This window comes from Saccoglossus kowalevskii, chromosome 21, assembly GCF_978046115.1.
Source record: "Saccoglossus kowalevskii chromosome 21, keSacKowa6.1, whole genome shotgun sequence".
Taxonomy (NCBI): domain Eukaryota; kingdom Metazoa; phylum Hemichordata; class Enteropneusta; family Harrimaniidae; genus Saccoglossus; species Saccoglossus kowalevskii.
The window spans coordinates 29,744,902-29,809,205 of record NC_140661.1 but is presented as its reverse complement, the minus strand read 5'-3'; the positions used below and the strand labels follow the sequence as shown (position 1 = coordinate 29,809,205).

Below are 64,304 nucleotides of genomic sequence, written 5' to 3'. Positions count from 1 at the left end.
ACATGAGACTAGATAGATCTTGATATCGAAGGTATTGATGAGTTGAAACATATCAGTGAAATCTTTTCCCAACATATTCGTGTTGAGATTGCACGTATGAACTCTCAAACAACAATTGTAGAGTTGTTATGACTTGTGATAGATAATACTGAAAACAACCCGATATGACGAGAGAACGTTGTCGTGGTCTCAAAAATGCAATTCATATTCATTCAGTTTAATAAATCTTTTGTGAGGTAACATGTGATTGATGCAAATTAATGTAATACGTTGTCGCCGTCTCTGTGTAGTCTTGTGTCCACAATATCTTATGAACCGTTCGTCTATTAGTATTTAACACTCTCTATTCAATGAAAACCCACTCATGTGTGAGTGGCAATGCGGTATGATGATGGTGAACGAGAATTTCACGCGCATTGGTCTGAAGTGCATCTTCACGCAACGCACATAGTTGAACTGAAGCATGGCCCTAAATTCATCTCAATGTTGTTTTCGTCACGTCTTTGTAATCGTACAGATCTCATCAAGACCTAGGCAACGATGCAGAAGAGCTTTCTCAACCTGTCGTCAGTTTAGTCACTCAACTCAAATAGATATCGCGTTTTTTTTTAATTCAAGTACTGATTGCAACGGTTCTTAAAATCCACTAACACATTAATGGGAATAATTGAAAGCCCTTAAACCACGCATATTCGCATGGCCATTGTCAAATAGTGCAATTAATAAAAAGTGCATTTCAAAGTTAGAAAATGAAGTATTTTTCTATAAAAATCAAATATGATTGTTTCGATCAAAGTTATGTTCATACTATAGTATAGTCACATGTTAGTTTATACTACCAATTACGGCGATATATAAACATGTAAATAAACATCAATGGTGTACAGTACACCTGAATTAAGCTTGAAACAGATGGTACTGTAAGAATATATATCCACTCCCATACAGTTTCCTATACTTAGTTTCTGGTAATGAAAAGAACTGTCATTACTATTTCAGTATAATTCATGTAAACTGATACGATCAGTAATGAAAATCCCCATGAGGCAATTCGACGATCCATTAAGGAATTGCCGGTTAAGGGCCCAACGAACATATTAATAAAATGGTTTCTAACGACACAAATCATAGCTTGCGAATAAATCATTTCTTGAAACGTCAAATGATGAAATACAACAGATTTAATTACTACATTTGACGTGCGTCAGAAGGAATGATGATAAAATTGGTTGCTAGATCGCTTAAACCAAACCAATGCCCTCAAAATTGAGGTACATAATAATACTTTTGTGATTGACAGTCATTACGAATTGTTAAGAATCCCTCCTTTCAAGTCTAAATAAAAGAAATAACTGGTAGGGTTGTCACCAAACCATTACACATATGAGCACTTCAGAATTATATTATTCCCTTACATCATTGGGCAAAATACAAAGGAGCCACTTACGTGACAAGGAATTTAAACACAGTAATTAAAAGTCACATAACAGGAAATGTGTCGTGTGTCATTCTTTAATGTTTTAACGATTGCTGCTAGAGAATCACTCGTTTGTCCATGGGTCACTATCTGAGGTTACTCATACATTTAGTAGCATTTTATTAATATCTTAAATTATATTTATACGTGTTTTGACAGAGACGTAGACATCGTCAATTGCTTTAGGGCAAACTGCAATTATTATTACTGATGTCACAGAGAGTAATTTGTTGCCTATCACCCGCGGCCTATCAATCAGGCAAATGTAAGACAGCATCATTACACATGTCAACCATCAGCACTATTCAATAGAACTTTTAAAACCTGGATTTAGTAAATTCTAGTTTTCCTATACTCGTACTCATTGCCAGGCATTCATGTATTCATAACCATATGTATATGTACAACATGCAAGACTTTCTTTAGTTTGAGCGCAAAACACATGTGATCAACATTACCCCCCCCCCCCACACACACACACACACAAAACATACACTCTAATAAACGTCACAATATGAAATCTATGATATTACCTTGTTAAGTTTAAGATGGTTGATGTGTTCTAGAAAGCGACGGTTATGACAAAAATATAACCGCTCATTTTCACGTTATTTAATAGCGCGTGCTTATCGTTTCAGTGATAGTTGATAGATAGATAGATAGTTGAACATGGTGGTGACACAGAAAACAAGTCCAGCATTACGTCAAAGTTTATATCAGCTTACAGATTACGTCATTAACACGTTAGCCAGAATATCGAAGGTGAAAAAGTTCAATAACATTATCTTTTGAATAACATCGTCAAGAGAATTAACAGAATCGAAATGTTACAAAATATACTCTATATAAATATATTGTTAATACGTTTCAAAAAATACATTAGAAAAAAATCTGAATTTTCTGAAAAGCTTGTGTTGATGGTATTTTGAGCGCTAGAATACTTATCGGTAGATGAATCACTCATCATGATACGCAAAAGATTCAGAGAATATGGCATTTATGCTTATTTCTGGAAATTATTGTTAAAATATTTCACTATTAATTGTTACCGAAATTATTCCTTTGCATGACAATCACGTGACAGATAAATACCTTGTCCATGGAGTGCGATGGGAATTGATGCAAGGCCACCAGTTTATATCAATATCGTGACATACAAATCGAAAATACCATTAAATTAGTGTATTAAATGATGTTAGTGACTATTGTGAGAATAAATATTTGTATTAAACATACAAAAACAGATTTAATAGAGCAATTATCATTTCAAATTGTTTGCAGAAAAAGGAATTATTTTATGCAGTGCAATGCTTGCTCTTTCGTAGCAAAATAAACGGTGTTCAAATGTGCGTAACACAATCATCAATCAATTTACATAATATGACTGTTTTTTATATACGAACAACTTTTGTATAACTTTTGAACAAACTATCGCGTTTTATAAAGTTATATTATAAAAGGTAGCTGGTACTGGATGTCACGTTCTAATCGTCATTACATTGCTCGTACGACTTTTTACTTTCTTTTCATATCATGACATAAAATATTGATACTTATTTACTTTACTTATTTGATAATCCTTATCTTCTGGACGTTGACAGCTCCAACTGTTGTGCAGTGTGTTTATTCTCGAGAAATATCGCTTGTTTCTACTACTAAGAAGTTCAACTTTAATACGATCTATGGCTTGTATGGTATAGCCGTCTATGGCTTATATGGTATAGCCGTCTATGGCTTGTATGGTATAACCGTCTATGGCTTCTATGGTATAGCCGTCTATGGTGTCTATGGTATAGCCGTCTATGGCTTCTATGGTATAGCCGTCTATGGCTTCTATGGAATAGCCGTCTATGGCTTCTATGGTATAGCCGTCTATGGCTTCTATGGTATAGCCGTCTATGGCTTCTATGATATAGCCGTCTATGGCTTCTATGGTATAGCCGTCTATGGCTTGTATGGTATAGCCGTCTATGGCTTCTATGATATAGCCGTCTATGGCTTCTATGGTATAGCCATATATGGCTTCTATGATATAGCCGTCTATGGCTTCTATGGTATAGCCATCTATGGCTTCTATGACATAGCCGTCTATGGCTTGTATGGTATAGCCGTCTATGGCTTCTATGATATAGCCGTCTATGGCTTCCATGATATAGCCGTCTATGGCTTCTATGGTATAGCCGTCTATGGCTTCTATGATATAGCCGTCTGTGGCTTCTATGGTATAGCCGTCTATGGCTTCTATGGTATAGCCGTCTATGGCTTCTATGATATAGCCGTCTATGGCTTCTATGGTATAGCCGTCTATGGCTTCTATGGTATAGCCGTCTATGGCTTCTATGATATAGCCGTCTATGGCTTCTATGATATAGCCGTCTATGGCTTCTATGGTATAGCCGTCTATGACTTCTATGGTATAGCCGTCTATGGCTTATATGGTACAGCCGTCTATGGCTTGTATGGTATAGCCGTCTATGGCTTGTATGGTATAGCCGTCTATGGCTTGTATGGTATAGCCATATATGGCTTCTATGATATAGCCGTCTATGGCTTCTATGGTATAGCCGTCTATGGCTTCTATGATATAGCCGTCTATGGCTTCTCTGGTATAGCCGTCTATGGCTTCTATGGTATAGCCGTCTATGGCTTCTATGGTATAGCCGTCCATGGCTTCTATGGTATAGCCATCTATGGCTTCTATGGTATAGCCGTCTATGGCTTCTATGGTATAGCCGTCCATGGCTTCTATGGTATAGCCGTCTATGGATTCTATGGTATAGCCGTCTATGGCTTCTATGGTATAGCCGTCCATGGCTTCTATGGTATAGCCGTCTATGGCTTCTATGGTATAGCCGTCTATGGCTTCTATGGAATAGCCGTCTATGGCTTCTATGGAATAGCCGTCTATGGCTTGTATGGTATAGCCGTCTATGGCTTGTATGGTATAGCCGTCTCGTACTTTGCGTGAGGTTCTACATTCGACAGATTGAGTGAACTCAATAATTAAATCTATCGCTGTTAATTAATTAATCTTTAATATACGTTCAACACTGGGTTACGAAGTGGTGATTATGTGTTATCTAAATAATGTTGACATACTTACTTCATATAATTAAACAATTGCAAACAAACTTGCGCCAATAAATGAACATATTCTGTAAACAAAACATAATATCTATCTATCTATATATATATATATATATATATATATACGACAATTAAAAACAGATAACATATCATTAATTTTGAACAAAAAACTAAGAACAAAAACTAAGGATCTTTAATAGTGATGGAATACCAAAGTGGTTTCGTTTTGTTATATCAACATGTACTTAGCAGTATATGCTAGAAGGTCGTATGATACATAGATTATCTCATTTAATATCGATGATTCAGTCGGTAGCAAATACTCTTTTAGTAGTTTCACTAGAATGGATTAGTCTAGTCTGAATGCATGCTTAACTAAGTAATCATACACACATATTTGAATGGGAACCCAACAAGTTAATATTTTTTGTTTTTGTTTTTAACTCTATTTGCTAGCTCGCTCGTCCTAACAAAGGAATGTTGCAGTGTTGTTATGTCTTTCATGGGCCGGATATTAATAAATATATATTAAATACATATTTACAATATAATGTCTAACAGTTGATCAATGGTTCTAAAAAAATAAACATTCATGCAATTTGTTGAAAAGGACCTATCGATTTAAGTTTCTTTTCACCGTAATATTTTATTCACCCACTTACTACACACACTGATTGCTATTATTGGGAAAACGCTGTATTTCACACATTACAATTAGTTTTATATTTATAAAAACTATTTCTTCATTTTATTGTTCGAGGTATTATTCAAACGACCTGCCTTGAATATTCAAATATTTAGGCAATCTGTCTTTTAATCTGGCGAATACATTCAACTCGTGCTAGAGTTGATGACTTGTGTCTTGTAAACAAAAAAATTGATCACCCCGTAACAATTTTAAGAGCATGGTACGATGTGTTTCGAAAAGGTTAAAACACATCTTTCAAAATGACGTCGACGACTTGTTTACTGAACAATGCAGTACGTGCTTTTGGCAATAAAGCGAAGAACATTCCCAATAAACGGATGCCGATTGTACTTAATATGCACAGTAATAATAACCACAGTGCAACCATGTACTTTATATATGTTAGTTAAGATTTGGTTTAACAGGATAGGAAACAGAACAGAACCAGTAACACACGATAGATAATTATAACCCGAATAGTAACTACGTGTACAAATGAAAACTATTTTGGGGGATATGATGTTATGTAATTTTTAAGTTTGTATGCTCACTTCGCTCGAGTTATGTACTCCAGTGCACTTAATAATAATACTTTTACGTTTTGCACTAGTGTACTTAGTAATAATACTCTAACTTTTCATACATTTACACTTAGTAATGAAACTTTTAGGTTTTATACTAGTAAACCTAATAATAATAGTCTTACGTTTTATACATTTACACTTGGTAATAAAACCTTTAAGATTTACACTAGTAAACTTAGTAATAACGCTCTTTTGTTCTACACTAGTAACTTTTGATTATGTTAAATCTTAAACAATAAAATAAAGTTTCAAGACAAAATCACAAGAGAGCAAACCACAAAACAAATATTCATTCGAATGGAACTTAGTTGTCTGTAAGGCAGCTGACTATTTGCATTTGTGTTTAAAACATTGATCAATAAATCTACTGATTCCTAAGACTAGCTTATAATTTTCCTTTGTCAGTAATAAAAAACAGTTTACCATACCCTTTTTGTTTATTCGTATACTTAGTTTATTATATATACCCATCTTATCATTGTCATGTTGTTTGCATCTGATTAGAAAATATTCTTTGAAATAAGACATGGTCTAATTTTGACGTCATTGTATCGGCGTATTCCTAATCCTAGCTTATAAACATGCACACGTATTCCCAGTTCGTCATTGAGCCTTGTAAGCGGGTTTTTCATTTCTAAATAATGTTCGCAACTGAAGCTTGTTTAACTCTCTATAAATACGTAATTTGTCTTAGTGTTGTCTCTTTTATTGTTTATTTTTCAATGATCATTAAGTCTTTTTCAAGACTGTAATCGTCATTGCATATTTTTTCTTTAACATGTTTGGTCCCACACATGCATCACATTAGATTTGGTTACAAAATGTTCATGCCAGTAACCCGATTCCCAATATTATTGTCATCCAGATTTAGTATATAAACACACATTAGTAAATAACACCCACAATAGCAATGAACTGATATCCCTCGATGCTTTAGGAATTATTTCTAGGGGACGTTTTAGCTATCACAATGATAAAAATATATCCAAGTAAGTTCGCGTCGTATGTAAATAAATTAATACCATTCCATTGAATGAAATATGGATTAAACGACATGTATTTGCGTGATAGACGAACACTTTCGTGACAACGTCAACTTTTCCATCTATACTTACGATAACAGGTATCCATGTAAAGCACATCGAGCACAAAGCAGGATTGCGTTCACTTATTGATATTACCTGCTATTGTTTACATCGTCTTTCTGTGCTTTTCATGTACCTATATATATATATATACTATATACACTATTATATGTACTATTAATTTATAACAGTCAATTTTCTAATCATACATTACTAATTCATTTTAATATATAGCTATTTAATTTTAGATGCTCCATCAATGTTATTATTTTCAGTGGAAGACATTCGTAGGCGGGTCAAATATAAGTTTCTATCTGTATGAAGAATGTCTTCATACAGCTTCATTATGCATTTTTAAAAATTTGATTTTAAAATACCCAATAGTATGAATAAATGTAAAAATACAGTGTAATTTATGCAAAATATCAGAATATCCTATTTTGATTGTTGTATCTATACAAACATCTATTTGTCTATTTAAAAAGCGTGAATAAAAATTGTATGTTTTATTCGCGTAATGCAAACATATAATAAGCGCCAAACAAGTTGTTGTACAATGAGTTGAAACTGACATTTAATTACACAAGTACAAGCCGGAGTCACAAGCCGGAGTGTTTTTCTAAACCAATCTCCCAGTTGCCCACTTGTTACATATAATACACACTGAAACGTGTTTAAACACATACGTATGTAGTAAACATTTCAAACACCTTGGCCTTTGCCTTAAACTATAGGCAAATTAAATACATTTCAAGGCGACGTAAAAGTGGCCTTATGGCATAATGTGTCTGATATTGTTTTATAACAATATATCCAATGTAAGATGTATTGCGTTGCTTGCACACATATTTATGCCTTTTATTTTTCTGATGGGGTGTCATGACGACGTAGTGAAAATACCTTTTAATGCGTCAATAGAAGTTTATGTTATTTCACAATAAACCAGTGATGAGTATCAAACAGATGCGAACAAATAAATCTTAGCACAATCGAAATTTTAATTTATAGTCCGTACAAAGAAACAAACGACTGACAAACAATCCCAAGCACAAAACAAATCTAATTACAAATTACAAACTTTCAGCTAATCTGTATATTTAACACTTTACACTTTAGAACAGTTTACAGTTTTACAGTTTGGCGATATTGTCCAACAAATATTTATTATGCAAAGCAGGTGCGTAAAATCACGTGATTATTTGAAGAGGTATTCTCCACCTTGTGCTGGCTTGTAAAGGGAAGAAAATTAATTTTAATCAGAAGTGTCTGCTAACGTGCATGTTGTTCATTTGTTTTCATCTTTTACTGTATTCAAATAAAAGACTTAGTTTGTGAATTCCCATATAAGCAATCACACGAACTATGAATACGTGTAGCCTGCGTAGACTGTTTTCTGGAAAGAAAACGTGTTCATTCAACAAAATATTCACTGATCATACTAAATATAGTAAGAAGAGCAATAATGAAGGGAATGAATGACTGGGATGACAAAACGTACAGAGAATAAAAAACCCAAATAAGAAAATACTTATTTCACAATACTGAGTGTGTCTTCCTATGTGTGTCAGCAAAAAACTTGTTTGCGCGTGTGTTAGGTCACGTGATTCTTATTTAGTCATGCACTACTATGTCACTGCGTCCGATGTAAACAAAGACATAGTGTTCGAATGTGACGTATACATGACGTATGTTTGCCAAATAAGGAAAACCGTCTCAAAACACTAGGACACGTCCACACGTTGACGGCTGAATTCGAAATTTTCTTTGTCAAGTGTTTACAAATGCACCTTACACCAATTTATTAATAATTGTAATGTTATACATTCGGAGTTTTTATAAGTGATTGTTTAAATATTATACGTAAATAAATTATATTGTGTGGTGATACATAGCATGGTAATTGTATTTTATTGCCACCTAAAATAAATCACATTTGTAAAAGCTTGGCACATTTTGTACAAGATTTGTGATTTCTTCAGTCTATAAATGTATAGATGAGATCACCCGCACTACGAAAGTACCTTTTTATTAATTAGATTACTTTATATGTTATATTATAATTCAATTCAATTCAATTCAATTAGATTATATGGTAGAACTTAAGCCAGATAATATGACAAACTAATAAATATCAATCGTCTTGTCAGACTGGTTAAGCCGACTTTCCCGAACGCAGTTTAAAGTTGACTTTGATCTATTATTTACGGCGATGTCACACTATTGCCGTAATTGGTGAATTATGTGCGAATGTCATTATTAATGACGCAGGGTATCAGGCAGAAGGGTTTATTATTCAAATTAAACTCTTCAAGTCGTTCGCGGGTGTTTTGACCTATTAAATAGGGTGATATTGTTTGCTATTTCATTAAATACTTGGGCATATGCCGTAGGGTTCGGGGTGTTTTTACGCGGTAAACATCATAGTTTTAAAGAAAATTGTGTTTTAGACCCAAAATTTGTATCACGTGTGTCACATGTGTTATGTTATGTGGTTGTATATTACACACATGTATCTTACTTTGTATTGGTCTCGTGAATCAACCTTGCCTGGTTCAATGAATGAAACAATGAAGGACTGCATCTCAAGATTTATTTTCTCCTCGCTACAGTTGTTAATGCTAACATTCACAATGATCTCCATTCACCAATATCAATGGAATATTACGTCATTGACTGCTGACGAAGTTAATACATGATTATATTGACCGGTAAATGCACAAATCTGATTGACTACTAGAATATTATGTGAAACGACACTTCTATATAAACCTATATAAACTTAAAAAATAGTTTCGAACAACTTAGGAGTCGTTATATCTAGCTTCATCCCAGACTGTGGTCGTACATGGAATAACAGTGTATGGCATTTGAAGGTTGAACATTTGAATTCTCTATTTGCTGACTCAAAACCTAACATAGAGTAGTGTGACGGGGTCATTTGTCACACATGACACCTGCGGCACTGTGAAATATCATGAGGATAGGATAGAATAGAATAGAATAGAATAGAATAATGCATTATTACATCCTTAATGAATCTGCAATTTCAGTTTCGGTAATTGCTGTATTAAAGCTTTTTAAAATAAACTACAATTAAACTACACATAAAATACAATAATACAATAATAGATTTCAAATAAACAACGGCTAAATCACACTGAAAATAAAGCATAACAAAACATTAATTGTTTTTCACCTTTTTTTTCTTATTTTGTAGGCTTTCTTATGTAATTTAATAACCCGAGTAGACATTGTTTGTTGGTTGTGTTTAAAGTATGTATAAATTTATCTTAGGTGTAATATTTGGATTGGAGAATAAACTATATAATTCTTGTCTCTTTTCTGTATATAGATCACACTCAGTGATGAATTGGTTTCAGCCTCAATCACATTACATTTTCACATTTCCTGTCCTGAACTTTTGTTTTTGGTTTTGTATGTGTACCCACTTCTATGTACAGATGATGGCAGCTAATTCTAAAACTTCGCATGGTTTGAACCGCTTGCCTATTAGTTAACTGTTATAAATAATACTCCTGTTTAATGTCTTTTTTGAATAAACTGTAAGTCCTCAGTTTAGATTCTATTCTTTGTATATCTGTGTTCCACTTGTTAATGCAGTACTTTGTTGCCACTTTGTTGAAGTTTTGTTTTGTAATAGCAAAATTCATTCACAATTTTTGTTGAGCCTTGTTAGCCAGTAATCATTTCTTTGGTTTTTTTTCCATTTCCTTCATAGCATTGAAAGCTATGTTATATTTCTTCGATGTAATTAAATGTTTGTACATAGTTATTGCCTTATAGTGTAGTAAGTGTAACAATGGTCATCTACCAGTATCCATTCTTACTTAAATATTTTTTGTTCGTACATACTCACTCATATTTCTCTCCCGTATGTTAATATTGGTAATTGTGTGGTCTCAATCAATTTTATTTTAATGATAATAGTAAGCAGCTGTTAAATATTTTTGTTTAAATGTTCCTTGCTACTGTGCCATTAATGCGTACGATACATTTCATGGACGACTGGTCAATAGGCCAGTGTGCTGATTCGACTATACATTTTTATAAACAAGTTAGATATATAATAAGTCGCGCAGTGATATATATATATTTGTACTCGGTGAAACGTGCATGTGATAAATATATAATTCACAGATCGGATTGATATGGTTGTAATCACTCGTCTGTAGACGTCATAGAAATACCTAGGGTTATATATAAATATTATATATTTTTTAAGCCAGTAACTTTTGTTTATGTTTTATGTGAAAATATTACCCGTGTAATGTTCTGATTTATACTGCCTTAGTATTCTTTCTTCACGTCTGGTTATAATTCTCAGTTCACTAATGAAATTAATTGATAGGTAACAATTCGCTATATTGAGTTATTAATAATAGTAACAAATTGCCGTGAACTCATGAACACGTGTCACATACTGACACTTCCAGAGTAATTGGTTTCGCTCTTATTTGAGTTCATGTTTTTCTTGTTTCATGTTTTTATGCGATTATTATTTTTGCTAATTATTCAAAAAAAAGATATCATTAATGATGAATATTACCCTCAGACTCTTTTTTGAAATTAACATATTCAGTCTGAATGTGATTTATGGGTGTATTTTGTGAATATTTCACTTGTATGGATAAAATACTTTGTTTAATATATGCCGTTTTATACACTTAATAACAAACAATTTCCTAGTAATCATTAAATATTAATTTGTCATATATCGATAGGTTTATCTGCAAATAGTCTCCACAATCACCATCTACTGTAAGTTCTCTTTATCCCATTCTTCTTAATTTAAACATACTGTTTTATTTAGGTTATGTAGCAGAACAATGTTTCTTCGTGTATGAATTGTGGACAAACAGAAAATAAAATTGATTAATTTAATAAATAATATTTGTCTACTTGTTGTTTACTATTCATTCCTACATTTATGTATCCTTTTTCTTTCTGTTGATTTAACAGAAACATTCGGTACTGTCGAGATCTAAACAAATTCGTTCCGGATTTTAGTTCTGATGCAACGCAATGTATCAGTAATCTGGAATCTTGGAATTACAAAACTGGGCAATACGAGGTATATAATAACGGGCTAGAAACTGAGAAAATAGTTTCAAATGTATGTATTTCATTACATTTAGTGTCATCTTATTCTTAAAGATACATTCCGATTCTATGTGAATATTCACAACTACATATGTCTAAAGAAACTAAAAGATTGTATGATTCATTAATGGTTTTCTCCTATGTTTGTTAATACGACATATCAGATTGTGTCTCATATAATTGACTAGTGATTAACTTAAATAATTCGATAAACTTTACTGCTGCAATTTCTAAATTCCAACCGCGTCAAATCAACAGCATGTATGTTATGATTATGTAACAACACGCGTGGCAGCGTTCAGTAACTTACAATAAAATACCACAATATTATGGACACTGGAGACAGATGAATAAATGGTAAAATATTTTCATATGTTTTTGTTTCAATCATCCAAAATATGTATTACAGATTTAATACAGGGTATGAGGCACAACATATAAAAATAAAACCTCTGATTGAGACAGCATCACAGCTACCGACTTTAAAACATAGTTGGTTATTGCGAGTAGAAATAACTGTCGGTATCATGCAGATAGAATGTGGAAGAAATAATAACATCCATATCTTCAACAGACAATAAATCATTTATGAAGACGAATGTAACACAGGTCATAATATCATACTCATTTGTAATTTATACATTTCTGTTTGATTAATTTGAGATAAAAAGAATATCTATGACACTATCAGCTTACAAACAAATATAACAAACCAATAATTAATTTTGAAATATATCAATCTAATGACGTAGACATTTATGCTTTACATAGTTTACTTTGCTTCAATGTATTTACTTTTTCGTGCTTTATATCAGTTCCCCTAAGATGGACCTCTGCTAATAAATGTATTGTTAATTTCACATTTAAATTTGTTTATTTTTCATGGTATGTGAATTATTGTGGAACCCTGCAACATTACATAATATACATAATTATTTCGTATAATTTAGTTATGAGCGGGAGCTTCAATAATATTAACTCAGTATGACGTTTCGTATTACAGGAAAACATACATTATAATTAAATAAGCCTAAAATATGGCAGTTCAGTAGTTTTTGTTATTCTTGCAGTACTTAAGTATCCAAGCTGTTTGGTAATTTGGTGATGAATTGTATTAATTCTGCAATAAAGTATAGCATCGACTGCTGTGCAATATTTTCCTTAATCATCCAGCGATATCGATATTATTGTTTAGTGGTATACGTAACCATGGCAACACATATATTATGAGTTGTAACGCCTGCACACTATCCCGGGGAATAGTAAGAGTAGTTACAGTCCGAAACATCGTAAATAACAATGACAAAAATAAAAAATATGAAACATTAAACAATATGTTACAGACGTTATTTATGTGGTATAAACTGTTTTATTACCTTGATCAGATGCATGATGGGAAGAGTTTCAGGATACGATTGTCGATACAGAACTATACTGATGGTAGTTATTGAATGTCAGACACTAATACTAAAATGTCATGCTACGTGTAATATAATAGTACCACGCTACACAAGACCCAATAAAACTCCTCCTCAACCATTGAATTTATAAAATCAAACAGTGAACAATACATCAGTTATACATTTCCAAAATGAAACCATTTCAACCCCACATGTATAAATATGTATTTGTTCAATGCTTTATTTATAAATGATTCTCTTTTGTTTTTTTTTGCTATCAAATCATGCCTATGTCCCTGTTTTCTTTACGCCCCCCAAAACAAGGTTTGCCGAACATTTTCTCTATCAACTATTATTTCATGTTCAAATTCAACATCCAATAATGCCAATTCTACAATTATTTCATTGTAAACGTGCACCCCTAACCGAACATCATGCATCCGTTTATGGTTGCTGTGTCTGTGGCAAGCTCACCAAGGGTTGGTGTCGACCCATTGAATCTGTGACACACTCGCCTACGGTTGGTGCCGAGCCATTGAGTCTGTGGAACACTCGCCCAGGGTTGGTGTCCTCCTATTCAGTCTGTGGTACACTCACTCAGGGTTGGTGCCGACCCATTGAGTCTGTGGTACACTCAACGCCATAGAGGACGAACAACATTTTCCCTTAGTGAGTGTACCACAGACACAATATGTCGGCACCAACCCTGAGTGAGTGTACCACAGACTCAATGGGTCGCCACCAGCCCTGAGTGAGTGTACCACAGACTGAATAGGAGGACACCAATCCTGGGTGAGTGTACCACAGACACAATATGTCGGCACTAACCCTGAGTGAGTGTACCACAGACTCAATGGGTCGCCACCAGCCCTGACTGAGTGTACCACAGACTGAATAGGAGGACACCAATCCTTGGCGAGTGTACCACAGACACAATGGGTCGGCACCAACCCTGAGTGAGTGTACCACAGACTCAATGGGTCGCCACCAGCCCTGAGTGAGTGTACCACAGACACAATATGTCGGCACCAACCCTGAGTGAGTGTGCCACAAACTCAATGGGTCGGCACCAAGCCTGGGTGAGTGTACCACAGACTGAATAGGAGGACACCAATCCTGGGTGAGTGTACCACAGACACAATGGGTCGGCACCAACCCTGAATGAGTGTACCACAGACTGAATAGGAGGACACCAAACAGAAAAACAAACAATAACAACAAAATAGACAAGCAAATTAAAGTAGAAATAAATGTAATGGTAAAATAAATTGGATTGTTTTCCGTATTTGTGTTGATAAATAGGTTTACTAATATTGTTTTCAGTATTTATTCTCTTGTTTTGAAACAGTTCTCTATGTATTTTGCTATTTGTATTAGTGATTTATCATTTAAAACATATTTTAGTTTTTCTTTATGTTTTGCTAAATGTTGAGGTGATAACAGCTGATAAAGATTTTTTCTTTCTCCCGCGTGAAGATCACATGCTAAGGGAAAATGTTGTTCGTCCTTTATGGCGTTGAGTGTGCCACAAACTCGATGGGTCGGCACTAACCCTGGGTGAGTGTGTCACAAACTCGATGGGTCAGCAAAGTGAGTGTGCCACGGTCTCACTGCGTCGACACCAACCCTGTTCGTCCTCTATGGCGTTGAGTGTGCCACAAAGCCGTTGGATCGGCACACAAACCCTGTGGGAGTGCATCACAAACTCAAAGCGTCAACATGAAACCTGGGTGAGTGTACCACAAACTCGATGGGTCGACATCAACCCAAGGTGAGTGTACCACAAACTCGATGGGTCGACATCAACCCAGGGTGAGTGTACCACAAACTTGATGGGTCGACACCAACCCTGGGTGAGTGTACCACAAACTCGATGGGTCGATACCAACCCTGGGTGAGTGTACCACAAACTCGATGGGTCGACACCAACCTTGGGTGAGTGTACCACAAACTCGATGGGTCGACACCTACCGTGGGTGAGTGTACCACAAACTCGATGGGTCGAAACCAACCCTGGGCGAGTATACCGCAAACACGATGGGTCGACACCAACCCTGTGTGAGTGTACCACAAACTCGATGGATCGACACCAACCCTGGGTGAGTGTACCACAAGCTCGATGGGTGATTATTGTGAATCTACTATGATACTAGGTTAAGGTGTGCAGGTGATGGTGTTTGACCTTTCTTTGTTTACGTCAGGGTAGAGAATTAATTTGTCATAATGCCATGTATATTTTTTGTATGTGGATCAATTATGTCAAATTCAATGAATTGTGAATCGAACTACAAGAAATAAATAAATGTACAACGATCTGACACTTGAGCGATTAAAAGTAGAGACCTTTAGCATCATGTGTTTCTACTCTGAAGGATGTTGCTCTATGCTTCTCATGACAATTCTTATATTGTTATCAATTATTTATGCGATGTACACTGATACTATTGCTAATGACGGTATTGACCAGTTACGTGGAACTGCTACCATATGGCAGCACATTGTTTGAATGTCAAAATAATGCACTGATACCAATGAATGCTAACTATTAAACTACAATAATTTAATGACAGGATTTGTACATTAATGACTGATGATGTAATCATCCAATAAATTAAGTTGTATCGAAAACAATATAATTACCGTTCCGTGAAAACCTCTGTCAACACACGTTCAAGAACGTCTCAGCTCTCATTCCCACATTGACGCATTCCACGTTATTGACGTCTACGGTGGCCCACAAGTGACAACGCATGTTTCATTTATTGTGACAAAACACATTATTTCACATTCAAATTCCAGCCTTGCATGTCAAACTGTTATTTCATGTTCCAATTCAACATCTAATAATGCCAATTCTACAATTATGTCATTATAAAGGTGCATATCTAACCGAACATTATGCATCCGTCTATGGTTGTTGTATTGAATTCGTGATTGGTAAACCCGAGTTCAAAAAATCCTGGACTAAACACAGCAAAGGTTTGACAATCCTATTGTTATTTCACGGCAGCAATCCATCACGTGACGGCAAAACTCTTACATTTCCCCACAAAACTTCAGCATTCCTAGCAAAATTATTTATTTTACGGGGAAACTCGAAACAGAATATTTTGTCACGAAGAAACCCACTGTCAGTGCAAAAATCGCCGCCGAAACTTGGCAATGTATTCCACAATTCCCCTTTCACTGTAAATAAATAAATAAATAAATTTATTCATAATACTGTAGGCCTCCGGTCTCAAGGTATACTCATTGTAATTACATAACATTTTACAGTGACTGAAAAAGAACAAGGAAATATGAAAAGAACATGAACTGTCAGACTAAAATAATTGTATTACGTGTTTTTTTGTGGCGAGAAAAATAATTTTAGAATTGCCCTTTCACTGTAATTTGACATCGTAGGTTAGATCACTGTGCAAATGTGCAAGCACAACTTACAATACATCTTCGACCTTGTACATATGTCGCCTAGCTGGCTTGTGACCCCACCACTCTAGACCGTGGGCCGAAATTTCACTGACATATCGCGAGTTAGCACTGTATGTCTTCGTATAGTTTGACATCAAGTCAAGCAATAATATTACCTAGGTCAAAAATATCGCGTTGATTGTCCGCATGATATTCCCACTAGTGAAATAACATGGACACAAGTATATCGCGGTTGCTCGTATGGAAATTCGTTTTATCATAATGGAAGGTATGATATTCGTAAAAACATGGTCACTTGTTAGATGCGTGTGCATATCCCTATTTGTATAGATCTAAGTGGTAGTAGCAAAGCTGTTAAATGGGCACTGTATCAGTTTCTATTTTATTAGTTAGAGAGGACAATTCAAGCATAACAATTTTTGGGAATGTCTGCAGATTTTATTTGAAATGTTCACACCATGCAGTTGAAAGAGTGTTCAGTAATGTTCAATGTTAAGGTAGTGTTTTGTTCTTCGATTGATGAGTGTACCACATACTCAATGGATGGACACCAACTCTGGGTGAGTGTAAAACAGACACAGTGAGGTGCTTAAATGGAGGTGGCCATCGCGCCGCGCATGTGCGACATTTGTGCTGATTTTAGCCTTGGCGCAACGTGAACTAATTACCGCCGGTGACTCCTTCGAAACCTTCCTATCATCAACAAAATACCTAGTAGTTAAAGCTCGGTAACGTTTCAGTTTGTACTCATTGGTCTGCGCTACCAGCTAATGTCGCCATCTTTGTTCATAAGAGACCCATATCTCGCACATGCGTGGTTAATACTATGTTTGACAAGTTATTAAACAATTACTAAGGCCACACTGATTTAATTTTATGGATGACATCCTCTGGAGACCGCAAATCTAATGCGAGAGGGCGAAAAAAAAATCCTGCCAAAAAAAAAATCCTGCTAAAACCACAGGACTACGGAGCTGCTATTACGAATTGAACCACAGAACACAATGTATCAAAAAACAACAAGAAGTCTTTATTTGTAGGAGGCACATGTTGATATACACATCTCGTACTGTATTACTGTCACAGGTATAACCATTTCAGACAAGCTCTAGTACATGTAGTCATGATGAAGTACCTTCAGTCAAAACACTGAATTCAAGGTACAACATGAACATCATTTTCAGTACAAGTCAAGGCGGAATGCACATACACTACTTCATGACAATAACCAACAAAACATTGCAATGATACAGAAATGTCCTTGCTAGCTCCTCTCTACACAGTAGGGGTTAGCTTTAACCAATCTCTCGTATAGCTGTGTAAACGTCACATCTCCCTGGCCGACGTCAATTGCGTACCAGTCTACAACAATCCCTCAGTTTTTCCTCTGAGCTTTTATGCTCACGTATTCCCGGCAACGCAATACGCATGTGCAGAAGATCATTTACGACAAAATTGGCACGTTTTTAGATAGTTCAAAAAGAGTTTTATGACAAGCCGGCGCTTTGCGACAATATGAGTCGGTAAGTTCCAGACAGAAAACCGATCTGTGGAGACTCGTCAACGGAGATTTTTTTTTTTTGAGAACAGGCGAAAACTATTGCGCGCGTGGATGTCATCCATAAAATTAAGTCGGTGGGGCCTAAGTACTCAATTCTAGACACTGATTTATCGATAAACAAGGCACCAACAAAACAAGACCCTGGAAGGTATTTAATTTAAAAATCATTTACAAACTATAAAACACAAGTTGGTAGAGTGACTAAATAAACTTGTAATAAATGGTTATACTCTCACAGACTAATTACTGTTTTGAAAGATGTTAATTAAAACATCGCATTTCAAAACCAAATCATTCTTTTTATTATTTAAGAACAGCTATTCCTGGTAATTTGAGTTTAAAAACAGCATTTTTTATCAAAAATCATGAAAAAAAACGAATTATCCTAAACATTAAGACGATTTTGTTCTAACGAGGGTCAGACACGGTGGTTGGTAGGTAAATATATATCAAAGCAACCGATATAGGGATGTTGGAGCTATTTCGAAATTGAATTCTTTGCCAGAAACATGCAGATATATTAGCTAATTTGCATAATCACTCTATTCGTGCCAGAATTGCCATATACTAATTATAAATAACCCTGAATTTATTATTTATTAAGTCTAGTCAAAGTATTGTTTTGTAGGCTGCATAGTTATGTTCCTAACATTGTTAAATAACATTTGCCAATGCAAATAAATAAATAAACATTATAATAATATATATATATATATATATATATATATATATATATGGTACCGCTCATGCCTACATGTAGTTCATATGTCAGCTGGTTGTATATTACACATATGGGATTAACTTTCAATTGATATCGCGCCATACTTATGTAAATTAATTTAGGTATGCTAATTTAATTTATACGTTATGAGTAATGAAACAAACAACTTATGCAGATACTAATCCTGAACATTGCTTAATAGAGGCATGGAAAGTACTAGTACCTTTCATGATAGAGCCCCCCCCCCCCAATATAATGCCATTGTTCAGCAGTTAATACGATACTGTCTGACTTATGTTATGTGAGATTTGATGAGTAACGAGAATATTCATATGAAATGGATTTGTTTTTAGAATCATCTTGTTTTTGACATTCTCTTGTTTATTATATTTACAAGAATGGTTAGGCCGTGTCATATGGACTATAAGAATAAATATGAATTAAATACGTGTGGTTATGTGCGTGTAGAGAGTATGGTCACGTGGTAAAATGTTAGCGGGAAAAGTCATGACTAGAGAAACCTGAAAGCAGTCTAGCAATACACGTAAATATCACAAGAATCTACCGACGCGTAATTGTAACTGAGTTCGTGATACCCCTGAAGGCATCACTGTGAAGTATCAACGTCGTTGGCGTTGATGGATAATGTGTTATCTTAATAAGTCATACAAACACGCTTGTACAAATCGCATTGCCGTATTATATTTCATTTTCGTTTTAACTAAAAAGAATGTTCAGTGTGTCCTACGGCAACCACAGACACGGAATTCGAGATGCAAATACTTCATTAATTTGCATTTAAACAAGCCATTATTAGTATTCACTAAGACGTCCATATATCTTGCACAGTGGTAATGACTTCATCCTTGCCAATAATTGGTCGCGAACCTTTAATACAGATCGACTGTCCTCCAGGCAGATCAGCTTTGAATCACAGGGATAACATTCAGTCTTCTTCACTGTTGTTATAATCGAACCAATATATATTGTAGCATTTAGTCAGTTTTATCACGTGTCGATAAGGAGTCGTTCTAAAGACTCTATATGCACATTTGTACGCAACAATAAACATGACATTTATAATGATAAAAACCCAGGGGATTCAGGTGTGTATTTGTAGTACTAATAAATAAATACTTGCAAAGTTTTGTGCTCATACTCCTGAACATACCTGTGAACATCCTCCTGAACATACCTGTGAACATACTCCTGAACATACCTGTGAACATACTCCTGAACATACCTGTGAACATACTCCTGAACATACCTGTGAACATACTCCTGAAACAGTTTGCTATAAGCCCTAAATGCTAGTGTATGATACGTTACCATATATAACATTCTGATTGTGTTCATCTGAAACAATGTCTTTAGTCCAAGTGATTGTAGTTAGCCAGAAAACGCTGAATAAAACGTATACACATGAAGTAACAGACTAGTGTATTTTAAATATATATTTATATCTTGAAATTTATACCACAATACGTTTCCAACAATACAAGAATCTACAGAAGATTTCGAACAACGGAAGATCACCCAAAAATATCTCTGTATACTTTAGCCCCGAGAAATGTTTACCCACGATCATGCAGTGATAAATATTTAACCCTCAATTACTCGTGTGAACAATCAAATCTTTACCCGTGTGTATCCTACTATGTGTGCAGATCGGTTGACGAGATGTTCATCCTATGTCTGACATACGCGAAATTGACATAGTTACTATAGTTACTGATTAATGGTTCGTAGTCATATGAACTTGGTAATGCCATATGCCATCTGGCGTTGATTGATTGGTGTGCCATATACAGAGCTCATATACAGAGATATACTGTCTGTAAAGCCTCTGAATGTGGAACATATGTACCATACGGTGCATGCAAATACACACAATAACACGTGTTATTGTTATTTCCTTTGAGCACTGCAAGCATGGTTCCAGACAATTTTACCATTTGAGACAGTATGTAAACTTGTAGGATTGGGTACACTTTCTAGTTATTGTATATACTCCTATCATATACCGTTTCCCATAAACATACAACATTATGTATGTTCTGGATTTTTTTTTTTTTTTTTTTGATTTTAGCTAAAAAAAATAAAAATGTTTCAATAAATACAGTTATTTAGTAATTCACTCGTCTGGTTGCCAGACAGAGAGGCATAACACAAGACACGACACTTTTGGATGATTGGCGAATCTTATTCCCGATTATAGTATTTACTATTGCCTTGGTAACTTGATATAACATATACATATACACGTGACGAAAAATGCACCAATCAGAAATTATCTATTGCCAGTGTAAGTTCTAAGATAATTTGTGTATGTTTACTAGAAATGCCCCACTTGAGTGATGATGTTCAAAATCACGGCACAAACTTACGTATTCGAATGAGTGAGACGTTACCATGACAAGCGTTTGGCGTATGGCGACCAAATCCATCTATAAGTACAAGGGTATTATCTATCATATGCACATACGTATATCTAAATATTTCGATTTGTTATTACACAGTCGGTCACATGAGTCCGAGACCCATTCGCTGTGCGTTAAATGAGCTTAAGCACTAAGTGCTAAAACACAGGAAGCTTAAGATGACACTACAGCGGACAATGAACAACTTCCGGCACAACATGATATAACATTGCAGAAATATTAATAATTTTACCTTATCTTTATTTGTTTTACATTCTACATCCTAAGATCATATCTCAAAATGTTCTTTGAAGTGGCGAATACATTTGGCATCGCTTGTATGCTGAAAATAGTCATGACACGGTATGGTTGTACATGGCTTTATTCGACATCTTTCTTGCACGACTAGCAGATATGGGCATATGTGATCTCGCCTGGTAACGGCTAGCTTCATATATCACGAACAGATATCAGTCAATTGTCATCAATGGTCATTCATCTAAAAAAAAAAAAAACCTTCATTATGGAGTTCCCCAAGGATCAGTACTCGGCCCCTTGTTATTCTCAATTTACATCTCATCACTTGGTCAAATTATTCGTCGCCACAATCTTCATTTTCACCAATACTCTGAAATCAATCAACTTTACCTTTCTTTCACCAAAGATAATATTTCAGCTTCCACATCCCAAATTGAAAATTGCCTATCTAACATCAAGGCTTAAATGGTTAACAACAAACTACAGCTAAATGATGATAAAACAGAGATATTGCTAATCCGTTCAAAATTTGACCAAACCTCTTGCATGATATCAACATTGGATCAACACTCGTGAAACCGGTTAAGGTAGAGATGCAGGTTTGTGGGCACTTGGGAGTGAACTTTTTTTTTTTTTGCTTTTTATTATCCAAGCAGTCTTGGCTATAGACTTAAAATGGAACATACTCAAAAAACGATTTTAAAATATAGATAACAGGTGCAAACATTCTCTTTTTTGAATGCTCAGCAAGATTTAGCAAGGCTGTACATAAATAATAAAAAAGAAACATGGTGAAAAAAAGAAATGACGGGATCTCCATATTATGCACTATATTTAACTTTTAACAAAACGATAATACATTTAAATTTGGAACTGTTACAGCCATTTTAATTATGAGCATTAGCAAACTTCTTACTGAGTGATTTGTTATGCAAATTAGCAATTATCTCAGCTTCTTTTTAGTGCACATCCCCAAAAAATAGCTCCTAGACGCTTTGACCATTTTTTTGAAATTTTCGCAAATGATTGACAATGTGTTTATCTTCAAAACGCCACCGGGGCATTGTTTTTGGTTGAACAGTGATACAACGATCGTACAGACAACTAGCCTGGGTGTTAATTTATGCATAAACTTGAAGTAGTGAAATGTTGGCTGCTGCCCTGCAAAATTGACAACTGGTAGACAGTTTTTAAGACGGCACTTTCTTCATAGTAAACAGATGTACCCACAAACCAATTTTGACAGGAAACAGAAGCATGGTTTAGGAGCTAATTTTTTTTAAATCACTTTTGACCAAAAAAAACACATTTTTGTGCATATTTCAAACTACAGTGTCCATAAAAAAAATACTATTTTATTTTTAAAATTCATACAATAAGCTTTTCAAAAATATATAGTTTTCTGGACAAGGGAGGTCATCTTGGTTTCCTAATTAACTAATTAAAATACCTGTCAGGTAAACTGCATCTCTACCTTAAAGCAGCTCGCAACATTTGTGTCATCTTCGATGATTTACTTCAGTTCAGTAAACACATCATCAGTACATGTCATCCGCCAACATCTATCTGAGCATACTTGTCTTAAACTCATTCACTCTGTTATAACTGCTAAACTGGATTACGGTAATGCCTTACTATATCGCTTACCAAATTACCAAATACACCTGCTTCTGAGAGCTCAAAACTGTGCTGCCCGTCTAATTACACGTACCAAAAATGTGATCATATCACTCCTGTTCTTCGTAAATTACATTGGTTGCCAGTTCACTATAGGATACACTTCAAAATATTACTACTAACGTACAAGTCACTACATAGATTGACACCATCCTACATATCGGACCTTATTCACAAAAATCAAAACCAGAGAACCCTTCGCTCAAGTAAGAAACATACACTTGCTGTACCTCGAACTCACCTCAAGAATTATGGTGACCGGTCATTCGCCCATTCCTCGCCGTCTTTATGGAATCAATTACCAAATGACATCTGTTCTGCACCAAATGTTAACATCATTAAATCCAAACTCAAATCTTACCTGTTTCAGCAAGTCTAACTGTAAAACTAAGCGTCATTGAGCATCACTGCGATGGATACTAGACGCTATATAAACTTGTATTTATTATTATTATTCGATTCCTACATGCGACTATTTCCATTCCTACATGCGACCACTGAATTTGAGCATTTCGCATTTGAGAGACTCGTTGTAGCTTGCCTAGGGCGTACTGTATGCAGATCTAGATAATTTATATTCGTATATAACACAATTTCAGTCGTATAATCGATCATTTCATTCGTATACGCAATTGCTGTTTTACGCATCTTAGTTACACGCATTCTGTTACTATTTTCCTCATTTCCCCATTCATCATCGTACATTCGCCTTTTTTGAAATTATTTCCGTGCACTTAGGAGGTACCTTGACCATGTGGCTTACACAACATGGCGGCCTCCGTGCATAGATCGGACTTGGAGTTTATTGTTCGTCAAGTAGAAACGAGCATTGCTTCTTTAAACGACGATCTACGCGATACTGGTGCATTAAATGACGACAGTGTTCACGAAAGTCGTCAAATTTACAACGACTTCTGTCAGAGTTAGACGGAAACGGAATTATCGGTTAGCACACTTGACCAGCTCATGGAGCTAATTTAAAACAAATACTAGCTGCGGATCCGTAGCTCTATCTTGCGACTGACAACTGTTTTACCTCTTTCTTTATTACTTATTACTTATTATGACGTCTTATTTTCAAATTTTGTGTTGTAAGTCGAATATAGAAACAACCGCATGAAATGGGAAAACTGTCACAGTGACGCCTCGTGACGTCACGATAACTTATTCAAGATGACGGCAAACACGGGGATTTTGCTGTAGTTTTCTGCGGTTTTCGTCGTGAAATCGACCAATTTCGTGGGACCATCGCCCTCAAAATAATTGATGAAATAATTTCGGGACCCATCGACAGTAGAAAAGTAGAAACTTGAGGCGAAAATAATTAAAAAACGGCTATTACTAATTACTCAAAGTACCCCCTATAGTAGGCAAGCTACGACGAGTCCCTCCAATGCAAAATGCTCAAATTCAGTGATGGCATGTAGGGGAATGGAAATCATCGCATTTAGGATAAAAATGGTCGCATGTAGGAATGGAAATGGTCGCACGTAGGAATCGAAATCATCGCATTTATGATCAAAATGATCGCATGTACGAATCGAAATCATCGCATTTGGGAAACAAAAGTAAAAATAGTGAATCGAAATCATCGCATTTAGGACTCGAAATCATCGCATGTTGAAATAGTGAAATTAAATAATCGCATGTAGTAATCCAAATGATTGCATGTAGAAATCAAAATTACAAAATGTAATATTAAGGACGTTAATTTTGGCATGGATACTGCGCCATACATGGGAATTGTTGTTTTCGGCGTAAACAATATTTATCATGCTACACAGTGAGCATACTACTAATAATGACAAGGTGCCAATGGGGCGCATATGTCACTGTCAATTTAGAAATCATGGTGCCGAGATCTTAACATATGTATACATATACAAGTAGCACTAATTTACATCTCCCACGCACTAATATTGCTTCATTAACAAAGTAACATCGTTATGTTTTATATGTTTTATTGAGTATACCATAAACATTACAGATTATATAAATAGCAGACACTTTTCACAATTTGTCACAATATACTATTATTTACAATTAACCCAGTTGCTGAATATCGCCATGGTTTAACTGTATAAACGATTCGGCTACGTGATGTAGTCACTGTTAACAACACTACAATTAACAAACGTATTGAATTTATAATAATATTTCTGCAACTTCACCCCAAACTATTTGGAATTGTGATAGTAAATAGTGTTATTTGTAAAATTGTAAAATACAGTTATTACAGTGATACATATCTGTTGTAACATATAAACAATTCATGAGACAAACAATTAGACAATAAATCTGTTATCAGATTACTTATATATAGTGGATGTGGTTGATAATGAGTTGAATTACAATCTAATCACGCACATTCTATGACGTCATTGTCACATCACGTGATTAATTATGCCAAATTGCTCTTCAGTTACTGTCATAAGTTTGTAAGACAAATACAGATTACTGCGAGTTTGCAGTATACTGCCATGCGTGACAAATATGTAAATCATAATATGACTGCTAGCACATGGTGACAATAACATACACTTTCCCGTGATTTATTGTAATGTTACATTTGCCATAAGTAATACAATTTTACTATTAACAATAAAATCCTACCAGCCAGATTAGGATAATAAACTACGCATTTATAATAATAATATTTTAGACGATGAACTGCCACCCAATGTTATAGTACAATTAACATAAATTGAGATACGTGTATGCTGGGAATTTATATTTAATTGGTATAAATTAAAAACCAAAAAATAGATAGTTGGATAACTGAATATTATAATTTTGTCTTACAGAACACCTTATATGACATGATGAATTATCTTCATTGTACATATATCACTATTATTCGATTTGTGAATTTAAATTTGGGCCTTAGGCATATTCTGACGACGACGACGAAGTCTGTTAAGTCATAGTAAAATCTACTGTTCAAATGATCTCACAGATCATGTATACACCTCGATAATTGTCCCATGTGTATGAATGTAATTACGTGTGGTTTTCATCACGGCAATGTGCAAGCATTGTGAATGGAGTAAATGTTTTATACATACTGTAAACGTTATCAATTGTCAATACTTATATTGCTAAGGAGTTGTCACCGTTCCATAGCTTTAACAGTCGTTTTATTGTGATTGTTTTATTTGACGTTTGCAAGAGAAAGAAATGGTGTCTGGTAACGGATAACATATTTTCCTGGTCCTTTACTTTACTGTGATAGGTAAACAGGAGCAATTTTAACCTATATCAATTTTAATATTACGCAACATTTTGTAGTCATTGCTGTATATTTCTGTAGATCAGTGGTTAAAATGGTCGAATTGCTTTGCTAAAAATTAACACAGTTTTTCATTACTTACATGTCTTGACTATTTTTTGAAAATTATGAAAACAATTATGTAATTAATGTTGATATTGAATGCATTAGATGTATTGGTGAAGTAACCATATCAAATATAACTCTATATGAACAGTTAATATGTACATGTATTCACTGGTACTGTATATATATATATATATATATCAAATTCTACTCAAGTAGTGGCACATCAAACGTAGATAACTTCTCGTTACAAATATACAATTGTAAATCGTGCTATTGTAATTATTATAGGTCTTAATCATTTCTGATATACGATTTGTTGAACCATCAGCTGTTTCATGAGTCGCTAGTCGATTCTTTTTATAAAGGTTAATAAAAGTATAATATTCAATATATCTACATGCACTGGACGTGACCTGCACACCAATGATAAAGAACGTGTGGTATGGAATGCATCGACTTTCTGCTGGCGTAAATGGTTTTGACTAGGCACATTGTAGTTATTAGTTTCATATTAGATTGTCATAGTGCTTACCCACACACTAAACAGTTATTCATGTGAGGTATAACCACTGCATCTGCAATCGCACACTCTCCCTGACATAGTCGTTACCTGTTACTAATTTAATAAGGAATCACGATTCATATATTTCCTTGAAAGAAATACTTAATGTGTAACTTTATGAAGGTCCAATTTAACGCCTTATTGAAATTGAAAGTAGATTCACTACTCTCTTGTTGTGTTTGATGTTTTCCTACACAGGAAAACCCGTTATCGGAAAGGTCATGCTTATCACTCGTGAGAGTTGTGTAATAATTAATGAGTTCGTATACTTGGACAACCCTATCTTGTCACTCTAACCAGTGACCGGTTTGGCAACAAAATCTTATAATTTAAATATCGGGTTATGATATATTCATGTAATAGTGTAGAACTGCTAACTGTATAGATAAAGTGGGTACTAATAAATAATATCTATAGTTATCGAATAGCAAATGGTTTAATGATGAGTTTGACACATTCAACGATCATGACAGTTACCAGTCCAATAGAAATGATCTGTATGTATACCAAGTAGAATATGCAAATGTGCTACTGTTATATTGTTATAATTACCCGAGTCACAAATTAATATTGAAAAAAGCAACCAGTCTTTATGGAAATTTGTGTACAATTGCCATTCGCTTTAACTAAGAATATTAGTGTCATAGTATATTGCATTCACACGTATTCGTCCTTGTTTTCGATTGTTTGTCCACGTGATCTAGCTCATATCTCCGGGTACATGCAGATATAATTAGGCAGTTGTCGACTGCGTGGATTCCTCTATATTCCACACTTTATTTTTGTTGCAGCGAAACACTGTCCTGACCCCATCTCTGAATTGTTTGTATTTAATTGCGTAAATAAACGGGTTGATGCACATGTTGAAAAATACCATGACAACCATAATCCAATAGTAAAATGCATCGTAATCAAGGGGACCACCAAGGTTGTAAACGAAGAATGAAATGGACATCGGTGACCAGCATATAATAAACGTGACAGACACGATTAACATCGTTTTTGTAACATTCTTCCGCGCCCTTCCCATAGAATCCTCTTTAGGTTTGTGTGTTGAAGCTGTAGATTGACCGGTTGTTTGATTCTCTTGGGAATTTTTTGATCGCATCTCTTGCTGTTGTGCTTCGGGCTGGTTAGGCGGTGCCAGACGTTGTCCACTGACAGTGGCAGGCTGGACTTCGATTGGCTTCGTCCTACGCCTCAACTCTTTAATTATGTTACCATAGGAAAATGCCATGATGCCGAGAGGAAGGATATATTCCGTGGCGAAAGCAATACACCCGACAAGAATCTGCATACCGGTGTTAGGCCATTCTTTTACACTACACACGCCGTTTTCGTTGAAATTCATCGTTGGCCAGTACGATTCACGTATGAAACCAATGAACCAAGTGGTTATAATAATGATTTTCACTTTCGTCAACGTTACCTTGTTCCGATGCAGTACGGGATGACAAATAGCCAGATACCTTTCAAGCGATAAGAACGACAAGTTGAAGGTGGAGGCAATGAACAATCCCCAGAGTATGTACTCTGAACTCCATACTTTACAGTACAAGTCACCAGACACACTGTCTGGAATCACGTCGTATTCAGGTCCGAATTTCAACGTGACAAATATAATGGAGCTGCTCAAGTCGATCAAGGACTGGTTGAAGATAAATACGTTTGTATGTGTTTTCCGCATGGTTTTGATTTTTATGAACACCACACAAACAAGTAGGTTGCCGATAATACCCAGGGAACCAAACGTGGCATAGATTACCTTCAGCACTATCTGCCCGATCTGGACTTCTTCAGGTGAACCGTTCGATGGCAGTGACGTCGGTACTGGTGAAGTCGTTTCATTCATTGTATCATTCATATTAATAATGTTAACACGAACCTATTCGTTGAGTTAGTTTATTGTAAACTCCTAATGGTACTGCGATGTTTTAACAAATTGTCTTTTCCGTTGTATATAGTAAATCGTCTATCAACAAGCTATACCTCGTTTAAAGATGAGTTAGTCCATTAGTACTCTGCTAGTAGGTAATACCTGCTTGGAGTGACGGTATTCCGATGTACTAATATCCAACTATTGCAGGCGTTGACAAGCTCACTAAGCTTACACGATGATTACACAGCTTCTGCCAACCGAAGGAGAAGCCAATCTGCGATCAACATTCCAGAATCGAAGTGAGAAAATAAACAACTCCAGGGTGATATAAATTTTACATTGGATTGACAGATGAAAATAAAGGTGGATCGATGCCTTATATGGTATCACCTGAAATAAACAATAGATGCATGTAAGTATCAATCACGTCCCATTTTGTACATTCTTTAATTGTAATGTGTGAAGTCACATACCTCCAAATAAATATAAATCAAACAACAACACGAATGAGTTTGAATATCCGCCATCACGGTCTACCGTATTTCTCAATATATCGCTCCTCCTACCATTTATATGGTGATGTCAGTATCACGCATGCGCAACGCAATGTTTAAAGGCCACTGATACAAACTGCGTCATCGTAATTTTCACGCTGACATCAGCGTCGTTCACTAAATCTACAGAACATGTGCCCATACTACCAGTTTCTTTTCATTTAACATACACATTATGTCAGTGCTGCCAGCCCAGGTAAATGGATTCATTGATATGGTTTAGCACATATTCGTTGCTGGTTGCCTATGAATAGTCTATGAATAGTCACGCTTCTAAAGAGGTATTATAATCTAAAAACTATTGACATCATGTCCATGACTTCAGAATTAATATATCCTTGCTTCTTGACGCAACAGCAATGCTAATATATTGTGCTGTTGTGTACGCATGGCGACAGTCTATCCTTATAAACGAGAAGTACATGTCACAGTGACTCGTTTTCAACTGGCGCCAGAACACAATTAAACAAATCACTGCCTTTTCTCTCAACTACCTAGATCATTAGGTTTCACGATATGCCAACGTTATATCGATTGTGAACTAGGGGAACGAGTTCCTAACGCACAGCACATTGAAAGGCTGTTCACGGCACACCAAAGTGGTTTTAATCGACATATTGGCAACAATCATGTGTACTGTATATGTTAGATACACTGGGACACTAAGTGGCGCTTTTCTCTAAGGATATTAATGGTTTCTTCAATATTGGAGGTAAATTACTTCTCAGTTTGCTCGGTTCGCTAACACGCTGAGCTAAAGCTCATCAACCGAAGTTAAAGCTAAACATCTTTTATACAAGCCTTTAAATCGCCATATTCTTATAAATGTACGTTTCACACTAAATAGATACAACTGTGACTCAGGTAACACTTACAATTCAAAATAAGTGATTGTGAGCATTTGACAACAACTTACATTAATTCCCTTAACAAATGTATGACAATATATATTATGATACATAGCGTAGATCTATGTCGTTGTGGAGAAGAATGAAGTAAATCTGGGTATTGAAATTATCCTGTGTTATGTTCCATAACAATCTAATATAAATCAGAAATATTTTGGTCAGATGCTGTTTCAATTAAAGCATGGAATGTTATGAATCTCAAACATGTATGTTGAACCACGCCATGCATTACAATTTTTCGGCACCTAATTACGTCTCACTCCTGTTTACTCCATTCTTTGGACAGTTATATTGTATTACTTTACTTCGGTAGACAGTTAAATTGTATTACTTTACTTCGGTGGACAGTTAAATTGTATTACTTTACTTCGGTGGACAGTTATATTGTATTACTTTACTTCGGTAGACAGTTATATTGTATTACTTTACTTCGGTAGACAGTTATATTGTATTACTTTACTTCGGTAGACAGTTACATTGTATTACTTTACTTCGGTGGACAGTTATATTGTATTACTTTACTTCGGTAGACAGTTATAAAAATGTGTACTAAGATTCTATGCATACGCAAATTACACTGATTTTCGCAAGTAGACGTACAGCGGAGAAGTGGTCTAGATGTTGGTAGATCTGTATATTCTAAGGAAAGTTTTGTTTTTGTAGACAATATTAAATACTGCCATTGTTCGACTGCGTGTAATCACATGTATGTGCCTGAGAATCATACTACACATCACTTTCTATAGAAGTAGTCACGTATAGATAAGCATGGGTCATCAATTAGTTGGAATTCTAAGAATGTTTTTCTTCAGAGTAGACGGTAACATGTTTGTATTGTGTTAGTGAATATTAATTACCGCGATTATATTTCCATTACCTGACAGGAACATAAATGCTGTGCACATACTATATCAGCGTAGTAATGTGTATTTTCGCAGCAACTAATTGAACGTACCCATGTCAGATATAACTACAGTATTGATTCAATATGTGTTGAATGTAGGAGTGTAGAAGGAAAACACACTCTGAAAATTCATGGAACGTGAACGTTCATGGAAATGTCACTCAAAGATAGAAATTAGTCACTGAGGGTGAAAGCATGAAAGGTAATATTACCTTCCATGGTGAAAGTAAAAGTACAGTGTCGAGATGATTCTAGTGTTTTTTTTCTGTGTGAAATATGAACTAAAAATGTCAACGACTGATGTGCCTTTCTAATTGGGTTGTCAATATCAATATCACCATCTAAATCAGTTTTGTATGATATAAATTAATTAACCAGTTTTCGCGTGTTATGAAATTATATCATAAATATTTGAGTAAAAGAATGTTTTGGAGTGCCTTTAAAGGATAACAAAAATCTTTCTTTCTACTTTATAGATCATGTGATTATTATCAGCCGGCTGCATGGGTAGATTTAGTGCCGGGTTTGACACAATTAGATGTTCCTGGGGAGTGATTGGCAGTAGATCGAACAACAACACTTTCAGTTGGTACTATGAATTCTATTCATTTGATTCGTAGTATTACTTTGTGGATAGACATAGAGGTTGATTACTTTGGCTTCGATTCACTAGTATTACTTTCAAGTAATGGTTTTTATTATTTACCATAGATAATAAATGCAAACAGATACGACTCGGGGAAGTAAACAAATACACTCTCTAAAGATTATTCGCGGGTTTCAGGCATGCGTGTAATTGTCAGTTTGATTACGTCATCGATTTCTAGACTCGTTGCAAGTTGATTGACGACGCGGTAGGTCAAAGACATTTTCATACCATATTGGTAGCAAGCAACTAGAAATTCTTCACGTATTCACATAGTCGTCTTGAAATTAGTGTATCACTAAAGGGTTGCTTAATTGCCGGATACGACAGATATCCAAAATCAGAAATCAGAAACTAGGCTACATTAAATTGTGGTTGACATCCATGGCTGTTGTGTGAAATCACAACTACATTATACGCCAAAATAATTATCACAACTCATATTTCACAAAGAGTTTAAAGCGGGGGAGTCGTCACCTGCGCATGTGTCAGATGGCGTGTCATTGTTTACAAACAAGCGTCTGCCAATGAGCTTTCGCGTTTTTAGCGTATGTTGTTATCGTCGCTTGGGACTCAATTCCCGCGCGTGCGAAGGTGATGACCCTCCCGCTTTAAAATATGCGGTGAAATAAAATCCGTATCACCAAAGTTTACTATTTAATATTTTCACATAAACAAAATAACCCAGCATACATGTAACCACTAGTGTACACGCAAAACACAATATTTCACTTGAGACTGAATTATACAGAATATTTTGTATGTCCAAAACGATACAATCTGATTATATAAAGTATGCTTTGTTCATTTAGTTTCAAAGTTACAATAATTATACCTCAAACTACATTTTAATATTTTATATCTGTCACCTTAACGCCATAAGTTACAACGTGCGGTAATTTTGCGGTATTTTACGGGGTATTTTCATCCTACCATATTAGGAAATGTGAATTCCCAATATGGAATGATTACGCGCGTAAGCGTCCTCTAAAAACAAACATGGCTGCCACCAGGGTTTGACCAGACTCCACACAGAATTTCGCTGATTCTGTTTTAAACTTCTTAGATTTCGGCATTCCCATGATGTATCCTTGGTAGGAAAAGATTTATAATAATACTCAGACATGATGTCGCATCGACCTGCCGCTGTACTGTCTTCGTGCATACTTTGAGGTATTCTCGTAATAACCTTATATTACTCAATACAACCATAACCATGACATATACTCATTTGCATACATGCCAGCCTGCTATTGGTATAGGATTGACAATATCATGCACTACTGCAGTGTTCCAAATGAAAATATCAGTTAGGTGATTGGTGTTACTATATATTGTCACTTTGTAAACGGAACTACTTTTACGACTATCAAGGTAACCGAACAGCTGGGCAGGATAAATACAATTATTTTAATCAAAATGCAATAATTTCAACGTGTTTTAGTATATATTAAACATATTTAAATACAATTTTCCGAAATGTGCAATTATTCTAGATGTTTTTCTATAAAACCTGTGTACATTATTGTGAGTGTGTCGATGTCGACTACTAACTATTGGAAGCTCTGCCTCGCGGCTCTTGCTGCAGAGGGTGAAAGTCGCTGTGTTTTGATTCCGCTGAAAAACAAACGAGTAGCAACAGATGAATGGTAAGGTCTAGAATTAGGGATAACCGATATTTTTCTGGAACACCGACCAATATCATCAATCAGCAACCGTGGTCGATCCTGCTCCGAGCTCCGCTCCAACACCAAGAGAACAGCATTCATGCAGAATCTACTGATGATGATTTCCATGGTTTTGTGTCGAATCGAGTAACGGACAAAACGAAAGAAAGAGAATTCTTGACAGAAATACTACATGATCATTTTTTGCCGATTGAGCCCATTGTCTTCGATAGCTATTTAAGTACATATTTCTATAGTACAAGATGGCTGAATGGTGAATGGTGAATGATGGAGCATACCACATCTAATACGTAACGTGTCAGGGGAGATACACGTCTGGTCTCTATATCTCGTCTGCTTGAGGTATCGGACCGGGAAAGTCGCTTAAACCTTACAGTCAAATAGGCACACACAACGAAATACGTATCAACTCTCGTCTTTAGTCGGTCAGTCGAGTACTCTATAAGACACGGCGCCCTGGGGAAAATGTTCCCAAAACTATCGCAAGGCTGACCCAAGACTGCGTTTCTCGTGGTGTTCTCGCCAAGACCAACTAAAACTCCTTTATTCCCTTTCAAACCTTAACCAATTACAAAGACTCTAAGGCGTAACCCTCAATCATACAGCCAATCACACCACATACTGGACACGTCATATCTTTTGATTAATCGTTCACTATATTACTAACTGCAAATACCAACTGTCAGAAATAGCGGTCCGGATAGCGACGGTTATATCGTAATTAGTTCCAAATCACTGAGTCGAGTTCCGTCCAGGACCTCATGAGCCTAAATGATGACAAATATAACACAGCCATTCACTAGTAATCAGCTAACCAAGTCGGTCAACAGATACGCGAAAACCTTGGCTAATTCATGACAGATCACTATCTTCGAGATTACAAGACCGCAAATTTGAGAACACTGTAAAATCACCGCCAAGAAACGAGAGTTAAAATCAAATAACAGGGCAGAGCCATTAACTGACGAAGAACAACACTTGAATCGCATCAAAATACTGTATCATTCGCTTTTATGTTTTACGCTTTCAAGTTGATGTTGATATTCTCACGAGTCGCAGGCGATATATAAAGGATATCTCACAAGTATCTTCTGATGGTCACGAATGGCATACCATGTTTATCCCATGTATCTATTTCGCGCATATCATAGTATGTGTATTCAAGACACTGTAGAGCGTTTCGGCTCAGATGTTCATAACCAATCGCCGAGTATGTACACCGATTACCGCTAGATTGGGGGTGCTTTGTTAACATAATTACTAACTTTTTTGTCAAGTCACCCCGTATCGTGTCACAATCCGTGATAAATCGTCGCTAGGTGTGGGTGAAACATTTATGTGCATAGACGACACGACACGACACGACACGACATAAAAGTGTCATGTTAACAGGTACGAAATATGTATACAACCATGGATTTTCATCTTGGTATGTGGTAACATATGCAAATAAAATTACAAATTATGCAACCTTGTAGTCATATAGAATATGGCACCAAAATAATAAGGCCTTTTTCCAGTTTTGACATTGTCCTTTAATTGAAACGTCGAACCTAACAGACCAATATACCATTCCTGTTGAAGTATGATACATATACATAATTCCATGCCAGTTAAGTAATTGGCTGCATTCAAATTATTCCATTACAACTGTTTTGGAAGAGAGTTCAATGTTGAACAACTAAGAAAGAAATAGGGCTGAATCAATTTATATGTTAATATTGTCTAACGTAAAAGTAGTATGTCTTTGAGTATAATGAATGTACGCCAATGTCAGATGTTTATAATGGTGATTCATGTTATAAACTAATTATAAAAGTTGCTATCGTCAAATCTCTACTCAAATCAAGGTCGAGGTTGTCCGAACCCCTGTCCACAATCCTATTATTTTTAGCAATACTCTTTTGTGCGATTTTGAGTAGATTAGGCTTTCGTGGAACATGACCATCTGCGCTCTATGAAGAATTTAATGAAGACATTGACATAAATCACGTTTTTGTAACATATATTTTCATAAATAGATTTCGCATATACATATGTAGCATGCACTATTCAGAAATATGGAGATGTTTGGCCGCATCTTTTATTGGCTATATGGTAACCACTGAGTCGAAAATGATAAATGGACAACGAGTTAATTGCGTTAAAGATTATAAACAGGTAATGAATTATTTTGTGTTTATATGATGAAACTAATACGTTGTTTGTCAGGGTCAATTCATTAATTAGTGTGTGTGTTCCTAGATGAGAGTATTAATGACGTTGAATATTATTTATTTATTTATTTATTTATTTATTTTTTTTTTTTTATTTTTTTTTTTTATTTTTTTATTATTTTTATTTTTTTTTTTTTATTTTTGCTATTATTAATATTGCCGGCAGATACATATGCTAGGTTCAGAAATGAATAAATCGGTTGTATATTTTGTTTTCTGCAGCAAGAAAAATCAAAGAAAGCTTCGAAAGAACTCCCGAGAGTTTTGGAGACACATTAAAAATTTATTCAAAATTACTTATACTTGAGATATTGATGGAATAGCTGAAAACTAATTATGCAAATAAGGTAACTAATATGAACAGATTTAGGTGTAAAACTAATAAGGTCTGCACAATGTACCAAGTTTCATTGGAATGTGATTATAACCAAAAAAATATTAATTATTATGCTAATTAGAGAATTGATATGAACAGATTTTAACCCAAAATTAATCAGGCTGTCTATTTTCCTAGAGCATTTATGTACCAAGTTTTATTCAAATGTGATGATCAATACTTGAGATATTAGTATTAATTAATTATGTTAATTAGGTGATTAAGAAGCATAAATATTTACCAAAAACTAATATGGTGCATAGTCTTAGGTTCATTGAAATGTGATGGGTACTATTTAAAAGTGTCATTGAAATCCAATGAGTTGTTTTTAGACATCAGTGCAACAGCCATAGAACAGCAAAAAATTAACTAATTATGCAAATTAGGTAATTAATAGGCACAATTGTTTATCTCAAAATTAATCAGGTCTCTGCATAGTCCTAGAATATCTATGTCGCAAGTCTCATTGACATGTGATGATTAGTACTTGAGATATCAGGTGAAAAGCTGAAAATTAACTAATTATGCTAATAAGGTGATTAATATGCACAAATATTTACCAAAAAATTAATTAGGTCTCTGCACAGTCCTCAAGTAACTATGTACCAAGTTTCATTGAAACGTGATCATTACTACTCGAAATATCAAAAGCTGAAAATTAATTAATTATGCAAATTAGGTAATCAATATGTACTGATATTACCCTAAAAACCATCAGGTCTGTGCAGTGTCATAGGACACCTATGTACCAAGTTTTATTGAAATGTTATGATTAGTACTTGAGATATCAGTGGAAAAGCCGAAAATTGATTAATCATTATGTAAATTAGGTAATTAATAATATTAACAGATTTTTACCCAAAACTAATCAAATCTGCGCACTAGTTCAGAGCATCCATGTGCGAAATTTCATCAAAATCCAATGAGTGGTTCTTCAGATATCAGTGGAACAGTCTTGGAACAGCTAAAAATCAGCTAATTATCATGCAAATTAGGTAATTAATATTCATAGATTTTTACCAAAACCTTATCAACTCTGCGCATTATCCCAGAGCATCTATGTACCAAGTTTCATCAAAATTTGATTAGTGGTTCTTGAGATAACGGTGGAACAAAAAAAGTGACATTCATACATACATACATACATACATACATACATACATACATACATACATACAGACATACATTTCTAATTTTTATTCGCAGGTATAAAAAAGATATTTACATTTCTGTTATTACATAACTAAAAAAGATAAAAATATAGGTTTACATGAAAACCAAGATATCAAATTCGAATAAATACGACGAGTAAGTATTGTTCAGGTAGGTAGTAAAGATACTATTTAAGTATTAATCGTTATAAATAATACAGCTCTCATTGTTATTAACAAATACGATGATGATAATGTTCATAAGGGTGTTATTTCAAATAATCCGCGTAGACGAGTATATCTTCTGCAATGGATGCCAGCGCATTGTTGTTACACCACCGATACTTGAACTGGTCAACGGTATGGTTGAGATAGTGGTAGTTGTACTCGGTGTTAATTCTCCATTTTAGTCTCGCCTTAAAGGCTTGAGTGACGTCCGTTTTCGGTAGTCCTTTCATTTTCTTTACCCGTGTCACGTGGATAGCTGCTTTCAATGAGACGAGTATGTAGCATAGTAATCTATGGTTCTGTGTTATGCTCTTGCCTCTAGTGGCGCCTAGTAGATACTGTGATAGTGGTATTCTTTCTCCGTCAAATAGATTTTGTATGATGCTGTTGAACAATTTGAAGAGTGGTTCAAGTCTTGTACACTCTACAAAAATATGGACGAGATCGTCTTTATCCTGGCAAAATGGACAGTTATCTGTTTGTTGTAAACCAGACTTAACCAGAAAACCTCCAGTAGGGTATGCCCCATGAAGAAGTCGCCACTGTAAATCTCCATCTTTTTTCGTTAGCGGTGCAATGTAGCAATCTTGAAATATTGGTTTGTCGGGATCAAGAGATAACAGATCACACCAAAGTGTGCCTGGGTGGGTGGGATCTTTTATCAGTTTTCGGGTATAGATTAGAAATTTATAAATTGTGCCCTTTTCTAATTTATACAGTGGACAGTTTATTAATATGTCATTATCGTCATCTCTATAGATTAATTCAAGAGAATATGTGGTAGTCGTGACATTCGTATTTGGCGCATTGTTAGTTTTTTGTAATATTTCTTTAAATTGAGCTGGGATTGCTTTGTGTATTACATTCAATGCGATATTAAGAACACGTTTGGAGTACATATTAATATGAGGATGGAGCAGTTCAGCTGAGCGCCATTCATTACCATCGATGAGATCACCAATTTTTGTGAAGCCGGCCTCGATAAAGTGTGTGAGATTCAATGGCGTTTTATGTAGATGGTGTAGGATTAGTTTATTGTGAAACAACGGTTCTTGACATAGATTATGCATATTAGATGGCGTATCTTTACGAATATATGTGACTGACCGCCAGGTTTTTAGTAAGTTACGATAGAAATCAGGCATATTATACGAATGTTGTGGGAATTCAGTAATAAACAATTGTTTGTCATATTTCAGGTGTTGGAACTTTCTAAGAAAGAAGTCAGTAAACATGAAACAAGGGTGACCTGGACTGAAGTAAAGATATCGCTGTATAAATTGCAGACGGTATGAAGTAATGCGCGTTGGTAGATGCGTCAGTCCTTGTCCACCCTCATTTATTGGTAAGTAGACAACTTCTGCATTTACCCAGTGTTTACCTTGCCAAAAAAAGTCAAGGAGCTTTCGTTGGACAGACTCAACAATATGTGTGGGCGGGCACAGACATATCAACCCATGAAGCAATTTGGATACTACAAGGTTATTAATTACAATAGCACGCCCTCTATAGGACATGACAGGTGCATATTTGCTCCACTGACCTAGCTTTACCTCAACTTTTTCTAAGATACCGGACCAGTTTTTATCCACGAACGTGGGATTATTTCCGATATAGATACCAAGGATTTTCAACCCGTTATTGTTCCAACCTATATTAAGTGGTTTGTCAGTTCTAGTTTTCCACGCACCAACCCATAAGCCCTGCGATTTACCATAGTTGATGCGCGAGTTGCTAGCTTTCTCGTAAATTGAAAGCCACTCCTGCAGTTTGGCAAAATCGGAGTTTTCGGTGATGAAAAAACTGATATCATCAGCATATGCAGTTTGGTTTACTTTTTGTTCAGGCATGTTATCAATTATGATACCGTGGATGCCGCTTTGGGTACGAATTTTGTGCAGGAGCGGCTCGATAGCAATACTGTACAATTGTCCTGACAGTGAACATCCCTGTCGGATACCACGCATAAACTGCACGGGACTGGTCAAAGAGTCATTTATGCGAACAAGACTTTGTGTGTCGGTGTATAAAAGTCGTATATACTTAATCAGCTCTGGGCCAAACCCAAATGCTTTTAAGGTTTCTAAAAGGTATCCGTGGTGCACCCGATCAAAAGCTTTTTCTTGATCGAGGGATACAATACCCAATGTTATATTTAGTTCATTACCATATGTAACGACGTCTCTGACGAGGTGTATATTGTCGTATATCTGTCGACCAGGAATGGAATAACTTTGGTCAGAATGAATAATATCATCTAAGACGGTTTTTAAACGGAGGGATAGTGCCTTTGTTAAGATCTTATAATCAGCGCACATCAAGCTCACTGGTCGCCAATTTTTTAAAAGATTGGTGTTCCCTTTCTTTGGTAGAAGCGTTATGACCGCTCGCCTACAAGAAATAGGGAGCTGATTAACCTCGATCGAAGCTTCAAATACCTGGTGAAGATCAGTGCCCAAAATGGGCCAAAAGTGTTTGTAATATTCAACGGGCAGACCATCTATTCCCGGAGTTTTGTTGCTAGAGATTAATTTCATTGCATTTGTCAGTTCCTCGTGAGTGATAGGTGCGTCACAATTTTCACGCTTGATACTGTTCAATTGGGGTAGATCCGCCAAGATTACATTTTGGCACTCTGGTGAGACATTGTCTGGAGAGAAAAGATCGCTGTAGAAATCCCATGCTAGTTTTCGCATTCCACTTTGTAGTTCAGTAACTTCGCCGTTCGGTTGTTTTAGCTGCGACATCATTTTCCTATTTCCTTTGTATTTCTCAAGATCAAAGAAAAACGATGTTGGGGCGTCGTTTTCATTTAACATTTTATAGCGTGATCTAATAGCGGCTCCTTTAGATTCTGTCATCATTAATTTTTCAAGAAGTGACTTTGTTTCGTCCAGCTTGTTGCTAAGTGCAGGATTGTTAGCTATTTCCTGTTCAATAGATTTAATTTCATCATTTAATTTGATTTTATTCTGTTTGTATGTATTTGCAAGTCTAGCAGAGTATTGTTTAGTCAGCTGTTGAATTTTAAGTTTACCAATGTCCCACCATACAGATAGAGACTCAAAGCGAGCTTTTTCTCGACGCCATTTTAACCAGTACTCATTTATTATATTACAGTATTCTTGATCCTGGAGGAGGCTGAGATTGAGATGCCATACAGGATTCCGAGTACTCGTGTGATTAAAAGATACAAGTATTTTAACAGGACAGTGATCAGACATATTACAGTGTGGTTGAATTGATGATGATTTGACTCTTGATACAATAGATTTCGAGATATAAAATGTATCAATCCGCGATTTACTCTCATGCCTTGACCACGTGAATTGTTTAGCGGTAGCATGAAGAGTACGCCATGCGTCTGCGAGCTTGAAACGACGGATAATGTGTTGCAAAGATGTTGAAGAGTGAGCATGTGGTTCAGAGCTGTCAGCTCTGTCTACATTAGCATTGAGAGTACAGTTAAAGTCCCCTCCCATTATAATGGGGTCATTATTCAATCTATTAATGAGACTTTTTACGTGTTGAAAAAATTCTACACGTTCTGGGCCATTGGTGGGTGCATAAACATTTATTAAATGAACCGGTAGACCGTTGATATCAACATGAACATGCAATAGTCGTCCTGTGATCACATTGTCAACATTTAAAATAGTGAAATTTCTGTTTGGGTTTAATAATATTGCCACCCCAGCTGAGTGTGTGTTTTCGTGACTAAAAATAATCGGTCCTCTCCAGACAACTTGCCAAGTAGATTCATCGGATTGGATGGTGTGTGTTTCTTGTAGAAAATAAAATGAACTAGGATGATTAATTTTGAGAAACTCGAAAAGTTGGTATCGTTTAAATGCGTCACGACATCCATGGACGTTCCATGTCAGCGCAGATACATCAGCCATGTACGAAACAGAGAACAAGACCAGGAAAAACCAATTCAATATCTTGTACACTTGTTACACACTCAGGCATAACATAGAATAGTTGAAACCCAACTATGAGAACCAGTTTCAAGTTTGATTTTAAAATATTAAACAATGCCTGATATAGGAAAAACACAGATAACGACGTTGTTGTCATGGTGACAATAGCTTGTACACTTGTTACACATTCAGGTGTAACATGGAATGGTTGAAACCCAACTATGAGAACCAGTTTCAAGTTTGATTTTAAAATATTAAAAGATACGTTATATAGACATAGCCCAGATAACGACGTTGTTGCCATGGTGAACATGGTTTGTACACTTGTTACACATTCAGGTGTAACATGGAATAGTTGAAACCCAACTATGAGAACCAGTTTCAAGTTTGATTTTAAAATATTAAACAGTGCCTGATATAGGAAAAACACATATAACGACGTTGTTGTCATGGTGACAATAGCTTGTACACTTGTTACACATTCAGGTGTAACATGGAATAGTTGAAACCCAACTATGAGAACCAGTTTCAAGTTTGATTTTAAAATATTAAAAAATACGTTATATAGACACAGCCCAGATAACGACGTTGTTGCAATGGTGAACATGGTTTGTACACTTGTTACACACTCAGGTGTAACATAGAATAGTTGAAACCCAACTATGAGAACCAGTTTCAATTTTGATTTTAAAATATTAAAAGATGCGTGAGATAGACACAGCCCAGATAACGACGTTGTTGCCATGGTGAACATGGTTTGTACACTTGTTACACACTCGGGTGTAACATAGGATAGTTGAAATTCAACTACGAGAACCAGTTTCAATTTTGATTTTAAAATATTAAAAGATGCGTGAGATAGACACAGCCCAGATAACGACGTTGTTGCCATGGTGAACATGGTTTGTACACTTGTTACACACTCGGGTGTAACATAGGAGAGTTGAAATTCAACTATGAGAACCAGTTTCAATTTTGATTTTAAAATATTAAACGATGCGTGATATAGACACAGCCCAGATAACGACGTTGCTGTCATGGTGACAATAGCTTGTACACTCGTTACACACTCAGGTGTAACATAGAATAGCTGAAAGTCAGCTGTGAAACCAAAAACTGTGTATATAGTATTAAGCAATGAGCAATGTAAAAAATTGCCACAGAGTACAAACATTGCTGCTACGGTGATAGTTGACACACCAGTTCCAATCTTTGATGTAACATAAAAGAGTTCAACATCAACTCCGGAATTAATTTCCAGGCATGGTTTTACATTATTAAACCATGAACAGAGTAGACAATACCCAAAGAGCTCGGACGTTGTTGCTATGGTGAACATAGCTGGCAAAATTATCATACAAATAACGGAGGATAGTTGAATATCGACTGCAAGAGCAATCTGCATGTTTGATTTTATAATATCAACGACTGAGCAGTACAGATTATACCCAAGAAGCATTGTTGCCATAGTGACCATACCTGAAAGACTAGTAGCAGAGCAGAGTTTCATTTCAACTGTGAAAACACTCCCCAAAATCGATTTGATGATTGTGACAAATAAGGATATTAAATAGCACAATGTAGGCAAGAAGACAGATGTTAAAATCTGACAAGCAATGACTATGAAGAACATATATCCAGTTATTGGAACAATAAATAATATAATAAAACTAAGACTCATATATGGATGAATATGAGAACAACAAATAGACCATTGATACGTCACAAGTGGAGAGTCCATTATTATAGTTGATACAATTACTGTTTATCTCTTTTTGACCTTCTACTACAGGTAGTAGAAATACCACGCTTTTTATCGAGGATTTCATTGCTCCGTTTGTTTTCAACTGGTGTTCTTGTGATCCCAATATTTTTAGCGATTCTGCAGGATAGTCGTTGGATGCGGACCTTTTCCTTGGAAGGCAGGTCATTGTTTTTGCGGAAATCAGTTAGCGATCTTATTAGTAAGCGGAGGTCAGGACAAAACTGGCTTGCTTGTTCCATAAGATGTTTTGAGTTGTAGGACTCGTCTAGAAATTTCTGCAAAGAGTCATGTGGAAGTAGAGAAACTTCTAAATCAGCTGCACTCTCCTCCTGGAGAAATTGGGACACATCTGACACGTCAGAAGCGACAGACTCCACATCGTCCATGTCGTGAAAGGGAAAGGATGATGAGGTCTGCTTCCTGTCAAAGACATCAATGGGCGTTGCAGTGACAGCAGCGTAAGAGAGAGGAGAAGCGGAGAGGGTTTGTACCTCTGCCGCACCAGTGGTAGTTGTTGAGCGGTTTGGTTCAGATTCAGTTGAGCGAGTGGTTGTGTCAATTGTTTCAGTGGAATGCGGGTCTGTTTGAATGAGTGACGGTGTGGGTGTATTGTCATTGACACACTCATTTTGAGAGGCATCATTTGCATTAGAAAGGACTGAACGCGTGGCAGATTGTTTGTTTTGAGCTGGTTCAGATGACGTTGTGTCGATCGCTTCGTTCATATTTGTGTCTTTACTTATATTAACGTTTTGTATGGTATCGATTGTGTTGTTTTCACTATCTGTAACATTATCGATTTGCATATCATTTGGGGGAGTGCTATCGTCATGGTTTGGGTTTTGATTTACGTTATTATCGTTTTGAATACCAGTTTGTGGGTTTGTATTGTAAGTGACTGCGGGTGTAGGTACAGGTGTTATAGTCTGAATACAGTTACGTTGAGTGTGGCCTTTTTTGTGGCATTTATAACAAATAATTTCGTCCGTTGACAAATAAATACGATAAGTACGCTCCTCAAAAACGATATTAAGAACACCTTCTAGTTTATCCTGATCGCACAGCATGTATACTTGTCTGCGAAAACTTTTAACATGTCTCAAATTGGGACTTTTGCAGCCTAGTGGGATTGTATTTATTTTGCTCACTACTTTACCATACCGTAAAAGTTGTTCTTGTAGTAGGTAATCGGGTATAAACGGGGGTACACCAGATAGCACGACTTTCGTTGCGGGTTTCACGAGTGGTTGTACAGTAATAAATGTGTGCTCAATTCCACACCCAGATGCACACACAGATTCGGCAGACTCAAGTGAATTAAAGAAAACAATTACGCTGCCATTAGCACGAGAAGCTGCAACAATTTTTTCCGGACCACAAAGCTGTGAGAAAGCCTCAACATATTTTTCAATTTTAACGCCATCCAGTGACATGCATTTAACTCCATGTTTTCGTGTCAACCCGGCAAAGGGGTTGACACGTGCACTCGTCATGGAGGCGGCCATCTTGGCAGGCCTCTTGACGAGTAACACAAACAGAGAAAACTAAAAACAACTGAGAACAAGGCAGATTTTTGCCAAAACAACCAAGAGAAGCACCAACCAAAAACGGGAAGGTTACAAAAAAGGTGCAGTGAAATAAAGTGTAATAACTGACCTATAAAAGGATGAAAAATCGAATTACCAGGAGAGCGACGTGAAGGCGTGTGTATGCTCATTTACATACATACATACATACATACAGACATACAGACAGGGTAACTGCATAGACTCCCTTTTGTGCTTCGCACACGGGAGTCAAACAGCTCTTTGACAAGATAATTTCTAATCATTTAATCCATTAATCATGGACTCAAAAAACATCGTATGTAACTTTACCTATCTGTAATATTGTAATATCGTCACACATCCGTCACACAACCGGATGACTTCATTTTACGATAGTCTGCTAAATTCTATGCGGGAATCCGGACATTATTTGTCATTTGGACATCGTGCAGATGCTAATCTTTAAGTATTTATCTTGTACTTATCAGTTAATTAAATACTTAAACTAGAAATATCTTGTACTTCTTGTGGCTTTTTATTATTATTATTCTCGATTGTTGACGGTTATGTATGTTATTTCTCTGACTTCTTCCTATAAGACTTGTACTCAACAATCTATGATTGAGAGAACGTATGCACAAATGTTTCTAAATCAGTGCTATTGGGATTCAACGTCTGCCTCAGGTGGGGGTTCGGGTTACTCCGACGATGTGTTCATTGATATGTCGATCATTTTTTCGGACAGACAATGGCGTTCTTTGTGAGGCCATTCATTAGTATATCTACCCACATTGTTGTCATCTATATTCATCAAATACGCAAATATGCTAAACATGTTAAAAAAATTCATGTCTTTCTTAATTCACGCAATAAAATCGCGCATGGTGATCTTAAGTCGGATTATAGACGGAAGTAATGAAAAACGAGCAGGAAGTAGACGGTACGATATTCAGTTGCACCGTGTTTACATTTGCGTTGATGTATAGGGCGTACTATTTATATATATACCTGTGAGCATTGCGGAGTTGTGCAATGTCTTTGGAATCGCAATTGAGAGAATCCGGTAATGTTGCACCCAGGATTTATGATAGTTCGCTTCAGTTCAATTTTTTCACTAAAATCACTAAATCAAATGTCAATTTTTTGAAATAAAATATATGAAAGTACAGAAATCCAGTCATATTAAAAATAGTAGGTAACATGAAATTGAGACAGAACCCAAGGTATGTAGAAACAAATGAAAAAATGTTCCCCGACAAAATGTCCGGTTTGAATTTCTCATTGGGAGGGAGTTCCCTCACCCGCTCTGTGCTACAATGACGCAATCGCATAATAAAATATATAGAAAAAGCCATATAATCTGTATTTTGGTCGGAAGCTCCTTAAGGTAAATCTAAAAAGCCCATAAACATCTCTTATGACATTGTCTCCCCGTTTCAATCTAGATTTAATTAGCTACACGCACAAGTGTGAACACATGGACTGGGACTTCATATTCCCCACGTTATTATATTTTGACGTGTACAGCACACCTTGTGCAACTTAATAAAAGTAAGGCGTCTTTACGCGTATTGACCCACCTCATTGTATTCTCCCCACGCGCAATAATTATTTAAGTCGTACGGAGGGTGAATTTGATAATGTTATGATTTGATTAACCAAAACGAATGAAACCATTGAAGCAACAAGAAAGTCATTAAACGGACGTGAAATTATTGATAATTTGTAAATGTAACATATAGGTATTAATTAAAGAAATCCATTACTGAAATGCATCGGGCATTTAATACTGGCTGATTAAACGTATTCGTTTGTATTGCATGAGCCCGTTAGAATATATATGCACAGATATGAATATCATGTGACTGAACTAGGATAGATAAATGTAGTTAGAAAAGTATTAACGTAACAGGATAGTATTTTTTCTAGGAAATCCTAGCGAAATGGCAATAAATGTAAATTGACGAATAGTGACCAAAACCTATTAAATTCATACAATTTTAGAAAGCATTTGACCTGATATTTTGGAAAATAATGCTCGGTGAGAAGCATTACAATGTTGCTGTTTGATTTATCTGGGTTTTTAGAAAGTAACCTTCAAAGGTTAATTTTAATTTTCTAAAAGGTCTTCAGATAAATGGTTGTGACGGCACAAAAACCATAAAGCAAACACAATCTGCTTATTACCATCAATTCTATCCTGGTACCTTAAATAATAATAGTCCACCGAAAAAATAAATATCTAAATAAAAAGGAACACGTTATGCCAGATGTATAGTGGTCTTATTATACACCAGCATATGTACCATAGTAGTTTACATTTTGTATGCATCAATTCAAATAGTAATAAATTATAATCCAGTGTATCCATAGAGTATATTTTGTCGATAAATAAAACGTCGATTTAGTAATTGTAGTTGACGGCCAAACAAAAATTGCAAAATTATACCAATATATACCATTATTGAGAATGGTTTTAGCCGTCTACATTTACAACACGTGACAAGTTCGTAAATATATACAGTACCCATAAATCAAATTAGGAAAATACAAGCATTGTATTTTTATTTATTGTAACGTGAGATTTTGGAACTTGAATACAAATTGACGTGAGGTGGTGATATGTTAAAGCTAATATTTACGAGTGTGGCCCTAAGAAACTGGCACGACTGGCCATGTCTGACTAAAGATATTTTAACACTAAGTTGAAAAGGGAACATGTATTTAGCACGGCTCAAATTTCAACATGGAGATCGAACCACTAATGGTATTTCAATCAACGGATTGTCTGTGTCATTTTAAGTTAACGCGGCCTTGTCGTGAACTTGATATAGGTAAATTGCGACGAAAACATGAATGGACGATACTGTGAACGCCTTGAACATTCTCGTCTTTCGAGTTATTACTGTGAAATTAACTATCAGCTGATTCATACAGTTATTTGAGCTTTTTTCGTAGCATGTTGACACTGTCTTTTATCTTTGCTTTAGCATGATGTTATTCCTGTCATATCACTTCGCAGTTATTTAGCCCGAATACTTCCGTCTTCGTAATCTTTTAATTACCACGCGTCTCAATTGTTTTTGTTCAATTTCCGAGGCCTGGAAAGCTGCTACCTTTAGTAGAGAATCGGATTTATTTCACTCAATCATTGACCGAAAGCTTTCTGATGATAGTTATATCGGACAAAATACAAAAAGTCTACCGTAACGATACTTCTATCGCTATAATTATGAGGTAAGATTACGATAAATTGTGGCCTGAACAATTGAACAGCGTGCGACTGAAAGCGTCACAGTCGCAGCGCCTCGTCGCGTTCGATATTGGTCTCGTATAAAACGCGTTTTAAAATAAAATGTTTGTTTACACGAAATGTTAATGCACGACAATTGTGACGTTTAAACGAAGCTGTAAGAAATATAATGTTATTATGACTCATTCACGATTATGTACCGAATAGAATATATAGGCATATAATAACAAATGTAACTAACGAGTTGCCATGCCAACATATCAACGTTTCAGTGATGTATACAGCAAGTTGTATCAGCATAGAACTACCATGGATACGTGAATCGACACATACGATTTGCATACTATCTTATTTATTCTGTTTACTGCACCGATTACAAATGTTTCCTGGCCATAGCTATAATCACTCGGCAGTTATCACAAAAAAATACAGACAATGATGTGCAATTTTAAGTTTTATTCCGTCTCTGTCATTACTGTAAAGATATTCTTGGAACAGAGTACATATTCGCTTGTCGCTGTGTACTCTCTCTCTTTCTTAGTCTTACTTCAATCAAGCAAGACTGGTGGAAATATTTAAATTGCTAAGTGGGCAACACGCATACGTCGACATCAACCCCCATTCACCCAGACAACCATTCACAAAATGCGAAAAGAGAATAATTCCAAACGAACGACTACCTGAAGCTAAAATATCACGTTTCTTTGTGTTACATGATTGGTATCCGGTTTCAAGCAAACACGGAGAATGATAGGGTAGTTGTCAATTTCACAACATGGAATTTTGAAAGGAAATCATGCATATTTTCCCCAGTGTCCGATTCACGATGAAATGAGACATACCTAGCCTCCTATTAGAAAATACGACTATGTCCGGCGTATTCATTCGTTAGTTTTTACAAAGTTCGCCAAAAGCGTGATGAAAAAAATAATGTCAACTGGATTCGAGTGGAACCAACCTAAACACAACTACAAAAGACATCTTTCTTCTGTAACGTATTCAATAAAGGCGATAAACTGAATAGAGAAAGACACAAATGGTCACTTTTAGTTTCACATTACACCAACACGCACACGTTCATTGTATTCGATTTTTAAATTAAAATCATACAGTTGAACAAATAATCACGTGTCCCTAAATAAAATGCCATTACTATATCATTTTAATAGCATACCAACAGTGTATATTAATTAATAATAAGTCTGCCAGTAGAGCAATAACGTAGACAACGTACACGAATGGACCTTCCATCAACCGAAGAAAATCGATACATTGCCCTTAAGATCGAATTGAATGCATCATGTCGCTTACAATTGTCAGTTTCACGAAACCGTTTACTGTGGTTGTATATCATTGGTCATATCACGCAATAGAATGTGCATAATAGGGTGTAGATGGGGAAATAGTGTCTATATATCAAGCGATCTGCTTAATATCTTGGAACTCATATTTCATTCGTTCATGACGTCATTGTCAATTGTCTTCATATCTCATTATTTACTACACATAGGCTGGCAATCTCAAAAGAAAATGTTATTTCTGGTATCAATTGAATAAATCTAGTAATTTACGATTTTCATTACCCTTCGACGTAATTAATTCAAAAAAAAACATACATCATATTTATTGTATGTTATCGGTGCGCGCTGAAATGTGCGGAACAATTAATCACATGAACATTTAAATACCATTGACGCCACGGGAAAACAGCGACAACGAATTGACTTACATGTTGTATGTAGATAGTGAACGTCTTATCGTATTGACAGTAAACTATGCAGTGGAAATAAAGAGAATTATTTGTGGGTATACATCAGTGATAAAAAGTGCCAAACAAGGTGCCTTTTAAGAAACGGTTAAACTATACACTTGATGTTGGTAGAAAATGAAGATTGGATCGTTCGATGCAATGGATACGTCAACTATTTGGGTGGAGATATGTTTTGGGGTTATGATTGTCTATGGACAGAAACAGTGGAGATTAACGCGTGAAAAACATATTGAAAAATTGCACACTGTTGAATCAAATTGTAAACGAATAGAATCGAAGTCAAACCAAAATTAAATTATATTTATATTTTTGTTTCGAATTGTAATATACGTTGCGAAGTCATGATGGCATCTATGGTTACCTAGTGAAAATTTTACTGATATTCGACGTTCCAGCAATCGATGCATATAAATGTTGCTCGGTTAAACTGGCGGTGGTTGAGATAAAATCATTAACGTGATGTGTGCAATCATAGCATTACAATTATAGATTATTGATTTACAATACCTGATGTACTATTGCTGTATAGTCTATATTCATATTCAAGTCAGTCGCATTTTATTGAGCAATCCCGCAACACAAGTACATACTCTATGTGAAGAGAACAGCTGAGCAAAAAACTGCATTTGACTATGATCTTTTCAAGTCTACAAGCCATGCAATAGAAAGGACCAAGAATAAAACTGAACAAATTATGCACGGCAGAAAAACTCACTTGCAAGATGGCATCATACTTTTTCAATATCAAATCTTTTGCTGTTTGTGTCAAATCAAGCGGATGTCGCAAATGCTTACATCGTGGCATTTATAATTTCAAATTTACGTTTTGCGATTTGTCCCTTGAGATATTTATATACTGAAATATTCTTTGTTCAAACCCTATTGAACGAACAGTTCTTTCTTGGAAAACATAAGCATACATATAAACATGATATGAGAGGACACCTCTAATGATTTCTAATGATTAGGTTCACAGGGTGCCGTAAGGTGATGATTATTAAACAGCTCTTCATCCAGGTGATAAAACAATCGTTCGAGTGTGGAAACATATATTTTGGGTTAAATCTCTATTATCGAATATGTAAGTAATAACTTAAACTAATTCAAACCTTCCACTAATTTATGACACAGATGACTCTCTTAGGAAATTATATGCCAAGTCTATTTCGATTCTGACTTGACCTATATGAATATTACGTGAAGTATGTATAGTAAAGGTTGTAGAAAGAAGATGTATGCCTTCCACCAATCGCATAGTGACAAACAACATTTTGCAATCTAGTGAGTTTAAAAAACTATCATTAAATTATCCCCTGTGCTGTTCTAGTTCAACTCTTCACAAATAATAAAACAACTTAACATAGTACATGTACTTGTAATAAGTCACTTCAATCGAATGAAGATAAGGAGATACAACAAAAGCAAAGCTTAAAATAAGAAGCTGTTACATGTCCTATACTATATGCTAATTGTTATCTGTATTTATGTGATAATTGTACTTACGTATTTGATGGTTGACTGTAACAACGTAACAATTTGGATCATTTGACAATTTCCTTTTTTGTCAGTTCACACAACATGAATCAACAATATAACTGTACTAGTCTTTCGGAATTGTTTGTCTGTGGGTTGTTTCGTATTCTCTCCTCCACAAATCACGAATACGGTTACCGATTGGGTATGATGTCATTACTAATTTTTATTGTCGTGCATTCTAAGAAACTTAGTTTAACCTGATATTAAAGTAATACTGATTTGACCATCTGTAGTGTATATATGTTTTCACATGTCTGCGTAAGATTATGTTTCAACGTCCCCTTAGTAACAAGGTTACTCATAGCCAGTATGAGACGGCCAATTCATTAACACGGTGTTTCACCATGCATTAAACTAGTTTCGTCATGTTTATTTTTTTCTGTTAGTGTTGATCCGTCGAATCAAAATGAGAAAAGATACTCTACTGCCCAAGGCAATTATCGAAAAGAAAACATTTCATACAAATGCTACTCAACATCTGGTAATTACATGTCACATGAAATGATTTTCGGCTATTTTAAAATTATTAGCTGTCATATGTACCGACACTCATAACGACATCGTTATTGTATAACTAGACGTAGTCGGGAATTTACGTCAATACGGATTTAGTTCAGGATTGGAAGAAGTAATTCAGTTGTATTATATGATGTATGTTATTTTATTCTGCATATGTTGTAGTGGCTAATCGCAAAATTCATTCAATTCTGAGCAACTACTTTTACAAATTCTGAAATTATACTTCAAATGCACAGATTTTTTCATACGTGTGTTATTGCAGATCTTGCACTCGGCAGATGACGTGCTTACACAATGATAAATGAGAGATCGACTTAGCCGTGGTTTGTTGGGTTCTTTGTCATACCGCTCGAGTTGACATCATTTTGTCAGAATGCCAGCTACTATAATGGGCCACCTGGCTATTTAACGCTGGGATACATCACCCCTGGATTATGGTTGTGGTGAGAAAATCGTAGATATTGTTTGTGTCACGCAGAAACCCACATGATGTAATAAACAGTCTGTTTATGAAGGCGGAGTAATTAAACTTAGACAGGTGAGAGAGCAGTTGTGTAGTTTTAAATGAGGAAAACAAACTACTAAATATTTCAAATGAGTTATGCTGTACTATGTTTTAGTAAATTAACTTCTTCTAATGCCAGCACACATTCAGAGTCACACTAGGATCTAATAAACTTAAGGTTTAAAAAAGACCATATAATATCATAGAAAAGTTAAATGTTGTAATTGTCAATTTCATTAAGTGATATCTACAAATTGAATTGTTGATATATGTCCATGTTATCTACTTGAACATTCTCCTGTGGCGTCAAAATCAAGAGGTCTGATTCTTCATTTCGACACAATGTTTTCTCAATGAAAACTTTATTTAAGAAAGGCGCAATATTGACGAATGATTTCCCACACTAGGAGTGCGTCCATCTAGTAGCTGATTATTGTTATTTGAAGTTAGTAGCAGATGTTCCCACCAAACTACGGAAATTATAGCTTGAAGTTTCATGGGTTCGGTATTATTTACCTTGATTGTTGAAATGATCGCCCGGTGGTTATTACGTTCAGTATTTAATACTCTAGGGAATAATATAATTAGGATTTCATATTCCATTACGTCCTATTGTGTAAGTCATAATCGACACACACCAACCTTATGGTAATGTGTAATCACGTAGTGAACATATTAAAGTTATCAAAGAGAACTGTAATATAAATGTAATTGCGTTGCTATATATATGTGGCGGTCACTCATCGCAGTAGGTACTGGACGAAATTAAAAAACAAAAACAACTTAGTGATAAAAAAAAGCTTTTTTATATAACATTATATAAAGGATATTAAAAATGACCTAAACATTAGATACAAGCACATATCAAGTTGATCTATGAACTCGTAGTGTTGCGAATATGACGTAGAGGGCAAAAACTAAAATCACTCATGGAATGCACCAGTATCATTAATTCCGTATGTGTCAATCAATCAACCAAAGCATTGACGTAATACATTGTGGAGGTATTCATTAAGAAATGCGTTGATGAATAAATTTCATCTATAATGAGTATTGTTCAGTAAGCTTTGATTGTACTAAGGCATCTGTCAATCTACTGATTCAAGATGAAAACTTGATTATTTCCAACTAACACTACCTCCTCAATCAACACTACCTCCTCCATCAACCCACTGGCCCCCACCCCATCTACCCACTGGCCTCCCACACAGACACATTAGGTTGCGCTATACTTTGCATGTTTGTTTGTTTATACATCAGTTTGGATATGAATGATATATCATATAAGTTTGTGTAAATAAATCTAAAGAGCAGACTTTCACTAACATTTGTGTCTGTGTCTTGTTTGCCTGCGGAGATGTGAATATGCCGCTTGATTGCTTTCATATATTTTCAGTGCATTTCTGTAGTTTCCCGAGAGCGAAAATCTTAATAAAGCTACCAAGGAAGTTAAATATAGCACAGACGCAAACGCATAATATAATTGCTTCTGCAGTGTGAGAGTTATTTGCCGATGTACTTAGATTTTGATATTGTGACGATGCCTCATATAGTCACGTGATTGCATTTACCTTGCACTGACTACAGTGATGAAAGTGGCAATTCGTATTTATTAATAAATATTATTGAATTGATATTCTTGAACTAATTGCCAAATAATTAATGGCTATATTCTGGGTTAGTATGATTACATGAACAATCAGGAAACGGTATTTTTACTGAACCAGATAAAATGCATTTTATTTAAACGTATAAAAAACAACTATAAATTACAAACCATGTTTACGTATACACAGTGGTATCACTTTTAAATACAGCATTTTATTATACTTCGTCATGTTCCCTGTCTTTTATTATTAAGCAAATATTTCGTCCTAAAACATCACGTCTACATTTTAGCTGGGCAACACGTTCCGCAAAGCACTGTAGTATGGATCGTAGATGGGTCAGTGCATATATACGTGTTTAATGTCAAAGGTTAAAAGTGCTCATTAATATAAGTAGGCCATCTTCTGGACAATTCAATTACGTTGTCGGTTCCGTTGACACATATCTCAACCCATTCATGTGTGGGTAACATTTAAATGAATGGTTTCATCACCAGTTTTCTCTTTTTTTGAAGAGATAAACCTCCATCATTGAAGTGCTTAATTCCGATGTATTAAATTTCTGTAATGACTCCATCGCCTCCTTTACCAGACATGTGAAGTGACTGTTCATCTACCCTTTAAGAACAGGGACTTGGAAATATATTCATCGTGTTCAACCAGGAATGAAAGTGTGCCAATTGGCACGTTTCTCTGGTTCTCTTCGCGATTATAACGTACACCGTAAGTAAGTGTAAAGGAACATTTCACTGTCGTGTGATTAAGCTAGCTGTACAGTCGTCACTGATAACGATAACGAATACAATGACAAACATCATTTCAATAGAACACATGGAGTCACGAATATATACCAGTGAAGAATCGTTCTTTCACAAAGTATATCATCATGTATAGTGAATTTATTATTATTATAAAACGAATGTGTTTGCCTCGGCACCAACTGATTGAACTAAGTTTCCTAGGAAACGACCTCAGACGCAACCGGAGTCACCAATATGAAATCGATTGTGATTTTGTACCCAGACCGTCTAGCCAAGTAATTGCTGAGGATATTTATCTGAATAGTCGCTAACAAAAGTAAAAGCAGATAAGCAGACATTTCGACAAATCACACGATAAGACTATTTTATACGCAGAATAGGTAAGATAGAACTCATTTGAAACAAAATTATCTCATTTCAATACAAACATATATGGGATAAAAACACAATATTTCCTCACATTGGTCTAAATTCTAATTATGGATCAAATGTCGTTAAACACTGGTTAAAATGTCGAGACTTCACATAGTTACTAGGCACGGCTCACAATGAGATGCAGCCTAGGAACATTTTGAGGGAAAATTGTTGTCATCAAGAAGAACACATTAGTGATTTGTTTATGTCAATTATCACGAGTTCACACATGGTTTGCGCATATTTTACGCACTCCCGCATTGGCACGACGAATTCGGAAGTGAGCTGTTCGTGAACTATTCGTGGCAGTTTGTGACAGTCGTGGCACGGCGCGAACTGCCACGCACTCATTCTCCTTCCCAGAGTTCTTTGCGGTTAGATCACCAAAAGTATCTCTGCCACCACATACCGCCATTTTGTGGTGAAACACCACAAGACTTTTACTACGCGTATCATTTGCGTATTTCTGTTATTAGAGTGTTCTCGTGTTGATTTATTCCTACTGGAAAACAAGTTTTAAAATATTTTATCGATTGCTGATAACGATTTTTTCGTAAATGCACTGTCAAGGATGAAATAGTTATAATTTAGAAAAGAAAATAATTTCATCGCGGAATAACGGTTACTAAAGTGTTACTCGGTTCATCAAACTGACCGTCCTGTCAATTGCCAAACAAAGGAATATAAAGAAACGATTGCACTTAGGGGTATTTACGGCTAAATCGTTCTACTGTCACACCGTTTATGCTACAGAAAGAAGAAAAAAAGCTTCTAACTTTGAAAACGGCCAGTATATGCAAACAACGCGTACACATTCGTCGGGTTCGAAAATCGAACACCTGCATGGCAATGTTTTGGTGAGCGTCTTTGAAAGTAGTACCACTGTGACGCATCGACCAATCAACGACAAGCATAAGATCGCGTGGTGGCAGAGATATATTCGTAATAGAACTCTGCCTGGGAGATTGCCACGCACTGGCACGCATCCTCCCGCATCGTCCCAACGAGTTCACGAACAGTTGGCGCATAGTTCACGTGAGCAAAATTTCGAACATTTCAAAATTCTATCCCGAAATGGTGCGCAGTCACGACGGGTTTACGCACAATTCACGCCAGTTTACGACTGGTTTGCGTAAGAGGCAAAGCGACGATTACATTACAAGATGATGGTGAATTCAGTCATATATATGTCACTACATGGACTATGTCTGTACCAGGGACGATTCTGAAGAGAAGAGAGTAAGGGGATTATGTCTGTAAGCAGCAAATTATATGCTCGTTTTTTCATAACGCGGATAATCACTGCCACTTCGCGCGCGCTCACCGCAGCAACACGCATGGTCGCTGTTACTTTATCAGTTTGTCATCTTTATTGTCATTTACTTTTTCTGAGTTAATATCCAAATAAGTATACGATTATGCAATAAAGATTATTATTATTACATGCATGGTCAACCTGAAGACTCGCAGGATTACTGTTAGGACGCGGATATTTACCGTTACGGCGCACGCATTCACTGTTATGAAGAGCATAGTCACCTTCACAATGCGCCAGGTCACCGTCAGGACGATTACGGTACTATCAAGACGCACGATCAGTTCACGACAAACACGGTTACACGACGCGCACGGTACCCGACGCACTGCGCATGTTCACCACCACAATGAGCACGGTAACCGTAACGACGCGTGGGATAACCGTCGGGACGCGCACCCTGTCTGCGCGTGTGCAGCAGGAACTGTGCTGTGAAGTGGTTGTCAATCAATCGAGATAGGCGTATCGTATAATTATAGCCAATCCAGTTGTCTCAATTAGATTTGAATAAAAAGTTAAAACAAATTGGCTGTAAAATCTATAAAATATGGAAACACAGACAAATATTAGGGAATAATATATCATTGCACTTGGTTGTCGCTCTTACAGGTTTCTACGTAGTGCAACCTGCCATTTTATTTTGTAGCTATTCGTGTTAGTCACATATAATTCTATCTATCACATCACGTCTTGACCAGTAAATGCTTGATTGGTAATTATGCCAAACCATGAATAAAGTACAGTAGGTACGCATGAGACGTTGTCACGCGAGGCGTGACCAAACTTACAACGAGTCTGCCGATTTACCTGAAATCAAATGGAATATCATACACTCTAGATACGTAGCCGCAAATAATTCACTGCCTTGACATATGTCCCAGATGAATTTCAGTACTAATACTGATTCTGAACGTGAACCAAATTATCATGGCACATTACTTCCGACTAAATGGCACCTTCAATGTGGGTAACAACACTTCAATCAGGACGGCAATCGATTAACACATTAGTAATTCTTACTCGTTTCCCTGTTTAGTTAACAGACTAGTTACGATTATGTGATGAATATAAGGTAACGGGATTACTGAGATATCAATACGTTACCATCTCGTCATCAAAACCCTCAATAAAGATCGATGCATTAGGGATTTATGGAATTATTTTGGTAATATAAAATCATTTGTTTGCTTAGTAAAATTGCGATTATCATAACGTTCTCTTGTCTTTCCTATCTACGATAACGTTCTCTTGTCTTTCCTATCTACGATAACGTTTGGTGACAGGTTTCTTAAAGGAGTGTGGGATTGAGTGGGACGATTTATTTTAAACCGTAATGGTATTACGATTACAATCTCCAACAATCGTAAGAATTAACTTTTATCTACACCTAGACTACTGTTTATTCTGGAGAAGGTAAGATCAGAATCGACGTTACCGAAAAAAAATGATTCCTGATAATGCACACATTTGAAAGAACCCCACGAGAATTGGGAGAAGGTTTTAGTATCGTGTTCAGCGTGTTAGTGTAGAAGCAAAGAACCCTGGAGGGAATTCATTACACTGGTTATATGTATTAAATACGATTCATGTAGCGAACAGTCGTGACAATAGTTTAGAATTGCTCAATTAACGACCCATTACTACGTGCGTAGTTACTATGAATTACTACTTATTCATGGCATCAAAACCACTTTTCCATCTTTCCTGTGAGCCACAGATGCCACAATAACCCTTGTAAATACTGACTGAAACAGGCAGAAGAGTCGGTTTCTGTTTATTAGGTTATCATATGCTATGAATTAATCGATGGGTCACATTTATTGTGCAAAAACAACACACATTCGCTATATTTACAATTCCAAATGTTAAGTTGTGTGGTGTGCAACTCAATAAATACGTTTAATTGAAAAAATTTAAAGTGTTAACAAAATTTCTGGCTACATTGAAAGTTCTAACTACCTAATGAGGAAATTGTGCTCACCGTTTACAACTAGAATTCAATATATGATCACCATCGCCGATTTAAAGGTGAAAGGTTTTTTTCACGCCAATTTTACAAAGTTTTGTTCCCCTACCCTTGTTTAAAAAAAAAACAGACAAAAATGATGATAACTTAAGCATTCGCTAGATTTCGAAATTCACTCATGATATATATCTGTATCTGCAAAAGCAAAAGCTACACACAACTTCTGAACCAGTAATCGCATATGGACACGTACATATAATTGAACATATCGAAACTCGACACATTGTTTTAATTGCACGCCAGACGCTACACGTGACCAATACTAGATCAACGATGTTTATTATACAATTAGCTATGCCGGAAATTAAATTTTCATTTCCGATCACATGTGTACACTCAATCATGGAAAGCAAATGCGTTTTATTGGTGATCATACGTGCGCAATGCACGAACTGAACGAGACAAGAACGACCAGTGCATAAACACTTAATCAGTGATTACATCTCAAGTATTTTTTTCGTTGTTTCTTTTTTATTCTTCGCGAATTCGTGGAATGTGTTGAGTTTAAGTAAAGCGAGTGTTTGGAACAACGAGCGTCACAATCGATTGATTTTGAGAACGTAATGCTGGATAATCAATATTTGTAACTAAGTATACATCTACATTAATTTTAACACAAGGGTTCGAACAATTATATTTCAATGGAGATTCTTATCAGATTTACCTACTCGTTTATATCTGATTTATCGTAAGGAGTGCGACAGGAGCATCAAACTGAGAACCCTCGCTCGGCCTTATCAAAAACAGTGTAATATTTCTCTCTTGTCAACGATACTAATGCTGTAACAACAGCTGACGAGGTTAATAAAGATGCGTGCAAAGCGAGAATTTAAACTGGGTTTCACTTAATCAAACTTGACATGTCACGAAATTTTACTCTCTAGTGGTGTATAATTGACATAATATTAGGTATGTACAGTTACATGGCAGGGTGATATGGAATTCACTGCATGCAAACTGTGACGGACATTTGACGCCTAAGGTGTGTATGCCTATGAATATGTGATATTTCAATGCAGACAATATAGACTTCGCCCTTCTACTGAGTTTGTCACTCATATTTATTTTTCTCCAGGCACCCAGGCTATTGAAAAACCCGACAACTCAATGCACATCCTCAGTCACGATCTGTATTAGTCGCACAAATTACGCAATTAGTCCTATTCTGAAATATTGCATTGATTGGCTGGATGTCCTATATAGCACAAGAACTTACTGAACCTAGAATCAGTTAGGGTGTACAATATCTAATTTGGTGTGGTTCAAACATATCCCTATATTGCTGCAAGATATCTTCCTCTAATGACACAATTTCCATCACTTTATTATAAACTCACTTCAATTTAAACCCTAACCTTTTTAACTCTGAACTTTGTTAGTGAGCATGTTTCCTTCTCTGTGTAAGATGAAAAATACGTTCATCAAGCATCTCTTGGAAACTTAGTGCGACAATATAGAAGGGACACTTAACTTAATACATCAAAACCGATTTTTAAATATTGTATCTTTATGGGTTTCGCTATGATTGATGGCAGTTTGACAGCATTGCATTATGTGACTATATGACTTATTCATTTAAACATCAGATTAATTCTCAGTCCAATCATTGGAGTCGCTAAGGTGCAGGTGTTATGTAATCTATATGTGATTGTCAGAACTGTATATAATATTATTTTCTTTTACTTAAAAAACTATATTATGTACCTATATAGCATCACGTAATGTTATCTCGTGACAATTTATTTTAAGAAATTCGATATTCTAATACTCATAATTCCTTTTTATAATATTTTGTATATACATATTCTGTGGTAGATAATTACATGAACACAACATAACTAACGACTTACATAACATGACATATTGAAAACATAGAAATGGGTGGGGGGTGCTATATGACATATTTGTATTAGTGTTTAATAATACGATAGAGTATATAATTAATTATACCTCGCAGAAAAATACAATTGAATACTGATTATGGAATAAGATTTTCCGCGCAATACATTATTAGTGTTAAAAAACAAAATAAATATTTTCACGTTAAAAGAACGAGCATATAATTTCTCTAATCCATATTTATAGCTTTCATTTGCATTCGATATTCTTGTTAATGTTTAAAGATAAGGGAACTGAAAATGTAATTAAAAGTTATACATATCATCGATCTGTTGGCGGAGATAACAGTCTGGTGGCGTTGCTTAGTGATCGGAAAGTGTAAAATGTTATGTAGTATTTGGTGCTTTCGGCTATTAAAATGTCTATAATATTTTTACGTGAATTCGCTCACCGAAAAATTCCCACACTCAGCGGAAATGGGTTATCTCTTGCTGTACAGTATTATGTTAATAAACTTAGGGTACCAATAATTACTTCTCACTTTACTAATTAAACTCCAATTGAATATATTGTGTTACGTCAAAGCACAATAATAACGACTTTTATATCTGAATATATGTCACCCTGGTAACAGTGCTTTCTGCGAAACACCTTCTCTAAATAAAATATGATTTCAAAACGTATGGTCATATTGACTATAATAATATCAATTATCATTCAATCATCAAATAAATGGTCAGCACTAGACATGAGCATCATTATCTTGATTTCAACTAAGTTATTATCCACTTTCTATTTCATTGATTTAATTTCAATATTTTGGTCAATATCTTATTTTATTGCCCATAATCTTTCTATTTATTGCTTTCACATCGCTGTTCCGCACATCTTTTTATCCCCATAAATTCTACAGTCGTCGTGTATAGCGTCGTGTATATGCATGGGTCGCATGGGACCCATATCGCGCGCGACACGACGGTTGTAGCTATTCAACCTGTCATCGTTTCCAAAGTACATACTCACATCAAATTTCAGATTTACATGTGATCGATATTATGATGAATGTAATTGGAAAGATTGAATTACACAATATTATCAGGAGATCATCGCGTGGCAACAAATGTGTATTTATTGTAGCTATTAATTAAACAATTTATTGTACCATAGCATCCATTGTGTTGCACTGGTGATTCATTATACTTGCTTCAGTGAAATAAACGGGAATATCTGGGTTATGTGTGCGTTGTTTTGATGTTTCTATGACCAGCAGAAACACCACAAATAATACATTTACAGTATGTGACGATCTGTCTAGTTACACTTGGCGCAGCTTTCCACAATATTCTGCGCCATTTACAATAAAGAAACAGAAAACGTATTTTATTTAAAATAAAATTCAAAAATCTGACAATGTAAATGATGACATTCGTCGTAAAAGCCATATTCATTAGGTAGCAACTTAATATAAATCGTGGATGACTGATTTTTTCCATCAATTGCAGTTTGTATGGGTAATATAGCGTCTTGGTTTCGGGGTCCATGCGTTAACTAAAAGTCTGGAAAATTGTAATCACATTATGTGAAGGTAATATGAGTAATTAGTCTTAGCTGGAAAAGCTTTCACGGGTAGCGGAACTAGTCATCTAGTTTGCAATAATTATAAATCTCCTATATTCTTCCTGATTTCTGATCGAGATAATGTGGAGGTTGTTGAATGAGGGAGTTTCACCCGTCATATATCCAAATGCGTGTATTTTCGACAATCATGTTAAATAGTGCCTTTATTGGCAATTCAGTTAACTGAATGCAGTTTTACTGTCAAGGTATAATATTTGGCACATATGAGAACAAATATGATTGACAACGTGCTTATATTGTCAACACAAAAAACTGTTTCATGAAATCATGTACACAACATTGAGGACACAGGTTTGGGTTTGTATGTCATAGAATACATGCCACTCCTATGCAATCATGATATAGACACGTCATTACAATACAAGATGTATGATACACATTTAAACACGGTTATAAAGCGGCACTAAGTGACCACTCAATGCATCTTACTTAGAACGCGTTCCACAGTCAAGAGTTTGTGTTTAAACTTCATTCTATTTCAGTTTTGTGTATTTCGAGTATGAACAGACAATTAAACTGATTTTATGTAAACACTCACACTCGTTTCTAATAAGTGCGGTTCTTACTTCAAGTTTGTAAGTTGTTATATTTGTTTAATGACACGTATTTGCAATCATATGCGATACGTGTAGCCGCTAGAGGCACAGCAATACTTGTATGTACTTTCAAAAATAACATATTAATTTGGTAGTTGACAGAGAATTGTCCGTTTTATATATCGTGATTTTAGGAATAAAAGTGAAATATATGTTCGTGTTTTGGAATATCGTTTCGCGGACTGTCGATTTTATAAATTAGACTGTGATGTTTACTCTGTAGCCTATACGTGATCAGCTTACAGAGCACCAGCAGGTTCATATTAACCGTATATGAGCTCCGCCAGTTAGTCTGGTACAAATTCTATTATGCGTATATTGTTCAGCGAACGTTTCATTTAATATTTTTTTCAAATATTGAACTACGATTGGCGCACGAATATATGATGTTTACGACACGTCGATGTTTACGAGCACACCCAATGTTTCATACAATAGTTAGTAAAATACATCGTGCAGTCAAAATAAAAGACACTCACCTGGGTAAGTATATTGATAGGTGGATATATGATGAATTTGAGTAAGTCTAAGAGTAGTGTACCACGTGTCGATGATAGACAAACTGTGAAGACAAAAAATGAAATTCATAAGCTGATTGGTATCGTGGATTAGATATGACGAGTGTTGTACGACATGTGGAAATATTGTGCAGTGCCAATGTACCATCTGTCAGTCAGTCCACATCAGAATAAAACAGTCAACGTTATCCACTGTTCTCTCACATGTATGTCATTACGACGATACGCAGGCGAACACTAAAGCACAACTTACTGAAACCAGATACTGCATCAAGTACGAATTAATGCAGCGCAGAAAAAAATATGTTTACTCATTTGAGTGGAACTTTGCAGACGCAGGTTTCCTCGCTACTGATAACAAGCGTTGCTGCCAGATAAGTACATTCCATACACGACCTGTGGCGACGCTATTTATATGCTTATTAAGTAAACAGTACACGTTGCTAAGGCGATATCCGAACATACCAACCAGTGTTCGGATGAGTTGATAAATGTTTTGGCGGAACAGTAAATTCAATTGATATCGATGTTTTTTTCAATTATCCCACTATTTTAAGATGAAATGATTACAAGCTAACCTGTGATATATTCACTAATCCAGAGCTGCTCCGATTTTCAATTCATTCCAGACAGATTTGGATTAAACTCTCCAAGCACCATGTTCTCATTAAATATTCGTAATTGGTGTCCTATTGGCTGACACCTTGTGATTAATAACACCTCCGCGGAATGGCGCGAGAGGGCTCTATTTGACAATATAGTCCCAGCTCTTTTCTGAAATGGACAGAATACTGAAAGAGCTAACTAAATC

At 35.7% G+C, this 64,304-nt stretch overlaps 1 protein-coding gene and 2 long non-coding RNA genes across 3 annotated transcripts; all 3 read right to left on the bottom strand.

The window, feature by feature from the left end:
* Nucleotides 1-21,816: 21,816 nt before the first annotated feature.
* On the bottom strand, nt 21,817-24,043 carry LOC144349506 (uncharacterized). The gene is made up of 2 exons (XR_013419982.1): nt 23,873-24,043; nt 21,817-22,075 (listed from the first exon to the last, which is right to left on the bottom strand). It is a non-coding gene; the product is annotated as an uncharacterized LOC144349506 (long non-coding RNA).
* A 1,412-nt stretch (nt 24,044-25,455) lies between these two features.
* On the bottom strand, nt 25,456-29,573 carry LOC102805967 (galanin receptor 2b-like). Its single transcript, XM_085494863.1, has one exon. It carries the CDS (start codon nt 29,272-29,274, stop codon nt 28,144-28,146), a length of 1,131 nt encoding a protein of 376 aa, XP_085350989.1. The 5' UTR covers nt 29,275-29,573; the 3' UTR covers nt 25,456-28,143.
* A 4-nt stretch (nt 29,574-29,577) lies between these two features.
* On the bottom strand, nt 29,578-63,858 carry LOC146729847 (uncharacterized). Its single transcript, XR_014928017.1, has 3 exons — nt 63,747-63,858; nt 63,455-63,537; nt 29,578-29,679 (listed from the first exon to the last, which is right to left on the bottom strand). It is a non-coding gene; the product is annotated as an uncharacterized LOC146729847 (long non-coding RNA).
* Between the last annotated feature and the right edge of the window lie 446 nt (nt 63,859-64,304).

Bases quoted from the DNA above. Each gene is read 5' to 3' on its own strand.
- LOC102805967 (XM_085494863.1), bottom strand. From the start codon at position 29,274: ATGAATGATACAATGAATGAAACGACTTCACCAGTACCGACGTCACTG.